At 37.7% G+C, this 72089-nt stretch overlaps 2 protein-coding genes across 2 annotated transcripts in view; both read left to right on the top strand.

The window, feature by feature from the left end:
• The window catches only part of LOC137738959 (pyrophosphate-energized vacuolar membrane proton pump), a 6330-nt gene extending 3661 nt beyond the window's left edge, over nucleotides 1-2669 (top strand). Inside the window, exons 3-8 of the mRNA XM_068478428.2 lie at nucleotides 1-133; nucleotides 322-408; nucleotides 487-817; nucleotides 1444-1854; nucleotides 1969-2028; nucleotides 2167-2669. The exon at nucleotides 1-133 is cut by the window's left edge and continues 247 nt beyond it. Of these exons, the coding sequence (XP_068334529.2) occupies nucleotides 1-133; nucleotides 322-408; nucleotides 487-817; nucleotides 1444-1854; nucleotides 1969-2028; nucleotides 2167-2373 (1229 nt within the window). The 3' untranslated portion in view covers nucleotides 2374-2669. The remainder of the gene's footprint in view (nucleotides 134-321; nucleotides 409-486; nucleotides 818-1443; nucleotides 1855-1968; nucleotides 2029-2166) is intronic.
• An 18695-nt stretch (nucleotides 2670-21364) lies between these two features.
• On the top strand, nucleotides 21365-41096 carry LOC148694360 (uncharacterized). Its single transcript, XM_088700683.1, has 2 exons — nucleotides 21365-24539; nucleotides 41090-41096. The coding sequence occupies exons 1-2, from the start codon at nucleotides 21445-21447 to the stop codon at nucleotides 41094-41096; spliced, it is 3102 nt and encodes a 1033-aa protein (XP_088556809.1). The 5' UTR covers nucleotides 21365-21444.
• Nucleotides 41097-72089: the final 30993 nt, after the last annotated feature.

The raw sequence follows: 72089 nt of genomic DNA, 5'->3' as shown, positions 1-72089 counted from the left end.
AACCAGCTTTGAAAAAGCAGCTTATCATCTCCACTGTTCTCATGACTATTGGAATTGCAATTGTAAGCTGGATTGCTCTGCCATCATCCTTCACAATTTTCAATTTTGGAGTTCAGAAAGTTGTTAAAAACTGGTAAGTTCTGTGTAAGTTCAGACACGTGTTTCCTTTAATTGCCAAACCACAAAATTAAGGTTTATTTTATTACTAGCGCTTGGTCTATCAAGTTGTAATTACTCTTGATTTGTTTATGTTGAGTACCATGGATGAGCTATCAATTGAGTTGGCGTGTTGTTTGTCATTGATGTAATTTGGCTTTGCAGGCAGTTGTTCTTGTGTGTGGCTGTTGGTCTTTGGGCTGGACTCATTATTGGGTTCGTCACCGAGTATTATACTAGCAATGCATACAGGTGCTAAATATACTTGACAATACTGCCCCTTTTTACTGCTTTCACTTCCCGTCTTGACTCATCCTTTTATGTTCACAGCCCGGTGCAAGATGTTGCTGATTCCTGCAGGACTGGTGCTGCTACCAATGTTATCTTTGGGCTTGCTCTGGGATACAAATCAGTCATCATTCCAATTTTTGCTATTGCAGTCAGTATTTATGTTAGTTTTAGCTTTGCTGCTATGTATGGCATTGCAGTGGCTGCACTTGGGATGCTGAGCACCATTGCTACCGGGTTGGCCATTGATGCTTATGGGCCCATCAGTGACAATGCTGGAGGCATTGCTGAAATGGCTGGCATGAGCCATAGAATCCGTGAGAGAACTGATGCTCTAGATGCTGCTGGGAATACCACTGCAGCTATTGGAAAGGTATAATTGACGTACTTTCAGAGTGTACCGTGCCTTTTACCTTTTACCTTTTACCTTCAGTGTGAATTAGATGCCGGTTTGCTTCTGTTTGGCCTGTTTCTGAAGTTGAAAAACACACCAATAACATGGTATACTGTTTTTGTTTTCTCAAAAAAAAAGTACGCCCTTGTGTTTTGAAAGTTGACTGCAAAGTCCTACGGTTAAATTTGATTCTATATTTTGCCACCGTTTCTGTTTGGCCTGTTTCTGAAGTTGAAAAACACACCAATAACATGGTATACTGTTTTTGTTTTCTCAAAAAAAAAAGTATGCCCTTGTGTTTTGAAAGTTGACTGCAAAGTCCTACGGTTAAATTTGATTCTATATTTTGCCACCGTTATTGGCAGTTCTAGTTATTCAGGAACTTGATCAGCTAATACTGCCATATTTAGTATAACGGTCTTTGTTTATTACTGCTTCGTGTTTGTTTTCCTTTGGCTCGTCTTTATGGAACCTACTTTTACAGTGCTTAGCTAACTCAAAATGCCCTCCTATGAGAGAGATGATGTGCTTGGATGTTTCTATTTTTTTCCTGACTTCACAGTGAAAGGGTCTTTCTGATTGATCAATGAATTATTTTATTGTAGGGATTTGCCATTGGATCTGCTGCTCTGGTGTCTTTGGCTCTTTTTGGCGCCTTTGTGAGTCGTGCAGCAATCTCAACCGTTGATGTCTTAACCCCAAAGGTCTTTATTGGACTTATCGTGGGTGCAATGCTTCCTTACTGGTTCTCTGCCATGACCATGAAGAGTGTGGGAAGTGCAGCGCTAAAAATGGTTGAGGAAGTCCGCAGGCAGTTCAATACCATTCCAGGTCTCATGGAGGGTACTGCTAAGCCCGATTATGCTACCTGCGTCAAGATCTCCACTGATGCATCCATCAAGGAGATGATTCCACCAGGTGCCCTTGTCATTCTTACACCTCTCATTGTTGGAACATTCTTCGGTGTGGAGACCCTATCCGGTGTCCTGGCTGGTTCCCTTGTTTCTGGCGTGCAGGTATTGTTGAACTTCAATGACTAGGCATATTTATGATTGCTGGTTTATTTATTTCCAGTAATCAATATGAAATTTCGGAATCAACTGATTTGACTACATTTGTTTGTCTATCAGATAGCAATATCTGCTTCTAACACTGGCGGTGCATGGGACAATGCTAAGAAGTACATTGAGGTCAACATTTGATTCTTTATTCTAAGTCGTGTTTCTCCTCCCAATGTTGGAAGAGGTCCTAAGTTTCCCGTTGATCAGTTGTTTAAATTTTGAAACATATCATTTCGTTAGTTTGGTTTTTTTGGGTTTGGATTTCAGGCTGGTGCTTCAGAGCATGCAAGGAGCCTTGGGCCGAAGGGTTCAGACCCACACAAGGCAGCAGTGATTGGTGACACCATTGGAGACCCACTCAAGGACACCTCAGGGCCATCACTCAACATCCTCATTAAGCTCATGGCGGTGGAGTCCCTCGTGTTTGCTCCCTTCTTCGCCACTCACGGAGGCCTACTTTTCAAGATCTTTTGAGGAGGGAAGAGGGAAGAAGTGGTTGATGACCGTTGTATGAGGGGGAAAATGGCCTTATATATCATTTTGTTCGATTTTTGGTCGGCGGAGGTTTTATTAACTTTTGTTTGTACCAGTATCCCTCTTCCCTCCTCCGTCCTTAGCCAGTGTTTCAGTTAAATTGCCAACTCTGAGAATTAATGACGAAAATTAGATGTACCGAAATGAAATGTTGTATGAAATTAGGGTTCGAACTTGAACTCTAAATTTCAATTTTTTCCCCAAATTATGGTAGCAACTGGCGACGTTGGGAATCATGGATTTTAATTACGATTTTAACACAATTTGTATATGGTAATTAACTCAAACTGGTTGGCGTTGTGTTGAACGTGAATAATACACAAAACAAAATTGCATAATTTCGTAAGTTTTTTCTCTTTCTCGAAGAAAGATTAGACAAAATATTCACCTTTGTTTTTTGTTTGGTAATAAACCTATTGAATTTCAGCTATCTGAAGTTCTGAACTCTATTTTTCTATTTTTCAAGTCACGTTTCATTTTTGCAGAAGATTAGACTAATCAAATATGAGTGAGGTATCTAATCGTGCGCAAAGAATTGACCTACATATTATTTTGTAAATACGGTCAGGCGGTATAGATCGTAAAAGAACATGGAGTGAACCACAACTAGTCTCAATTTCCTGTAAAAAAATAGGAATCGCTCTCTTAAGGGAACATACCTCAGAAATATAATACGTGAAGGATAGATAATACATAGCACTCGCTAGTGTTAGTCTATGTACTCACCTTCTAGTTTAGTCTAATTAAAAAAAAAAACAAAAACGATAGGTGTTCACTTTCTAGTTTACTTATTTTATTTTATTTTAAACAAACGATATTATCTACACTAAAAAGAGGTGGTGGACTTAGGGCTGGTTTGGTATTGCTGTGCTTTGAAAAAAAACTGCTTCTGTTGTGCTGTGAGAATAAGTAACTGTGAAATAAAGCAGCAGAGTGTTTGGTAAACTTTTTTTATAAAAGTGCTTTTGAAAAAAAAAAAAAAAAAAAAAAGCAGTATTATAGTGTTTGGTAAACTTTTATGTAAAATAGATGTGAAAAAAAGTCGGTTTTTCAAAGCTGGGTTTTGCAGCTTCTTGTTTTTGGCTTTTTTTCACCCAAAACTGTGAAAAAAAGTTGAAGCTGAATGTTTACCAAACACAAAAACAGCTCCCAGCTTTTTTTGATACCAGCATTTTTTAGAATCACCTCAGTATCAAACCAGGCCTTAGCCTCACAATGAGCTAGTAATAATTTGGTTCAAATTTGCCTTTGGTGAGAATCGAACCTAAGACTCTCATTTACAGGTGAAGAGGAATACTACTAGGTATTCACTTTCTGGTTTAGCCTAATAAATTAATGACATGCCCATTATTTTTCAAAACACTAAAACACGTGTAAATTCATTATTGGATAAAATCAAAAGGTAGATACTCCCTAGTGAGTACCCAAGTATTTTATATACATGTGAATGCAACCTTAGAGTGAATGCAACGCAATTGCAAGTTATTGGAAAATTTGCTTAGGCTTGATAAACCAGTGTATACCTAATGAAAGATATTGCCAAATTCAACCTTTTCCCGCCAAAAGATAAATCTTAAGGTTATATTTGAACGAGGGATTGAGACCAAAAGTTACAAAAGTTCTTATAGTCAAGACTATGAGTTTTGTCTTATTGTTTAACAACTAGATAAATAATTCGTAATTTGATAGGAGCATATTTATGAAACTTATTTAGCTTGTTTTCTTGCATTTACATATCTAATTTCTACTTGTTATAGTGTTTTAAGCTATTTTCGTATGTTTTCAGGTTCAATTGACAAAGTTGGCAAGAAAGTGCAATTTGGAGCATTTTAGAGCAGTTTTGGGCTTGGAATGGATTGCACATGCATGGAGCAAGGTGGATGGACGAATTTGAAGATCAAGAGAGGCTAGGAATGTGCTTAATATCTGGAGAAACAAATTTGGAAGCATTGAAGATAAGGAATCAGCTACAAAGAAGGAACATTATCCAAACAACCTTATCTTATCCAAACCTTAGCCAACCTTATCTTATCTTATCCTAACCTAATCTTATTCCACCTTAATTCTAGCTGCAAAGAGGACTTAATTTCAAATTAATACACATAAAAACCTGGTTCTAGAAGGCCTATCTCTTCTCCTAAAAAGGTGCCGCAACATCCCTTCCAGAAACTCTAGAATCTGCCTCAGGTTGCATCCTTGTTGGAGTGGGTTGTGTAATCCTTTTAATACATGAATTTGTATCATATCAATCCCTCTCCAATCATGACATTGGTGCCGCATCCCTGCCCTATAAATACCCCATCATTCACCACAATTCAAACCACCCTATACCATCAGATCACCACACCATCCACCACCCATCATTCACCATAATTCACAACACAGATCCCCACTGTGCCACAACAAGGAAGGAAGGAAAAGCCACCTAGAGCCGTGCTTGCCATTTAAGACGTTGGATTGTTGGAGCGTTTCTAGGTGTATTCTATTCTTTGTTTTCAATGTTTAAATTTAATTATTTTGGTTTTGCAAACATGAGGAACTAAATTCGTTTTGCTAGAGGAGACTTTGAAACCATGATTATATTTGCAATATGAATTGATTACCTCCAGTTGTGATCTACAGTTTATAGACAAAACAAGTGTGGGGGAAGGTTTTTCGTTGGAGATTTAGAAGGTTGTACTTGTAGTGTGCCAAAAAAAAAAAAGAAAGTTAAAAAAAGAAAGAAAAAAGAAGAAAAAGTTGAGAAAAGAAAGGAGAAGAGTTGAGAAATAAGTGAGAATGAACTCATAAGTATTGGTTGTTGAAGAAAAGGTCCAAAAGTTTGAATCTGGCCCTAAGTGTTGTGTGAATCTTCCCTTCGTGTTTAGAGTTGATTTCTGCATTCAAAAGTGAATTCTAAGTGTTTATTTCATTACTTTGCTTACTATTGCTTTAAGAACTTTTGTTTATCCTTACCTTTCTTTGTTAGCCAATACCTTAGCCCCGTTACAACCCTTAGACTTCGATCTTGATTGTTATGTGTTTCAATACGTGGAGTTTAAAATTGATATGAGCATATGGTATCCCTGGTTCTCGCGTCTAAGTAGTGGCATTCCATTCATGAGATCATATACATGTTAATAATTCTAGAAAGTGCCTTCTTTGTTATGACATATGTGAGTGTTAGTCTACATGTTTACATCAATCTTCTCACATATACTTAGTGTAGGGAGTGTAGTCAGAAAATTTGTGATAAAATAGAGAGTATATCATGTGAGGAATTGAGGGATTCTCTAAGGCATGTTACTACATTCAAAATGTTGTTTTAATTGATTAAATGCGAGCTAGTGAGTGATGACTACGGTTAATATATGCCCGAGGGTAGGGATAGCTAAAATTTGTGGGAGTAGTGATTTTTAACATGTCATGTTGCATTGAAAGTCCCTGAGGCAATTGTTGGAAGGTTTAGGTTGTGTTTTGTTTTCTTTGTTTTGCTCGGGGACTAGCAAAAGCTAAGTGTGGGGGAATTTGATAGGAGCATATTTATGCGACTTAGTTAGCTTGTTTTCTTGCATTTACATAGCTAATTTCTACTTGTTGTAGTGTTTTAAGCTATTTTCGTGTGTTTTTAGGTTCAATTGACAAAGTTGGCAAGAAAGTGCAATTTGGAGCATTTTGAGAGCAGTTTTGGGCTTGGAATGGATTGCACATGCATGGAGCAAGGTGGATGGACGAATTTGAAGATCAAGAGAGGCTAGGAATGTGCTTAATATCTGGAGAAACAAATTTGGAAGCATTGAAGATAAGGAATCAGCTACAAAGAAGGAACATTATCCAAACAACCTTATCTTATCCAAACCTTAGCCAACCTTATCTTATCTTATCCTAACCTAATCTTATTTCACCTTAATTCCAGCTGCAAAGAGGACTTAATTTCAAATTAATACACATAAAAACCTGGTTCTAGAAGGCCTTTCTCTTCTCCTAAAAAGGTGCCACAACATCCCTTCCAGAAATTGTAGAATCTGCTGCAGGTTGCATCCTTGTTGAAGTGGGTTATGTAATCTTTTTTCTACATGAATTTGTATCATATCAATCCCTCTCCAATCATGACATTGGTGCCGCATCCCTGCCCTATAAATACCCCATCTTTCACCACAATTCAAACCACCCTCTACCATTAGATCACCACACCATCCACCACCCATTCATAACACAAATCCCCATTGTGCCGTAGCAAGGAAGGAAGGAGGAGCCACCTGGAGCTGTGCTTGCCATTCAAGACGTTGGATTGTTGGAGCGTTTCTAGGTGTATTCTATTCTTTGTTTTCAATGTTTAAATTTAATTATCTTTGTTTTGTGAACATGAGGAACTAAATTCGTTTTGGCTAGAGGAGACTTTGAAACCATGATTATATTTGCAATATGAATTGATTACCTCCAGTCGTGATTTCATAAATCATGAATGCAATGTACTTAACTATTTGATTGATAACTTATTCTTGTATGTTGATTAAGGATGCATACTTAGTTTGCATGCATGAGTTTGATGCTAGAATATAAGGGAGTTTCACCTAATCGTTATGAACTTATATTCATAAGTAGTGAAGGTTGCTAGTCAATCGTGTTAAGTAGATTGCTGGTAGGAGTATCATGATGTTCATAGTTACGAATGCCCTGTCAATGCTTATGATTTTCACAAAGCTTAATGTGAAGGAAGATTTGTGAAAAACAAGTTCATTTGAGCAACATCAACAACATGCAATTAACAATTAAAAGGCGGAATCATGTTTATATGCACTCAAAAACAAAACTTAACCCATGAACTTCAAAGCCTAGTAGATAGGTGAACCAAGACTCAACTCAAAACAAAGTGAGTTGAGAAATCAATACCTTTGTAGATTCCTCTTTGCATAAGCAAAGGCTAATCACCCAAAGAGAGGGCCTTCATTCCTTGCATCTTAGATCCATGGATTTGGATGGATGAAAAGGTTTCTCCAAGTTCCCAAAATTGAGAACCTCTAAGTCTCCACACCAAGGCATATTGTAGAAGAAATGAGTAACCTTCGAGGAGTTTGATTGCTAGATGATCCCTCCAAGGTGGCCGGCCTCTTTGAAAGCAAAGGGAGGTTTGTGTTGTCATCTTTACTCCTAAGAAAAACCCTAAGGATGAAATGGCTATAAAGATGTCTTTATACCACCTCACAATGGAGTGGCAAACTTGCAATTAAGCCAAGTTCACTACCCTCCTCTAAATGGCCGGCCTAAGGGGATTTATTGGGCTATTTGGGCCTTTGTGAATCATTATTCATTAAGTTGTCATACAACTTAAGTCAATGGACTTGACGTTCGAAGCCCATTGGGCCTTAAGGTCCAAAACTATCCCGAGGTCTTTAACGAACTTATTCGTTTGATTAATTAACATATTAATTAATCCTTGCCATAAATAATTAAACCATTTAATTATTCTTACTCATCTTCGTTGAATCTTCAATCTCTACCTTACACGGTGTACGATCCATTAGGTTCCTTTTAGCGAGGCAGTGGGCGATTCAAACTCTTTCAAATCGATTGTGAATTGAAACTTACTTTCAATTCTCCCGTTAGTGATAATACACTTTTAGGGCTTCCACAAACCATGGTTGACGCCTAGCAGCATGTCATGGTTACCCAAGCTAATCAGAAGAGGTGGAGAACCTATTCAGTTTTAGGATTACAAATGCAATACGGTCTTTCTCTAATACAATACTCTTGACCACATTGTTTGGTTTGATAGTTTATTCATGTCTACTATCCAATGTGAGTCTTGTGCTTATATGATTACCTTGAATGTGATTTGGAACACATTCCTAAATCTCATTCATACTTTGGCCAAAGATTCTTAATCATATCATAGAGTATTCTCCCTCAAATAGTTTGAAGGTTAGAGATCCCTTGTTGCGCATTCACTTGCCTCCATGGCTAAGTGGCTTAACCCCAACGATGCCGTGGACACCCTCCTGATGGAGTGACTTTGACATAATCAAAGATTAAGGACCTAACCACAAGACAACTGTGATGCCTCAGGTCAAAAGACTAATTTGCATTATCCCAACCATGAGTTCTCATGTGACATGAATATGAGAACTCTTCGTTGATCGTGTTCAGTGAACTCATTCTCTATTGAGCACCTACGTACTTGTCTTGATGTCACACACACCAATGACTCGAGACTAGTCACTCTCCCTGAGAGAAGACATAGCACGTACTGATCTTAACGGACTGTCAATGCCCAATTGACAATCCTATGATCATGAACGTTTAGGATGTGTCAACGAAAGAATGGTCTCATGAATCTAACTTCTTTAGATCGCATTCTTCCAATCACATATTCCTTGGACTTATCGTTTAAGCATATAACATTTATATGAGACGGCTCAAACAATAATGTTTGCCCTTAATATTAAACTAGATTAGTTTAACATGTGAAATGTCCATAAAGTATCATCATACGCTTGGTTTTAGGGCACATTTCCAACAATCTCCCACTTGCACTAGAGCCAATCAGCTTAGTCATCAGTGATGATACCTCTTCTGTAGTCATTTCATAAATGGCTGAGTAGTAGGCCTAGACAATGGATATCTATATGTTATCCATAGAAGCAACCTTGAGAATAACGACGTCACCATTATACATGATTCTCAATCATGTGGTTCAGTCTCTCATTTGAGTTCGGACCTTGATGAGACCTTGATTCCCTGGCTTGAGCTATCGCCCCATTAGTGTCATACACTTTCTGGTTGGAACCGAATAGAGAGTTCATAAATGAACTTTCCCATCCAAACAACATTGTTGTAAACTTCTATATGGCAATATATTTTGCAATCATAATGGAACACACTAAAGTCATTACTTTAATGTTTCCATCCAAATACCTTTTAGTCATAATAAAGAGATATCTGTTTATCTCTTCATTCATAATGAAGAAATATCCAATGATGGATTAGATTCATAATCTAATACATTTACGCTTCCATTACGTTACTCTAATTCTTTCTCAATTATTGAGTAATATATCCTTTAGTATTTCTCAAATACTTAAGGACTCACTTGACAGTTGCCATGGTTCTGATCCTGGGCTTGCACTGATATTGTCTTGTACCTTTCTAGGTACATCTTATATCAATGTTTTTCATACAGTATGAAATACATAAATCACCTTTCTGCTTATGCATAAAGGATTCTATTTACGCATTATTTCTTTGGGAGTCAAAGGGTACATTCCCTTTGAGAAGAACAACTTCCTAGTCTCACTAGAATTATCATTCTAATTGAAGTTTATCATCAAATGAGAAACTTCCTAGCATCTCTTGTCTATTTTAGGGATTGATATAATCCAATTATATCTTGAAATATATCATTATAGATTTCCATTCCATTATATAGACTATATCTCCCATATACATTCTATCGTTATAGAATAACTTTAACGAAGAAGTACTCTTTTCATTTCCAAAAATTAATATATCATATATATATATTTAAATTTAGGAATACGATTAACTCCCACTAATCTTTTGTAAACCTAGTAAACAAAAGATTCATTTACATCTTTATGAGAAATCAAACAATTGATCTTTTCTCATAAGACACTTATAGCTCCCACTAGCTTGCTAAGATCCATGATGGATGGATCTCTACAACTAACCTGTCTTGTGATTTATAGTTTTAGACATATATTATCAAGACTATCTTAATAATGGTTTCGGAAACCCATATTATGTCCAAACATTAAATCACCATTTAGTTGTAGCTAGCAATCTTCGAATTAATTGAAACCAAGACTACGTCAAAGATGGTTTCTTCAAAGTCAACCATTCTCTTTGAGTGTAGTCACCTTAAGCTACCAATTAGCTGTGAAGGTTTCATTATTTCGGGTCAAATGGTACTTTACCATTTCCTTGAGTATATATCGTATATACACTCAATGTAGTCATAAGGATTTTCATTCTTATTTCTTTCGAATTAAGAGGTGCAACTCTATGACATAGTCATAAAGTTCAAACCATTCAACTGAGACGGTTTATAAATCCTTCTGGACTACCTTGGAGCTTGTGGTATAGGAACTAGGTTGTCTTAGAAGTATATATCATATATATATGGGTAATTGATAATGTCCAACGAACTAAATCTTATTCATGTTCATTCTTCTCCTAATGGAGAAATTCATTATCTTACGATGCTACTTTCCTTGATATTTTTCAAGGAAATTAATCTAAAGTGTTACTTTTTCCTTGGATCAAATCTAAGGAGGTAAATACTTTAGACGTCTTACTCATCTACTTATATTTCTTGAATTCTTTGAAACCTTTTGCAAAGTATTCGGACTTGTGTTTATTCAAAATAAACTATAGTCCAACCGAGAGTGATCTTTGGTGAATGTCATACAACATGAGTAGTATTATGTTGTGGACAAGTGCCACTAACATCTAAGTGAATTAACCTCAACAACTTTGTGATTCTTTCTTCTTTCCAAAAGAATAAAGATTCGAACATTTCGCCTCTATACAATTTTAACAAGAAGGTATTGGATCCGGATCTAACGATCCAAAGCATCCATCTATGACCAACTCGTAACTTATGTTTTAGAGGTATCACAACTCAGTTGGGATTAGTCACTACCTTGCAACCTTTTGGGTTTTAAGCATCATCGTATTCTAAACAGTTAAACTACCACATCATCTCTACTATAGAGACAACCAATTTAAATTACAATAATCTAATTATTGATTAATAAAGAACAATGTTTTGTCAAACAAAACATTTATCCATCTCTACTATAGTGACGGATTTAAGTTCCTTAAAATTGGAATGTAAAGACAATCTTTAGTATTTTCCAATTTCTTTGGTAGTTCATATGAGGAAGTAAGTACAATCCGCTTTCGCAGAGATCTATATTTTATTCACTTTCTGAATGTGAAGTACTTTCTCTTCTCTCATTAATCTTCTACTTTTTATTAGCACACTTTTACAACAATTGTAAAACATAGTTACTAATACGGAATCAAGCATTCAAGTAGAAGAACCAACTGTTTTGAACTATTTCAAGAACATATTACAACACCTTCGAAAGGTGTGTTCTTGACACTTGCAAGACATTTCTTGCAAATACCCCTTCCAATGTCCATCCTTTCATAAAGAAAGTTTGTTCCCTTGGAGTTATTTTGCCTTCTTCATTTGACTTCTCCTTTGACTACAATAGTCATGGTCCCTAAACTCCCACTATCTCTCTTGAAACTTATTTCAATTGTGTTATACACATCAAACAATTTGGAGAGTGTGTGGTTATTGTTCACTATATAGTTTACAATAAACTTAGTGAACCATTAGGATAGGGACACAAAAGTGAAGTCCTTGCCTAATTTCCGTCTCGTTAAGTGGTTTAACACTTCAACACTCAATGATTCAAAATCATCATAAGTCCATGTTGATGGACTATTTTTGTCAACCAACCATTATGTTCTAAACATAATTACAAACTTTCAAGAGTTGTTCAAGGCAACTCTCATTTCTTCATACAACAATTTGTATTTGAAGAATTATGACATTAAAAGTGTTGTCCTTCTCATGTTAGACTTATCTAACATATTCTTCCAATGATACATTATCAATAGGAAGATTGTGAGGATGAGACTACTTAGTTACATCTACAAGCCATTAAAGACAATCTATGGGATTGTAGAACTAAGTCCGGAAATTAAAGCATTCAGCTTTTCTTTGTCAAGTTTTGGATAGCGTTTGCAAATATATTGGTAAACAAATACATAACGAATATAAATTGATTGATTTTAAGCCATTTGATTCGGGTCTTTAAATCAAATAGCACCACCCACTATTTTTGGCAAATTCCATATCCCTCATCGGAATTCGAGAGTTATATTGAACTCTTAGCGGGGCATGGGAGACTCACCATTACCAAGCCCACCTCAGAATTATATCATGTTGGTTAGCAAAAATAATGATGAGAGAATAACACTTTAGTCATTTACAACTCTTGTAATTACCCATCTAGTTTGGCCTCTAGAGAATGAATGCCTCAGAATTATATCATGTTGGCACCATTGCACTTAGTTAAGTTATTCCCACCATGCTTAGTTTATGTAGAGGTTCAAGCATAACCTCAGAATTATATCATGTTGGTCATACTCGTTGTCTACACTCACCTCATCATATGTTTATGGACTCCTCCTGGATGTAAGCACATACTTTGAACTTCCCCATTATAGGGTGAAGCCGGTGTACAAGTCACAAACGATTGGAGCCCACCACGGTGGAAGGCCTACGAAGAAATGTTCAAAGCATCTCTCGCTTATCAACTTAATAATGGTTTGGTTGAGGGTTTTAGGTCTCATCACATAAATATACATTTTAATCCAATTAAAACATTTTGGTCCTATTACAACTATTGGTCCATATGATTGATTTAGTAGTATATAATACTCCCACTATGCTTTTAAAACGGTTTTTAAAGCAAGACTATATGGTACTACTAACATAAGATTTGCATTCATTGATGGACTATATAGTTGCCTTAGGGCCTTAGGATGACTATGAACCTTTGATTCGATTCAACACGAGCCTAGTGTTGAATCTCGGTCTAGGGATGGTGATTGATTTTAGTTACGCGTTTAATCACATTAAGGCGTGTTGTCTTATTGGGCGTTGGACCCAACTACTCCAATTTCATGCATATCAAATAAAACAAGAAAGGAGTACTTCAAAGTAAATAAGAGCTTATGCTCTTTTACAACAATTGATCAAATCAAATTACTTTAAAGTAAAGAAGAGCTTATGCTCTTTTACAACAATTGATCATATCAAATTACAACCAAAATTTAATCTACACATTCCCATGGTTCAAACAAATTTGAAACGGCCTTTCACATAGCTCAATTATAGTAGGCTTAGGTTCATAATCACCCTTTCTTTAATTAATTAACGCTTTAACTAATTAAACTTGAATGCAACATTTTCATTTGGTTTTTGTATCCATAGAATTGATTTAAATGGAGCTAAATGAAATGAAAATCCAATTCTCATTTAAAGAGACAAAACAATTTTGTTCTCTACCTAATTTGGGCCATTTTGCAAAAACTTAAACTTTTGGGGTCACTTTGTAAAAACACAAAAGTCCACTACTTCATGTAATTACAACTAGAACCCAAAAATTTCCACAAAAGCTAAAACTTCATTAAAGGAGCAAAACAATTTGTCCTTTTAGTGATTTTGGACCTTTACGTAAAAACGTAAACTTTTGGGTCAAAGTACAAATACACAAAAGTATCAAAACTTTATGTAATTGCATAAAAGCCCCACAAGGACCCTTATTGAGTAGGGTGGCCGGTTTTGAAGCAAAGTATTAAAAAAAATTTCAAAGTTTTTGTAAGTGGGGTGTGTGAAATGGAATAAATCATTACACACCTACCCACTAAAATTTCTTTAATTTTTCAAAATAAATATCTAATATATTTAAACATAAGAAATATTTCAAAACAAAACTTTATGAAATAAATCAAAACTTTGAATCAAAACACCAAACCTTTTGTTCTTGGCAAGAACATATCAAGAACAATGAAGAACATTCATGAGAAACCCATAAGAGCTCCATGAACATTCTTCACCCAAAAACATCCCAAAACCACTCAAACTTAAGGGAAATAACATACAACCATACTAGGGTATATAGGGGTTCCAAAAGTCACTTTAAAACATTTTTAACAAGTCAAACAAGAACCCAAAAATCCACCCTTTGGATTTGGCCGAATTTCCCCAAAAACATGGCACCAAAATTTAGCTCCAAAATTCATGCTCATATGAACTACATCTACAACATTTGAGATGGCAAATTTTCTAACAAAATTTAAATTCAAAGAAGCAAGAATAAAGCTTGTAACAATTACAACATTCAAATCACAAACTATGAACTACAAAACCTAAAAGGATTCACCAACTACTAGACTTAGGCTCTTGATACCAATTGAAGGAAGATTTGTGAAAAACAAGTTCATTTGAGCAACATCAACAACATGCAATTAACAATTAAAAGGCGGAATCATGTTTATATGCACTCAAAAACAAAACTTAACCCATGAACTTCAAAGCCTAGTAGATAGGTGAACCAAGACTCAACTCAAAACAAAGTGAGTTGAGAAATCAATACCTTTGTAGATTCCTCTTTGCATAAGCAAAGGCTAATCACCCAAAGAGAGGGCCTTCATTCCTTGCATCTTAGATCCATGGATTTGGATGGATGAAAAGGTTTCTCCAAGTTCCCAAAATTGAGAACCTCTAAGTCTCCACACCAAGGCATATTGTAGAAGAAATGAGTGACCTTCGAGGAGTTTGATTGCTAGATGATCCCTCCAAGGTGGCCGGCCTCTTTGAGAGCAAAGGGAGGTTTGTGTTCTCATCTTTACTCCTAAGAAAAACCCTAAGGATGAAATGGCTATAAAGATGTCTTTATACCACCTCACAATGGAGTGGCAAACTTGCAATTAAGCCAAGTTCACTACCCTCCTCTAAATGGCCGGCCTAAGGGGATTTATTGGGCTATTTGGGCCTTTGTGAATCATTATTCATTAAGTTGTCATACAATTTAAGTCAATGGACTTGACGTTCGAAGCCCATTGGGCCTTAAGGTCCAAAACTATCCCGAGGTCTTTAACGAACTTATTCGTTTGATTAATTAACATATTAATTAATCCTTGCCATAAATAATTAAACCATTTAATTATTCTTACTCATCTTCGTTGAATCTTCAATCTCTACCTTACACGGTGTACGATCCATTAGGTTCCTTTTAGCGAGGCAGTGGGCGATTCAAACTCTTTCAAATCGATTGTGAATTGAAACTTACTTTCAATTCTCCCGTTAGTGATAATACACTTTTAGGGCTTCCACAAACCATTGTTGACGCCTAGCAGCATGTCATAGTTACCCAAGCTAATCAGAAGAGGTGGAGAATCTATTCAGTTTTAGGATTACAAATGCAATACGGTCTTTCTCTAATACAATACTCTTGACCACATTGTTTAGTTTGATAGTTTATTCATGTCTACTATCCAATGTGAGTCTTGTGCTTATATGATTACCTTGAATGTGATTTGGAACACATTCCTAAATCTCATTCATACTTTGGCCAAAGATTCTTAATCATATCATAGAGTATTCTCCCTCAAACAGTTTGAAGGTTAGAGATCCCTTGTTGCGCATTCACTTGCCTCCATGGCTAAGTGGCTTAACCCCAACGATGCCGTGGACACCCTCCTGATGGAGTGACTTTGACATAATCAAAGATTAAGGACCTAACCACAAGACAACTGTGATGCCTCAGGTCAAAAGACTAATTTGCATTATCCCAACCATGAGTTCTCATGTGACATGAATATGAGAACTCTTCGTTGATCGTGTTCAGTGAACTCATTCTCTATTGAGCACCTACGTACTTGTCTTGATGTCACACACACCAATGACTCGAGACTAGTCACTCTCCCTGAGAGAAGACATAGCACGTACTGATCTTAACGGACTGTCAATGCCCAATTGACAATCCTATGATCAGGAACGTTTAGGATGTGTCAACGAAAGAATGGTCTCATGAATCTAACTTCTTTAGATCGCATTCTTCCAATCACATATTCCTTGGACTTATCGTTTAAGCATATAACATTTATATGAAACGGCTCAAACAATAATATTTGCCCTTAATATTAAACTAGATTAGTTTAACATGTGAAATGTCCATAAAGTATCATCATATGATTGGTTTTAGGGCACATTTCCAACAGTATTCTCCCTCAAACAGTTTGAAGGTTAGAGATCCCTTGTTGCGCATTCACTTGCCTCCATGGCTAAGTGGCTTAACCCCAACGATGCCGTGGACACCCTCCTGATGGAGTGACTTTGACATAATCAAAGATTAAGGACCTAACCACAAGACAACTGTGATGCCTCAGGTCAAAAGACTAATTTGCATTATCCCAACCATGAGTTCTCATGTGACATGAATATGAGAACTCTTCGTTGATCGTGTTCAGTGAACTCATTCTCTATTGAGCACCTACGTACTTGTCTTGATGTCACACACACTGATAGGAGCATATTCATGCGACTTAAATGGCTTGTTCTCGTACATTTACGTTATGTTTCTTTAGTTATTTTAGTTCTTTATGCTTCTTTTGTGTGTTTTCAGGTTCTAAGGGCTTAGGGAGCAAGAAAGTGCATTTTGAGGCTATTTGGAGCATTTTTGGGCATGGATTGGATAGCTTATCCATGGAGCCAAAAGGATGGACGAAATTGAAGGCCATTTATGCAATTTAGGACATACAACAAAGGGCCTAGCCCATTCTCTCTTATTCTCTCCCTTATAGCCATGCAAAGAACCATCCATTCCATCAAAAACAACCCTATTTTAAGCCCATTCTAAAACCTTGCCATGCATCACATGCATTCCCCTCATAACCTAGTTGTCATTCCACTTCATCAACACATGCATTCCTTTCATAAATCAGCCACATATTCACCCACATGCACTTTAATCATTCAAACATGCACTCCCATTAATTAAACCATTCAAATCAACACAAAAACACCAACATTCCCTCTTTGCCGTGCAAACACATGCATTTCCCTTGCCATTTTCAGCCATCACACTTCATCATTACACCACCATTCATTCTTTAATCCACATCCATTCATCATCATTCACCCTAACTTCAATTCACATGCAAACAACACCCATTTCTGCACCAAAGAAGTCTATGCCGTGACCTTCCTAGCCATTTCCAGCTTTTCCCTTTACATTTCACATGCATTCCATACTTCTCCTAGCTGTTTTCCATCATTATTTCAGCCACCATTCACTCTTTAATCCACATGCATTCACACACACTTCACACAAACAACATTCACATGCAAACACAAGCTTTAACCAACAAACAAAACAGCCAACACATGCACCAAAACACCCATGCCGTGCACTTCACATTGAAATTCCAGCATCTTCACATGCAATTCTGATACGTGAATTTATACGCACACAAATTAAACCCTATTTGTGACAATTGTAGTAATGATGTAAGTAGGGATCGTTCTAACCGGGGATTAACTAGGGGTGCTAAACACTTGATTCAAATAAATAAAACTAATTTTTAAAACACGTAACTTACTTAACAAGAACTCAAAACAAGTACACAAGACTTCAAATACTTGAAAACACAAAAATAAAACAAATACGAATGATTAAGACTTAATAAAAGATGGGGGGGATTGTGTTTGGACGAGATTAAATTAAATGGACAAATTGTAATTAAAGGCAAAACGTAAATATGGATGTGATGAAAATATGGATGATGGAATAGCCAAGGGGTTCTTCTCCACACATGTTACACTTGCATACAAGATTGATTCTCAGTTGGTCTTTCGATAAATTATGAAACTCAACACTCCGGGTTAATTAGGTCCGCTTAAATTAACCGTCAAGTTCTCCTTAAGTTAATGAATTGGATGGGTTAGCGCAACGCAATTCACCACATTCTCCAAAAGTCCTTTACGTGAAAAGCACAATAAAGATACAATCAAAGATCATTAAGCATTATGAAAACTATAAGTGTTGACGAGGCATTCGTTACTATGATGAGCATGAAACTCGTGCCAAGAATTCATTTAACGCGATTGTTTATAAGCAACCTCCACTACTTGTGAATATAAGTTCATAACGATTAGATGAAATTCACTTATATTCTAGCGTCATATTCATGCATGAAAATTAAGCGCGCATTCTTAATAAACATTCATAAATAAGTTATCAATCAAACGGTTAAACAAATTGAATCCACAACTTATGAAATTCCAACGAAAGTTAATCAATTCATATTGCAAATATAAACATAGTTTTGAATCACCCCCTAGCTAAAGGGGGTTTAGTTCCTCATAAGTTTGAAATCAAAGAAACCCCTAAACATTCCAACAACTCAAACGTGAATTGTATGAACGTTTAGGCACTCTTCTCTTCCATTCTCATACGTACAAAACAAAGAGAATTAAATTTAAACTTTGAAATCAAAGAAACACCTAAACATTCCAACAACTCAAACTTGAATTGTATGAACGTTTAGGCACTCTTTTCTTCCTCGTTGTTGTAGCACAAGGTCTAAGGTGAGCTTTGGGGATTATGTGAAGTGTTTTGGAGGGATGGGAAGTGGTTGGATAGTGGCTGCAATGGAGGAGAAAAACTGCACAGAAATGGAAGGGGATTTGCGGCACAAGGGTTGTGTTTGTGTTATGTGAAGTGTTGTGAATGGAATAATGAGATGTTCTTGAATGAATGAATGCAAGGGTATTTATAGGAGTAGTGGAGGGAACATATGGCTGTTTGTTTAAGATGCAAGTGGCTAATTAATGATGGAAAATCAGTTAGGAAAACATGTGAAAGCTGGAATTGCATGTGAAGGTGTTGGAATGTGCTGAAATGGTGTGTGAAGGCACGGCATTGAGTGTTTTCTTGCTTATTTTCTGGCTATATGATGAAAGGTTAATGAATAATGCATGTAGGTGGCTGCAATGATGAAGAATGAGTGGTGGAAATGAAAGGGAAAGCTAGAAAGGGTATGAAATGCACGGCAAGAATTTCAGGATGCATGTGTGTGTGAATGGTGGTGAAAATGCATGTGAGTGCATGTTTTGGTGCTGGAATTAGGGGGAATGCACGGGTTAGGCTTGGTTGAATGATGATGATGCATGTGATTGGTGGGAACAAAGGGGGAAACAAGGCACAAGGGTGCTTGAGTGAATGATTGAATGTGCATGTGGATTAATGAATGAATGGTGGTGTAATGATGAAGTGAAATGGCTAGAAATGTTAGGGAATGTGCACGGCAATGATGTTGGGAAATGAATGATTAAATTTGCATGTGGGTGAAAGTGAAGGGAATGCATGTGTTTGATGAAATTGCATTTGGAAAGGTTGGAAAGTGGAAGGGAAAGGCACGGCTTTGGGGAAAGAATGAGTGGATGTGCAAATGTGTTTTAATTAATGAAAGTGTTTGGAGAATGAATGCAATGATGAAGAGTGAATAAAGAATGCATGTAGGGTTAGCTAGGTTGGCTTTGTTTGGGTGCATGTGTGTTAATGGTGGTTTTGCATGTGAATTGATGGATTGTTTTTGATGGAATGGATGGTTCTTTGCATGGCTATAAGGGAGAGAATAAGAGAGAATGGGCTAGGCCCTTTGTTTTATGTCCAAAGTGAATACAAGGCCTTCAAATTCGTCCATCCTCTTGGCTCCATGGATAAGCTATCCAATCCATGCCCAAAAATGCTCCAAATGGCCTCAAAATGCACTTTCTTGCTCCCTAGGCCCTTAGAACCTGAAAAGACACAAAAGAAGCATAAAGGACTAAAATAACGAGAGAAACATAACGTAAATGCACGAGAACAAGCCATTTAAGTCGCATGAATATGCTCCTATCAAATTCCAGCTTTCACATGTTGTCCTAGCTGTTTTTCCATCATTCCTCCACACAAACACCTTAAACAAACAGCCATATACACCTCCACTCCTCCTATAAATACCCTTGCATTCCCATTACCTAAACACATCTCATTTTCATACACAACACACCACAAACACCTCCATTCTTGCCGTGCATATCCCTTCATTTTCTGCATATTTTCTCTTCATTCCAACCACTCCAACCACTCCTCATCCCCCCAAAACTCACCTTAGACCTTGTGCTACAACAACGAGGAAGAGAAGAGTGCCTAAACGTTCATACAATTCAAGTTTGAGTTGTTGGAATGTTTAGGTGTTTCTTTGATTTCAATGTTTAAATTCAATTTTCTTTGTTTTGTAATGGAAGAGAAGAGTGCCTAAACGTTCATACAATTCAAGTTTGATTTGTTGGAATGTTTAGGTGTTTCTTTGATTTCAAAGTTATGAGGAACTAAACCCCCCCTTTAGCTAGGGGGTGATTCAAAATACATGTTTATGCTTGCAATATGAATTGATTACTTTTGGTTGGAATTTCATAAGTTGTGGATTCAATTTGTTTAACCGTTTGAATGAATATGACGCTAGAATATAAGTGAGTTTCACCTAATAGTTACGAACTTATATTCACAAGTAGTGGAGGTTGCTTATAAACAATCGCGTTAAACGAATTCTTGGCATAAGTTTCATGCGTATTCCATAGTAACGAATGCCTCGTCAACACTTATAATTTTCATTGAACTTAATGATCTTTGTTGAACGTCTCTATCATGCGTATTCTATAGTTAGGGACTTTGATTAAGAATAATTTGGTTGTAATGCGTATTCCATTCAATCCAACGAATCTAGGGAAATCTGAAAGTTAATTTAAGCGGACCTAATTAACTTGGAGCATTGAGTTTCATAATTTATTGAAAGACCAACCGAAAATCAATCTTGTATGCAAGTGTACATGTGTGGAGAAGAACCCCTTAGCTATTCCATCATCCATATTTTCATCACATTCATCTTTACTATCTGTTTTAAATTATAATCTGTCCGTTTAATTTAATCTCGTCCAACCACAATTTCCCCCCCTATTTTGTTAAGTCTTAATCATTTGATTTGTCTTATTTTATGTTTTTAAGTATTTGGAGTCTTTTGAACTTGTTTTGAGCCTTTTAGTTTGTCTTAGTGTTTTAAAAGTTAGTTTTATTTATTTGAGTCAAGTGTTTAGCATCCCTAGTTAATCCCCGGTTAGAACGATCCCTACTTACATCATTACTACAATTGTCACAAATAGGGTTTAGTTTGTGTGCGTATAAATATCGCATCAAATTTTGGCGCCGTTGCCGGGGATTGGCAAATTTGCTAATCCCTTATCTTGAGTCTTGTTTAAATTGTTTAGTTTATGTTTTGTTTTAATTTTTTTTTGCATCGTGTGTATGTGTTTTGTTTTTTTTTTTGCCAAGTCTATTAAGTTGATTACTTATCTTGTTTACTCTTGTGTCTAGGTACTAGTTTATGACCCGTAGCTCACAACCTGTTCGTGAGCATATCTCCGACTTTGACGGTGATTTCGAGAGGACTTTGAGAAGGAAAAAGAAATCACAAACATCTAATCCTCCTAGTCCCGAACCTGAATTTAAAGAAGAAGTACCAACCATGGCAGTGGACAATCGGACCATCAAGGAGCTCTCTGCCTCAGGTATGGGCAATGCCACTCCTTTATGCATACAATACCCTACGGTAGCTGAAGGTAAGACAGAAGAATTTGAACTTAAGTCTAGTTTATTGCATCATATTCCTAAATTCCATGGGTTGTCCATGGAAGATCCTAACAAACATCTTAAGGAATTTGAGGTAGTTTGCTCATGTATGACACCCATTAACGTTGATGGGAGTATTTTGAAGATGAAGGCCTTTCCATTCTCACTTATGGACAAGGCCAAAGATTGGTTGTTTGAATTGTCTCCTGGAACTGTCAATTCTTGGGAAAGTATGAAACGTGCATTCTTAGAGAAATTCTTTCCCACTGCAAAGATCATTCTCTTGAGGAAACGAATTAGTGGCATTCAACAAAATCAAGGTGAGTCATTTCCATCTTATTATGAACGTTTTAAATCACTTGTTGCTTCATGTCCACAACATCAAATGAAGGAAGAGCTGCTCATTCAATATTTCTACGAGGGACTCCTTCCCATGGAACGTCAAATGCTAGATGCTTCGGCGGGTGGTGCATTAGTGGACAAGACTCTAATGGATGCCAAAGCTCTAATTGCCAACCGAGCACACAACGCTCAACAATATGAAGGTGTTGGACAAAGAGAGGGGCCACGACAACAAAGTGTGAATGAGGTAAGTACAATTTCTGATATTCAGTCACAATTGGCTAATCTTACTTCTCTCGTGTCTCAGGTTGTCAAGGGGTCAAAACCACAAGAAAACCAAGTGTGTGGCGTGTGTTCAATGCAAGGGCATCCATCGGAGACGTGCCCTCAGTTAATAGAGAATGGAGGTTGGGAATCTGCCAATGCCGTGGGTTTTGGGAACCAAAATCAACCACGCCATGATTCATACTCTAATACCTACAATCCGGGGTGGAGGGACCATCCAAATTTCAAATGGCGGGATCCTCAACAACCCCAACAACAAGGAGGATTTAGGCAGCAACCACCGGGCTTTTATACAAAGCCATTCATCCCCAATCAAAACCAAGTGCAATCTGCCCCAACAACCTCAGGCATGTCTTTGGATAATGATCAAGTTGTTAAGTTACTTACTACTTTGACGCAGGAAGTACAAACTCAAAATAAGGAGAGACAAATCCAAGACAAACGGGTGGATAATTTGGAGAAGCAAATGGGTCAAATTGCTGAGTTTATGGGGCAAATTAGAGAACAAGGCACATTGCCTAGTTCAACCGTTATGAACCCGAAGGGAGGATTTGAAACCGCTAAGGCCATCATGTTGAGAAGTGGTAAACAGGTTGGAACGAACTCAAATACATCCAAATCAAGTCAAGACGAGGAGGACAAGTTGCTGCAAGAAGAAGCACGGGGAGCAAAGCCCACGGCCAAGGATGACCAAACCTTGCCGAATTCATCTAGTCCTCCTAAACCGTTCCAAACCACCAAGGTAAGTCCCAATTCAACTTTTTCTAGTTCTATTCCACTAAATGTGCCCTTTCCTGGCAGGTTTAGGCAATCAAAGAAGGAAGAAGCTGAGAAGGACATTCTAGAGACCTTTCGGAAAGTTCAAGTCAATATTCCGCTCCTTGATGCGATTAAGCAAGTCCCGAGGTATGCTAAGTTTTTAAAAGAACTTTGTACAACAAGGAGAAGGATTTCAAACAAAGAGGTGGTTCAAGTAAGTGAAAATGTCTCTGCTGTGTTACAAAGGAAATTACCCCCTAAATGCAAAGATCCGGGTAGTTTTACAATTCCGTGCGTTATGGGTAATACTAAGTTTGAACAATGCATGTTAGACTTAGGGGCTTCGATTAATGTTATGCCATACTCTATTTATGCATCTATGAACTTAGGTGAGCTTAAAAATGATGGTGTGATAATTCAATTAGCCGATCGTTCTAATGCATATCCAAAGGGTGTTTTGGAAGATGTTTTGGTACAGGTTGGTGACTTGATTTTTCCAGCGGATTTCTACGTGCTTGACATGGAGGATTCACCCCATTCCACCCCATTGCCGATTCTATTAGGGAGGCCCTTCATGAAAACAGCCCGCACCAAGATAGATGTGTTTAAAGGAACTTTAACGATGGAATTTGATGGGGAAGTCATTGATTTCAATCTTTCTGAAAGTATTAAATTTCCTAAGGACGATCATTCTTGCTTTTCTATTGATATAATTGATGATTTGGCGCAGGATTTTCTCGATTGTTTGGAGAGGGATACACTTGAAACAACAATTTCACAAGGAATTGGGCAAAAATCTGGTTTTGCCGTGCCTAGAAGTGTGGAGGAGGCCGAGATAGTGGCTGCCCTTGAGTCACTACCTCAACACCATGGTAAGCCTTCTAACCCAATTTCAATTTCAGTTTCCACTAATAAGTTGTTACCCTTAGTGATTCAGGCACCCGTACTTGAGCTTAAACCGTTGCCCGATCATTTAAAGTACGTCTATCTGGGAGACAACGAGACATTGCCCGTCATTGTCTCCTCATCACTCACCGCCATAGAGGAGGAGAAGTTGATCCGAGTGTTGAAAGAGCACAAGACGGCCATTGGGTGGACTTTGGCCGATATTAGGGGAATTAGCCCGACTACGTGTATGCATCGCATACTTCTAGAGGAGGGGGCTAAACCAACTCGAGAGGCTCAGCGCCGTCTCAACCCTCCAATGATGGAAGTTGTGAAAAAGGAGATTATCAAACTTCTTGATTGTGGAGTGATTTATCCGATCTCTGATAGTCGTTGGGTGTCACCGGTGCAATGTGTTCCAAAGAAGTCCGGAGTGACAGTGGTGAAGAATGCCGAGAATGAGCTTGTGCCAACCCGTATCCAAACAGGTTGGCGAGTGTGCATTGATTATAGGAAGCTCAACGCCACCACAAGGAAGGATCATTTCCCTTTGCCTTTCATTGATCAAATGCTTGAAAGGTTAGCCGGTCATTCTTTTTATTGTTTCTTTGATGGTTATTCTGGATATAATCATATTGTCATAGCGCCGGATGACCAAGAAAAGACAACTTTCACGTGCCCCTTTGGTACTTTTGCTTATCGTCGCATGCCTTTTGGTTTATGCAATGCTCCGGCCACGTTTCAAAGGTGTATGGTAAGTATCTTTTCAGATTTTGTGGAAAAGATTATTGAGGTATTTATGGATGATTTCAGTGTGTTTGGTGATTCATTTGATGGTTGTTTGGAAAATCTCACAATAATTTTGAAACGATGTGTAGAAACTAACCTTGTGCTTAATTGGGAAAAATGTCACTTTATGGTTAGACAAGGCATAGTTCTAGGGCATATTGTTTCTGAAAGAGGAATTGAAGTGGATAAATCGAAAATAGATCTTGTGCGCTACTTACCCTCTCCTACTTCGGTTCGAGAGGTTCGTTCGTTTCTTGGTCATGCAGGATTTTATAGGCGATTTATCAAGGACTTCTCCAAGATCTCAAACCCTCTTTGCCGTCTCCTCCAGAAAGATGTGGCATTTGACTTCAACGAGGAGTGTGAGAAGGCGTTCAATCACCTCAAAGAAATGCTAACTTCGGCCCCTATCATAGTTCCACCGGATTGGAGCCTTCCTTTTGAGCTTATGTGCGATGCTTTCGATTACGCATTAGGAGCTGTTTTGGGGCAAAGGAAGGAAAAGAGGCCGCATGTTATCTATTATGCCTCTCGGACTTTAAATGATGCACAATTGAATTATTCTACCACTGAAAAAGAACTTCTTGCTGTTGTATTTGCTTTAGATAAATTCCGTTCTTATTTGCTTGGTACTAAAGTTATTATTTATACTGACCATGCAGCATTGAAGTATTTGTTCACCAAGAAAGAGGCCAAACCACGACTCATTCGTTGGATGCTTCTTCTCCAAGAATTCGATATCGAAATCCGGGACAAGAAAGGAAGTGAAAACGTGGTGGCTGACCACTTGAGCTGTATGGTGCATGAGGAGGATGCCGTGCCTATCATAGAGACATTCCCAGATGAGCAACTGATGTCCGTCAAGGTAAGTGAACCCTGGTATGCTGATTTGGTGAATTATTTAGTGTCTAAACATGTTCCTAGTGAATTACTTAAACACCAATGTGATAAATTGAAGAAAGAGGCACGGTTTTATGTGTGGGATGACCCGTATTTATGGAAATATTGCCCTGACCAAGTTATACGTAGGTGTGTGCACGATTCTGAGTTTAATGCTATTCTAACCTTTTGTCACACTTATGCTTGTGGGGGACACTTTGGCACTCAAAGAACAACACTTAAGGTGTTAGAATGTGGTTTCTATTGGCCTACCATCTTTAGGGATGCTAGAACATTTTGCATGTCTTGTGATAGATGCCAAAGAACGGGCAATATTGGTCCTAAACAACAAATGCCGCAAACCCCCATTTTTAGTGTTGAAATCTTTGACGTTTGGGGTATTGATTTTATGGGTCCCTTTCCTTCGTCACATGGGTTTCTTTATATATTGCTTGCTGTGGACTATGTGTCGAAATGGGTGGAAGCAAAAGCCACCCGAACTAATGATTCTCGAGTGGTTGCAGATTTTGTGAAAACTAACATTTTTGCAAGGTTTGGAATGCCACGAGTGCTAATCAGTGATGGAGGTTCCCATTTTTGCAATCGAACCATCGAGGCGTTGCTCAAGAAATACAATGTCATGCATAAGGTGGCCACACCTTATCATCCTCAAACGAGCGGGCAAGCCGAGGTTTCGAATAGGGAAATCAAGCAGATTCTTGAGAAGACCGTGGGGTCTACAAGGAAGGATTGGAGTTTGCGCTTAAACGATGCATTGTGGGCGTATCGCACTGCCTACAAAACCCCCATTGGGATGTCACCTTTTCGGCTCATCTATGGGAAGCCATGCCATCTTCCCGTCGAATTAGAGCATCGTGCACATTGGGCCGTCAAAACATTCAATATGGACCTTGATGCCGCAGGTTTACATAGGAAGCTTCAATTGTGTGAGCTTGATGAAATCCGAAATGAAGCATATGAGAATGCCCGGATTTACAAGGAGAAAACGAAGGCATTCCATGACAAGATGATTCGTACCAAGACGTTCTCTATTGGGCAGAAAGTGTTGTTGTTCAATTCTCGCCTTCGGTTGTTTCCGGGTAAGTTGCGTTCCAAATGGGTTGGTCCTTTTATTGTCACTAATGTTTTCCCTCATGGTGCAGTACAAATCAAAAGTTCAAGGACGCAGCAAGAATTCAAAGTGAATGGGCATCGATTGAAGCCCTATTACGAGACGTTTGAGGAGCTTGTCGTGGAGGAGGTACCCCTCCATGCCGTGGAACCTAGTCAAGCTTAAACGGAGGTACCGTCCGGCTGCAAGACGTAAAAGAAAGCGCTACTTGGGAGGCAACCCATGCATTCAACAAAGGAAGACTTAGAAAGCACTCCAATTCCAGATTCCTAAAAACTCTTCTCTTTGTTGTTATTTCGTTTCTGCCTTGTTAGGTTGTTTAGTTGTTGTTGTTTGTTTGTTTGTTAATTGTGTGAGTCTATGATTGTAACATTGAGAAAATGTTTAATTTATTGATAGGCACTGCTAAACAAAGAAAGATGGAGCCTTCACAAAGGGCGTTTACTTGAAGCCCCACTACTTGGGAAAACTATAGAAGCAGGAGGCACTAAAGAAGAGGCCTCAACACTTGGTAGAACGCTGGATGAGCCAGGAAAAATGTGCCTCTGGAAGAAAGCCGCAAGCCGTTGACGGTCACTTTGACGGTCACTTTGCATTCGACCATTGGATTCTTGCAGCTCATCTAGCTTCCTCTTCATGCCCGTCGAATAGTTATTTGCAAGCACATGCAAACTTCTATTCTCGTACTTCAGCTGCTTGATCTCTTGCTTGAGACTTTCCACCTCCGCCATCAAGGATTCCACTTGGCGAGAACGAGCAAGTAGGCGTTGGCCCATGTTCGACACAGAGCCTGCACATTGAACACTGAGAGCGAGGGACTCTTGAACGGCCAACTCATCGGACCGTCCTGAAAGCAGCCTACTATCCTTAGGAGTGAGGAGGTTCCTCGCTACTATCGTAGCTGTTGTTGCATCCGTCATCATGGAGTCTTCACTTGTAAGAGGACCGTTAGAAGATAAAAAAGAAGGACGCCATACATTACCTTGACGGGGCGCAACCGGATCGCTGCTGAGACTCAAATCTAAGCTAAGGTTCGATGGGTTAGTCATTTTTCAAAGGTGTTCAAAGAGAAGGGATGGAGTAAAATTTCAAAGGGTCGGAGACGATTTTCAAGAATGGGCAAATCTTCAGAGTGTGAATGTTGGGGTGATCAATACCGCTATAAAAAGCCAAGGCGACGCGTCCACCGATTCAAAAAGCCGGAATTTCCGGCGTAAGTTAGGCGACGCTTTCTCGGCTTTTCAAAAGACGTGTTCAACTTTGTCAAAAGATTTCTTCTTTTCAGAAAACACGTGGAGGCCATCATCGCAACTACACATCTTTAGCCGACAAGCGCAAAGTCCGGCGACGCTTTCTCTGCTTTTCAGAAAACGCGTGCAGCTTTGTCAAAAGGAGCCGCATCCGCACTACTACGTGTCGTTCAAAAAGCAAAGGGGCGCCTGCTCAGAAATCGAAGGGGCGTCGTTCAGAAATCGAAGAGGCGCCTGCTATTTCAAAAAGCCGGATTTGCGGGATCAAAACGTCTGTCGACAAGGGTAAAAGAACAGTACCACCACTTGCTATTATCTCTATATATGTCGACCTTCATATTTATGGCAATGAAGACCTGAAAAAAATGCCCAACTCTCCCTCACCTCTGAGGGCGCACTCCCAGCAAAGCCTTTCGAAATACTCAATTCTTTCTTCTTCCCCAAAGATGATACCAGATGCCTAGAGTACAGATGACCCAGGAGGAAACGGCGGATTGAAGTGTGCTGATTCATTCACCGCTTCTTCAAAAGCAAAGGTATCTCATATCATCAAGGTCAAAAGCAAAAGTATCTCATATCATGCTCTTTCCCTGTCTTTTTCTTTGTCCTTGTTCTTACTCGCATGGCAAAGTAAAAGAAGCAATCAGCCGGCACTTGGAGTCAGTCTTCCGATCTGGAGCCAACTGCCTAGAATCTATTCCTGATTGCTTACCTAGCGTTGCTCTCGAGTAGTCATCTTCAACGGTTGATACACTTCCAGAGAAGGGACCACTCCTGCAAAGATTGAACAAAGAAACAGATAAAAGGGGTAAGCTCAGACCTTCGGGGGAGACCAAAAGAAGCCTGCTGCCCAGTTCAAGAGTAGCACAAAGGAAAATCAATGATGGGAGCAGCGCAGTTCAAGAGTAAGCCTGTGGAATCACAAAGATCAAAGCCTCAATGCAATCAACAAGGAGAAGATGGAATTTACATTCCACAACCAGATTTGCGTCTCTAAACTTTTCTCTTTGTTATTTACATTATGCCATGTTTAGTATGTTTCGTTGCTGTTTTTATGTTTACTTTTGTTTGGTGTGATTTTAAGCTTAAAACATTGAGGACAATGTTTGATTTAAGTATGGGGGGGGGGGGGGGTAACTAAGTATATCTGATGCAAATTCGTGGATTTTATCACCCTTAACTTAACTTTAAGTGTTGTTCCTTGCTGTTTTAAAACGTTTTTAAGCTGTTTTAGAGTATTTTAGTATTTTTGTTTTTTGTTTTTTAACTCTGAAAAGCACATAAAAATTTGAAAAAATGTTTTGAAAAACCTAAAAAGAGTGTTTTGAGTCGTTTTTGGTGTGTTTGTGTCTTAGGGTACCTTCCAACACAATGATAAGGATTTGGTTTGAAATTGCATGACTGTTAAAAAGAGTTATAAACATAGAGAAAAGTTTGAATTACTCTTGGTATATGCTTGGTTATGGTTATAATGTATGACTTCACATGCAATCATAAAAGAAAAATTCGTTTTTGTAACATGCTTGAAGGAAGGAACTCAAACAAACGCTACAACCTTGTGAGACTTGAGCCTAAACGTTCTTTGGAGAGTTATATTATGTGATTCTTTGTTTTCTAAAGTTGTTGCATGATCTCATTATTCCTTGCTTGGTTGCTACTTAGAATGCAATTGTATCATGATAGAACTAAATGCTAGAACTTATATCCATTTCATTCAAAGCATGACATTGAATTGCATAACATATATCAAGATGAAGTTGTGTAGTTGCCACCATAGCCAAATAGCCTTACTTCCCATATTTCGTATATATTAGTTTTAACCCCGTTGAGCCTCGTTTAGCCTATTTTCTTTGCTAACCACATCACCCCTTACCTAGCCTAGAGTAGGACTTTCCTATACCCTTGTTCTTAAAGTATAGTGAGCATGACTTAAATGAATTCCTTTTGAGTTACATTATGCAAGAAAATAAGTGTGGGGGAGTAAAAGTTTGTTCTTACGTTTATATGTATGTTTTGAGATTCAAAAGAAAAAGAAGAAGAAAAGAAAAAAAAAAAAAGGAGTGAAAATAAGTAAGAATGAACTCACGAGCGTTGATGGTTGAAGAAAGGGTCCAAAAAGTTGAATATGGCCCTAAGTTTTGTGTGACTTTCCCTTGGGTGTTCAAAGTTGACTTCTGCGTTCTTAAGGGAATTCTAAGTGCCTAATTCAATACTTTGCTCACTATTGCTTTAAGAATGTTTGTCTATCCTTCACCTTTCATTGTTAGCCAATACCCTAGCCCCGTTACAACCCTTTGACTTCTATCTTGAGTGTTATGTGTTTCAAAATGTGGAGTTTGGAATTGATATGAGCTTATGGAATCACTGGTTCTCATTCTAAGTAGTAGCATTCCATTCATGAGATCATATTCATGTCACGTAAATCCAGAAAATGCTTTCTTTGTTATAACATATGTGAGATACTAGTCTTTCATGTTTACATCAATCTCTCACATATAACTAGTGTAGGGTGTGTAGTCAGAAAATCTGTGTGAAAATATAGTGCATTCTAGTAAGGAATTGAGGAAATTCTCTAAGGCATGTTACTACATTCAAATAATGGTTTTAAATGCTTAATTGTGAACTAGTATGTGGTGACTATGATTAAGAATGTACTTAAGTGTAAAGATGGCTAAAATCTGTGGGAATAATGATTTTTAACTTGTCATGTGCATTGGAAATCCGTGAGACGATTGTTGGAAGGTGTAGGTGGGGTTTTGTTCGTTTTGTCTAGTTTCGTGTTCTTTTGTTGTTTTGTTTTGTTTTTCTGTTTTGCTCGAGGACTAGCAAAAGCTAAGTGTGGGGGTATTTGATAGGAGCATATTCATGCGACTTAAATGGCTTGTTCTCGTACATTTACGTTATGTTTCTTTAGTTATTTTAGTTATTTTAGTTCTTTATGCTTCTTTTGTGTGTTTTCAGGTTCTAAGGGCTTAGGGAGCAAGAAAGTGCATTTTGAGGCTATTTGGAGCATTTTTGGGCATGGATTGGATAGCTTATCCATGGAGCCAAAAGGATGGACGAAATTGAAGGCCATTTATGCAATTTAGGACATACAACAAAGGGCCTAGCCCATTCTCTCTTATTCTCTCCCTTATAGCCATGCAAAGAACCATCCATTCCATCAAAAACAACCCTATTTTAAGCCCATTCTAAAACCTTGCCATGCATCACATGCATTCCCCTCATAACCTAGTTGTCATTCCACTTCATCAACACATGCATTCCTTTCATAAATCAGCCACATATTCACCCACATGCACTTTAATCATTCAAACATGCACTCCCATTAATTAAACCATTCAAATCAACACAAAAACACCAACATTCCCTCTTTGCCGTGCAAACACATGCATTTCCCTTGCCATTTTCAGCCATCACACTTCATCATTACACCACCATTCATTCTTTAATCCACATCCATTCATCATCATTCACCCTAACTTCAATTCACATGCAAACAACACCCATTTCTGCACCAAAGAAGTCTATGCCGTGACCTTCCTAGCCATTTCCAGCTTTTCCCTTTACATTTCACATGCATTCCATACTTCTCCTAGCTGTTTTCCATCATTATTTCAGCCACCATTCACTCTTTAATCCACATGCATTCACACACACTTCACACAAACAACATTCACATGCAAACACAAGCTTTAACCAACAAACAAAACAGCCAACACATGCACCAAAACACCCATGCCGTGCACTTCACATTGAAATTCCAGCATCTTCACATGCAATTCCAGCTTTCACATGTTGTCCTAGCTGTTTTTCCATCATTCCTCCACACAAACACCTTAAACAAACAGCCATATACACCTCCACTCCTCCTATAAATACCCTTGCATTCCCATTACCTAAACACATCTCATTTTCATACACAACACACCACAAACACCTCCATTCTTGCCGTGCATATCCCTTCATTTTCTGCATATTTTCTCTTCATTCCAACCACTCCAACCACTCCTCATCCCCCCAAAACTCACCTTAGACCTTGTGCTACAACAACGAGGAAGAGAAGAGTGCCTAAACGTTCATACAATTCAAGTTTGAGTTGTTGGAATGTTTAGGTGTTTCTTTGATTTCAATGTTTAAATTCAATTTTCTTTGTTTTGTAATGGAAGAGAAGAGTGCCTAAACGTTCATACAATTCAAGTTTGAGTTGTTGGAATGTTTAGGTGTTTCTTTGATTTCAAAGTTATGAGGAACTAAACCCCCCCTTTAGCTAGGGGGTGATTCAAAATACATGTTTATGCTTGCAATATGAATTGATTACTTTTGGTTGGAATTTCATAAGTTGTGGATTCAATTTGTTTAACCGTTTGAATGAATATGACGCTAGAATATAAGTGAGTTTCACCTAATAGTTACGAACTTATATTCACAAGTAGTGGAGGTTGCTTATAAACAATCGCGTTAAACGAATTCTTGGCATAAGTTTCATGCGTATTCCATAGTAACGAATGCCTCGTCAACACTTATAATTTTCATTGAACTTAATGATCTTTGTTGAACGTCTCTATCATGCGTATTCCATAGTTAGGGACTTTGATTAAGAATAATTTGGTTGTAATGCGTATTCCATTCAATCCAACGAATCTAGGGAAATCTGAAAGTTAATTTAAGCGGACTAATTAACTTGGAGCATTGAGTTTCATAATTTATTGAAAGACCAACCGAAAATCAATCTTGTATGCAAGTGTACATGTGTGGAGAAGAACCCCTTAGCTATTCCATCATCCATATTTTCATCACATTCATCTTTACTATCTGTTTTAAATTATAATCTGTCCGTTTAATTTAATCTCGTCCAACCACAATTTCCCCCCCCTATTTTGTTAAGTCTTAATCATTTGATTTGTCTTATTTTATGTTTTTAAGTATTTGGAGTCTTTTGAACTTGTTTTGAGCCTTTTAGTTTGTCTTAGTGTTTTAAAAGTTAGTTTTATTTATTTGAGTCAAGTGTTTAGCATCCCTAGTTAATCCCCGGTTAGAACGATCCCTACTTACATCATTACTACAATTGTCACAAATAGGGTTTAGTTTGTGTGCGTATAAATATCGCATCACACACCAATGACTCGAGACTAGTCACTCTCCCTGAGAGAAGACATAGCACGTACTGATCTTAACGGACTGTCAATGCCCAATTGACAATCCTATGATCAGGAATGTTTAGGATGTGTCAACGAAAGAATGGTCTCATGAATCTAACTTCTTTAGATCGCATTCTTCCAATCACATATTCCTTGGACTTATCGTTTAAGCATATAACATTTATATGAGACGGATCAAACAATAATGTTTGCCCTTAATATTAAACTAGATTAGTTTAACATGTGAAATGTCCATAAAGTATCATCATATGATTGGTTTTAGGGCACATTTCCAACATAATGATCTTTGATTGTATCTCTATTATGCTGTTCATGTAGGGAACTATTGAAGAATAATTTGGTTGCCGATGCGTATTCCATCCAATTCAATGACTTAAGGAAAATCTGAGGGTTAATTAGTGCTGTTCATGGTTAATGTGGGGTGTTAAGGTTCATGGTTTATTGGAAAAGAAACTGGAAATCGATTTGTATGCAAGTGTGTCATGTGTGGAGAGGGACCCTCGAGCTAGCTTATCACCCATCCATTCACCCCAATTTCGTGCAACATAGTTTAGAGTCTTTAATTTACTTGTTTTTACTTTAAATTCGTCAAAAACTCAATCCCCTTTACTACTTGTTGTGTGAAATTAGTTAGAATCTGTTTTAATTTGTTTCTTTTAGTGTTTTGAGTCAACATAAGTTAGAATTCATCCAAATTACTCCTTAGGTCCTGTTTTGAGTCAATTTAACTTAGTTTGTGTGTTTTGAGTCTATTTAGCTTAATTTGAGTCATAAGAGTCTAGTTTAGTGATTTAGAGTTTAAATTGAGTAGATTAGCATCCCTTCTAATCCCCAGCCTAAAACGATCCCTACTTTCATATACTACAATCATAGGGTTTTAATTTGAGTGTTAGTTTATATCACATTAGTAACACCAACTAGATACCAGAAAAAAAAAACAACTAATCATATCTGGAATATCATAGTTTGCATCACAAAAATGAAATATTATGTGTTTAAACTTATAATGTCACAACTTAGCAACGATAGAAAACAGTGATATGGACCAATATTATAGCAGAGACGTCAATAACTTTGGAGGTAACATCTATTAACTTAGCTACCACACAAGATTTCAGTTTTCAATTTTTTTATTTTTTATTTTTAATACTAAAACTAGTTGCCAAATAAGATTTCAGTTTCCAAAAAAGTGAAAAATGAAATAACATGGTTATCAAATTTTGCACTTTGCTATTTTTATTTCTGGAATTTTCTATGGCACTGTGTTTGGATAAGAAAATATTCTAAGGAATTTCAAAATGACGGGTAAACGTCTACATCAAGATTTGCCAATAATCCTCGTTTGGTATGAAAACTCTACTACTAGAACTTGGACGGGCGAAAAATAAGGGTGAGTGGGCCTGAAAATAAAGTTTTAATAAAAACCTTTTGAAAGCATTATAACCCCTCGCCGTAAAACCCATATAGTTTCTAGAAAATAATACTACGTAGGTACAAAAAATGAATGCACAGGTGCAGTAAAAACAGAAGCATGTCGTGCCATGCCACAATATCTCAGTAATAATATATGTAAGCCAGGTGTGAGATCAATCTAAACTAACATGGCAGTCGGAGTCACCTTAATGTGACCTGTACGACTGGACCTATTGCTCATCAATCTATGCTAGCACACAATTCGGAGTCACCTAGTGTGACCTGTACGACAGGCTGGGTGTAAATATGTACGCTCTAGTCCTACGATCACGTGAAAGCTAGCCCTATGCGTGGGTCACCTACGAGTCAGAGTCACTTAATGCGGCCTGTACGACAGGCTAGCACCTAACTTGGATCTAAGGCGAGCGTGCGGTGCGGGAGGTGAACAATCACGTGAAGGCTGTGCCTTGGCCCGGGATGGGAGCATTAACACTGAGGTGCAACAATGATGAGCTCTAAATGAATATATGCATGCTCTTATGATTCAACCATTTCAATCACATAATAACTCACCTGAACTTACCTATGTCTCCGTAGGATCATTTGGCATAACCACAAATCTCATCACAATGCAATATTTAAATATAACACATTTAAATCATGGCATGCTATGCATAATCAATTTAAAACATTTTTTGGAAAACCGTAAGGTGTGTGTGTGTATATATATATAAGGAAAAAGGCCCACTCACCTGAGGTCCACGCTACAACTCCTTAGCATGAATATCGAGTCGTCATGAACAATCGGCACCTAGAACAATTATCAAATCACGTCTCAGAATTCTTATCAATATAACAAGTAACTTACATATCATATTCGGGAAGATCCATATGTCCGATTCCCGATCCGTTAGTTTCTAATATCCTCAAATATTACGTACTATAACGCGTCAAAGTTTGGTGATGATCCAACGGTCAGATCGTCGATTGCTATAATAATCAAGCGGTGGACCTTAATGGAACTAGGTTCAAACTACGTGATGAATCTATCGGACTTCACGTATGGAATTGGAGACGAAAATTCATGAATTCCATACGTGAAGACGAAAATTCATCACGAAAATTCATCTATCGGACTTCACGTATGGAATCGGAGTTAATGAATTTTCATCTCCGAGTTCATGATGAATTTTCCTCTCCTTTATCTTTCATCTCCACCGCCCAACTTTTCTACCCTTTAATTTGGGCCACACACGTGGCTTTCCAAATTTTGCTCCAAAAATCTGGAGCGTTCCAGAAAATAATAAATTTACAATTTTGCCCTCAACTTCATTTGTTAATAACTCCTTCATTGTAACTCCAAATTACGTTCCGTTTGCGCCCATGCGTTCGTAGTGACGAGTACTGATACGTCAAGAAAATGAACCTTACGTGACATGACAAGATGGTCAACAAAAGTCAACGTCTTTGCCTCGAAGGACATTTCCGTAAATTCACATTTTAAAATTATAAAGACTGTAATTTTTGAGGACGGGTCGCTACAATAGTTGATTAATTCTCCACAACAATTTTTGAAAGTGATTATTTTTACACGAGAACAATGCCAAACTAAACCTCCTTCGAATTCCATATGTTTACAGTACCTTGTTTGGCAACTTTAGAATTATTAGATTTATGCAATGACAAAGGAGGGAGTGCCGGTGGGACAAAAATATGTCACTTGTAGAAGTCTCATATACAACTTATTGCCACTTACAATCCAAAATTTTAAAACTTATTTACCAATTCCATTTCTTCAAACAACACCCAATCACTTCATTTTAATTGATGTACTTTTGGAGGATTGTGCCTCATCCTGTTGAACCTTCTATTATGTTTCACTGTACCTTGCTATGATTAATGAGATCTACTATCGTTTCTTTAAAAAAAAAAAAAAAAAAAAAAAAAAAAAGCGACACCATTCAATCACTTAGAAATCTCAATATTTGATGAAATCTTATGTGAAAGCCCCACTGTGTATGAGATCAACTAATTGAGCCTTTTGTCAATTTGAAGACCTTGTGTAAGTAGAAGCACATCCTACCTAGCCCACTTGACCTTATAAGCCAACACTCCCATTTAATTCATGGTTCTTTAGAGATTGATTACAAATTGAGATGTGAAACACTAACAGTTTATAATTAGAATAATTTCAATATCACCTATCAGTAAGTGCATAGAAAGTTAAAAATTAGAATAGCTTTGCAAAGAGAGTTGCGGGTCTTACCCCCACGGAAAAACCTTTCATAATTTCAGTCATTTGTTGTTTTACTTTTCTTTTCACATTATAATTTTAGAAAAAAAGTTGTTATTGGTACTTTAAAATGTCATCATTCCTGTAAATTTTATCATGTTTTACACTAAAGAAGGATTATTTTTTTTTTTGGAATAAAAACAATCCAAAAAGTTTGAAATACATAAAATTAGTCTAAAGTGATTTTGTCTAAAGAAAAGAAAAAGAGACAAAAAGGATTTCACAAGAGAGCGGGAGAGATTACAACCACGAAGACTCTTCTCACTAAATCAAAATAGCGATAGCAACCAAAGAATGTATATGGTAAAGGGTAATATGAAAGTTGATGATTGATTGATTACTTAAACATTGATAAACATGCATATTCCTATTCGTGACACATCATTTAGTTTGCAAATTTAGTCTCACTAGCATTACTCATATGATAAAAAAGGGTCTAAAAAGAAAAAACAACAGCTTTATTTGACAAAGTGAGAGAGAGAGAGAGAGAGAGAGAGAGAGAGAGAGAGAGAGAGAGAGAGAGGGTGACGGAGTACAATTACAAACACTTTTCTTGCTAGATTGGAAAAGCAACCACAAGCAAAAAAAATGAAGATGGTTAAAAGCTAGGACTAACATGAGTATCTTATATGGGTAATGCTACTAAATTTGCAAACTAAATGATGTGTCATCAATAAAAATGAGCACTTTTATCAACGCTTAAGCAATAAACCAATCATCAACTTTCATGTCCTTTAGTTTTCAAAATTTAGTTTATAAATTGAGTCTCCTTAGCATTACCCTTATTATATTCACACGTTTACCAACCATATCCCCTCAATTATTCAGTCACATGATCCTCGTTGGTTTGGTCTGGTTAGTTTAATAACAAGTATTAGTTTTCATTCCACAACCACCACCTTTCTCATCCGTTTCAAGTTTCCACCACCTCTCCTCCGTCCCTCTCCCCTTCTTTCCCAAAACTCCCTACAACAATCAACAACAACGATGCTCTCATTCTCTTCCTCACAAACCAAACCCCCGCCTCTCCTTCCAAATCTCTACCCTTCTTCCCACTCAGTCTCTCACTCTCTCCCATCACCTTCTTCCATTCTCAAGCTCCCCAAAAACCACTCCCACCTCCATCCCCACCGTTTCCGACTCCGAGCCACGGATGCAGCTCAGCCCTTCAACTACAAGAGCCAAATCAAAACCCATTACCATAAATCCAACGCTCTCAAAATCGCCATTCTTGGCTTCGGAAACTTCGGTCAATTCCTTGCCAAAACCTTTGTCCGTGATAGGAGCATATTTAGGTGATTTAGTTAGCTTGTTTTCTTACATTTATGTTGTTAGTTCTTAGTTATTTTAGTATTTTAAGCTATTTTCGTGTGTTTGTAGGTCCACATGGCTAAAGTAGCAAGAAAGTGCATTTTGGTGCATTTTGGAGTAGTTTTGGGCATTAAATGGATTGCATATGCTTGGAGCAAGATGGATGGACGAAATTGAAGTCCAAAGGAGGCTAGGAATCTGCTAAGAAGATGGAAGAAATTAATTCAAGACTTGGAAGAAAAGGAATCAATCACAAAGAAGGAAACATGACACAAACTTCCTTGTTTTGACTTAGTCAATCCTAATCTTTCCTACTTAATTTCCAGCTATCAAAAGGGGTTCCTAATCAATTTGGACACTTAAATATATGTCCTAAAAGCTCTAATCCTAGTCCAAGATGGAGCCGCACCTTTCTTACCCTTTTCTTCCAAAATCTGCCACATATCTTCTCCCCCTTTTCTTCTAGTCAATGCCGCAACTTTCCTTTCCTTTTCTCTTAGGATTCTGATTTGTTACCCTTTTCTTGGAGGATTTGGAGTCTTAAAACCTTCCCAAATTAATTACTTATTGCCTTAAGCTTTCTCCCTCTATATATACACAATCTGCCGCACATATTAGAGATTCTAGACATCCATATTCTCTCTCTCATTCTCTCCATTCATTCAGCCATCATCCACCTCCTACCACCATCCAACCTATCCATCCATCACCATAATTCATACCTAAACACCCTTGTGCGGCAACAAAGAAGGAGAAAGAAGAGAGGAGAAGCCTTGGACGTTTTGGCCATTCAAGCTTGGATTGTTGGAGCGTTTGTAGGTGTATTCAATCTTTGTTTTCAATGTTTAATTTATATTCTCTTTGTTTTGTTGTAAACTAAACACAATGAAATTTTTCTCCCCCATTTTGTCATGGTAAGACAAAGACAAGGTGGAAAAATGCATAGAATAGTCAAATTTGCTGCAAATACATAGAAGAAGAACAACAAGAGCACAATGGATAAAAAATATGCACTAAACTATATGGATAAGCCCAAGCAAAGTGTAGCAACAAGTAAGAACAAAAAGATGCATGCATTGTGAATTAGCTCCCCTATAATGAAACTCCCCCAAAATTGATGCACTTCATGAAAACACACTCCTCCATAATTCTAAATTATAACTTCATTTATCTGATGAGGGATAGTGATTCAATAGAAAAAAGAGATGACCATTGAAACATAAATTTGAGCAAAGGCATAAACAAATGTACCCAAACAACCGAAGGCAGCTCATTAAGATGATAGAGATCAAGATAACTGTTGAATCTTTGCACCAATAAACTATAGCTAAAACACAAGCCATGAGAGGGATAAAAGAAAGTAGTTTGAATATTGATGCTTCCAAAAGATATTGATAGGACGAGTGTTTAACGAAAACAATATGCAATGGAGTTCTCAAAAAAACAACTCTTTAGGGGCATACAAAGACACTAATATAGAGATAAACACTTGCTCATGATGCAATTATGATGTGTCAAGGTAAAGGGATAGGTTTGGTGACAGCCATCTTGGAATCATAGAACCAAGCATTTAAAAATCCATTGACCTTAAAAGACAACAGTTCCTACATAATGTGGACAATGGACAAGACTCGCAAAAAGCAAGGCATAAGCCTTGAAGGAAAAGCCAACTTTGATGTGGAACTTCGAGTGAGGCACCAATTTGAGAAATGCCAAGGTCATTTGAATGAAGGTGAAATTGTGATGAATCATCATTGATATTTAAGAGAATTGGATACATGACCTACAGAGGGAGATCTTGAAGCACTACACATGACATTGTATGGAAGGTCAAAATGAAGGGATTTTCCCATTTGACAATATATATTTTCTTTTGAAGACACCCCTTTCACAAGACACTCTCCCATTTGAATTTTTTGTTTTGATTTTGGGGAGAAGACAAAAAGAAGAGAATTGGCACATGGTCCAAATTATAGAGTGAGTAAAATCACTACCACTCAATTAGGACCAAAGCAACATTAAATTCAAAAACACCTCTAGATTTGAATGATTGGAAAAATGATTTTTCAGAGGCCATCTCAGAGAACAGGGAGAACCTTTAACATCACAACGAAAAATTATCCTAGGCTAATCCATATAATACTAACAATGTATGACAAATAAGAGATGCATACAGAGAGCAAAATGAGGTTATCTGATGAGATAACTGTTTATACACAACATGCACAGATGCTTAGACAAAAATATTCAACTCTTGAAAGCAAGACTATACAACCTATTCAAATCATATCAAAAAGACCAATAGATTGTTGAAGATCCTCGTACCTTCGATTATCTAGGGCTTTAGTGAATATGTCAGCTAGCTGTGTTTTAGTTGGCACAAAGGTTTAAGGTAATAATTTTACCTTTCACAAGATCTCTAATGAAGTGATGGCTTATATCAATATGTTTGGTTCTTAAACGTTGGACAAGGTTTTTCGAAATATCAATAGCACTCATATTGTCACAATAAACAAGAAAGGTGGATTATGAGATACCATAATCACTAAGTATTTCGTTCATCCACATTAATTGAGTACAATAGCTTCCAGCAACAACATTTCAGTCTTAGTTATGGACAATGAGACATAGTTTTGCTCATTGTTATGCCAAGCTACCATATTGTTCCTAACATAGAAAGCTCCCCCTGAGGTACTTCTTCAATCATTAATGCACCCAGCCCAATCAGAATCACTGTACCCAACCAGGTTGGTATTGGTTGTAAATGAGACCTTTTTTACTGCTTGTAAATGAGACTCATTTGGACAGCTTTGAAACCGTGCACATACCCCAACAACAAATGCGATGTTTGGTCTACTGGCAGTCAGGTAGAGTAAGCTACCAATCATGCTTCTATACAGAGTTTGATCAACATTCTTGCCACTTGAGTCCTTGTGAATTTTGGCACATGTGCTCATAGGAGATCTAGCAGCTTTTAACCCTTCTAGACCAAACTTCTTCACCAATTTCTTGGCATACTTTGTTTGAGAGATGAAGATGCCATCCTTTTCTTATTCACTAGAAGTCCAAGGAAGTAATTTAATTCACCAACCAAGTTTATCTCAAATTCACTTGTCATCATATCAATAAATTGTTTCACAAGAGAATCAGAAGTAAATCCAATAACTATGTCATCCACATATACTTGAGCAATCACAACATGAGATTTAACCTTCTTAACAAACAAGGTTTTATCAACAGAGCCATGAGTGTAACCATAAGTAAGAAGATGATAAGACATTCTGTCATACCAAGTATATGGGGCTTGTTTGAGGCCGTAAAGAGCATTCTTCAGTTTGTATACCCCATCTGGCCTGTGAGGATCCTCAAAACCTTAGGTTGTTCAGCATAAACTTCCTCAGTAAGATATCCATTTAAGACTGTGGTTTTGACATCCTTTTGAAAAATCTTGAACTTTAAATAGCACACAACAGCACAAAGAAGTTTGAATGATTCAAGATGAGCAACATAGGCGACGGTTTCATCAAAGTCAACACCTTCAAATTGAGAGTATCCTTGATCAACAAGTTTAGCTTTATTTTTGATTACATTTCTTGACTCGTTAGATTTGTTCTTGTAGATCCATTTACTGCCAATAACGTAAATGTTCAATGGACGATTGACAAGGGACCAAACTTCATTCCTCTCAAACTGGTTCAGCCCTTCTTGCATGGCTAAGATCCATTCTTTAGCAGTTAGGGCATCTTTGATATTCTTGGGCTCAATCTGGGAGACATAGCAAACATTTGTAACTTTATCAGCTATTTGTCTTTGAGTTTTATCACCTTTGTTAATCAGACCTACAATTTCTTCATCACGATGACCTATGGCCCACTTCGGTTTGTCCTTGAATAGGACACAAGAATCTTGATCAATGCTTGATTCATTCTCATTGTCACTTTCTGACACCATTTTTAACTCAACAGAGTATCACCATTATCCTTAAAAGAGGGAAACACACATCATCATTTTTAGCTTCCAGAGAGGGAAGGACATGAGTTTCATCAATCTTGATATTTATGGTCTCCATGATGGTTTTTGTTCTCAGATTGTAAATCTTATAAGCCAAACTTGTGTTAGAATACCCCAAAAAGATTCCTTCATCACTCTTAGTATCAAACTTTGCTAGATGTTCATGATCACGTAGAATGTTGCAAACACTCCCAAAGACTTTGAAATACTTTGCCATTGGCTTCTTACCCAGCCAAGTGTTGTGTTCCTTTTAAGTGTAAATATAAGGATAGTATAATGACACAAGTAAGGGTGTCGAACCACAGTGACTGATTAGACCTCTACAAATTACTAGTTTTATGTGAACCCTAACTAAACAATGAAATTAACAAATTGAGTTTAGAATTTGATTTGAGAAGTAAAGTAACTTAAAATGCAAGAGAATGTGTCACATCCCCGCCCGGGGCGGATCACTTCCCGGGCCCGCTCCACCACCGTAGCACGATATTGTCCGCTTTGGGCTTACCATTCCCTCACGGTTTTGTTTTTTGGGAACTCACGAGCAACTTCCCAGTAGGTCACCCATCATGGGATTGCTCTAGCCCCCTTCTCGCTTAACTTCGGAGTTCCTACGGAACCCGAAGCCAGTGAGCTCCCAAAAGGCCTCGTGCTAGGTAGAGATGGGAATATACATTTAAGGATCACTCCCCTGGGTGATGTGGGATCCCGGGCCCGCTCCACCACCGTAGCACGATATTGTCCGTTTTGGGCTTACCATTCCCTCACGGTTTTGTTTTTTGGGAACTCATGAGCAACTTCCCAGTGGGTCACCCATCATGGGATTGCTCTAGCCCATTTCTCGCTTAACTTCGGAGTTCCTACGGAACCCGAAGCCAGTGAGCTCCCAAAAGGCCTCGTGCTAGGTAGAGATGGGAATATACATTTAAGGATCACTCCCCTGGGTGATGTGGGATGTCACATAATGTACATATGAATAATAGAATGATTCAGAAAGGATGGGAATGGAACTAGGGATACCGATTTCACCATTACAAGCTAATTCCATAAAAATTAAGTCAAAACGCATTCAACTCTCTAATATGCAACTAGGGGTCACTTTACTCATTTATGATCATCCATTTGATGTGTGGTTATGATCAAGTACTCCTAATCTGCAACCTAGTTGTGATGTTCAACTTGGTTATGATCAAGTACTCCTAATCTGCAACCTAGTTATGATGTTCAACTTAGATAACCAAATAAGAATCCATTAAGAACAAGAAAACTTCAAAGAACCAAAGAAATCACATGGCAGGATGTATGCATAGCAGTTTCTTCATTCATTCACATGTCTACCAAGATTAAGCATGATGTGTACTATAACCTTGATCAAATAATTCATAAGCAGCCCCAATGGTGATCAAACATTAAGATTAAAAAACAAATTAAACTATAAAATCAGTGAATGAAACAAGAACACAGATTAGTGAATCGAATACTTTAACTTAATAACATAGAATAGTTTTGGAAGGCTACATTGAAATCCCCAACTATGAACTTAATTACAAAACATGATTACATAATATATAAATATCAAGAAGAACATGAGTGAAATTAAAGTTCATAGAAGAAACCCCTTGAAGCACTTCTAATGTGGAAATTCTTCAAGAACAGCGCGGCTGCGTAGTTTCTTCGGTGGCAGCGAATGGCGAAGGGAAATATGATTTTTGTTTCTGGAAGAAAGGCCAAAGAAAGATAAGAGAGAGAGAGCTCTGGGTGACCCCAAAAGGGCCTTGTGTCAAAGTGATCTGAAACCCTAGTATTTGTATGCTAAATGGGGTTGTAAGATATTCCAAAATGATCCTAGCAACTTAGCCTTTATTTTGCACGTTTTGCCTTATTTGGCACCTCTAAATCAGGCTAAATATCCCACTTCCTTTCTCATTATGTTCTTGGTCTTCTAACAAGCCAAATTCGTCTTGGATTATTTATTTGGGCTTCAAAACAAGCCACTAAACTTCTTTCCACGTTTGAATAAGGGTCAACCCCAAAAATGGCATGTTTTCACTTCTTTTGGCTTCAAATTGATCCTAAAGTACATGTAACTGCACACTAACACAAAATAAGGTAAAATGCAACTAGTTTAACTCAAAAACATCACAAATAGACTAGAAATAGACGGTATAAATGCATGAAATATATGAATTATCACAAAGTTCATAAGGGGAAACACTCAATTTAAGATGTAGCAAGCAGTGTTCATGGCCTCGGCCTAAAAATGCTTTGCCAAGTTTTTGCTGCTAAGTAGCACCCTAGTCATCTGTATTGAAAAATGATTTTTCCTTTCCACCACATCATTTTGTTGAGGGGTGATTGGAGTAGAAAACTCATGCTTGATGCCGTTGGTTGGAAATAAATCACCAAAGTGAGCATTCTCAAATTCGGTTCGATGATCAATTCTAATTATGACTAGAGTAGGATGGCTAGATAGGGATTCATTCAATATTACTTTGTATATAGTGAGGAACTGTTGAAATGTATCAGATTTTTCCCTTAAAAAGCATACCCAAATGAATCTAGAGTAGTCATCCACCCAAAAAGGCTTCCGCTTCGTCGGTAAATGTCTTGGTAGAAGATATTATTTCTTGAAACTGAGGTAATTACCAAGATATACTTCTTTCCACCAAGAGATAAGGTTTGAATTGGTCCAACTAGATCCATATGAATCAATTGAAGAGGCTTAGTTGTTCCAATATCAATCACTTTCTTGTGTGCCCCTTAGATTGCTTTCCCAATTGACATGGTCTACAAACATAAGAGTCAAAAACAGAAAAAGGTGGCAACCCCTTCACAACCTCATGTTTGGACAACTTCTTGAGGTCTTTGAAGTTCACATGCCCAAGTCTCTTATGCCATAATATACTAGCTTTATCAATAGCTTTGTGGCCCTTGGAGTATTCAGTAACTTTAGAGACATGAATAATGTAGCAATTGTCTCCAGATCTTAGAAGTACAAGCAAGTTCTTTCCATGTTCATCCACAATCCGATATCCTCTTTTTGAGAAGCACACTTCATTAGCTATATCATCACACAACTGGCTAATGCTAATGAGATTTGACTTCAACCCATCAACATGGCTAACATTTTCAAGCTTAGGTAATCTAGGGATCTTGACATCACCTTTCCTTGTGGTCTCCACCACCAAACACAACACCACTGCCAATAAAAGGAGTAAGAGATGAGAAATTCTCCTTGTCTTCAGTCATGTGATGAGAGCACCCACTATCAAGATACCACACATTTTGTTTGGTAGCAGATAAAGCATTTACAACAATAAGGTACCTGTTTGAGTCATTCTGAACCCACTTCAAACTTTGCTTAATATTTCCAGATGAAGAAGAATGAACAAGCTAAGCAATTCTGTTGACTTCGATGACCAGACGATCCACCTGATCCTTCAGCATATTAGTCTTTCTAGAGTACAATTTCTACATTTTGGACACATGTGCCCAACTTCACCACAGTGATAACACGTAGGAATAGATCTTGTCCTTGGACATGGTTTGACATTCTGAGATACAAGTCTAGATTCTCTCACAAATTTTGTTTTGGTGGGGATAGAACTTGACCCACTTTCCACAAAACTAAAACTACTTTTGTCACCGTGTAGTTTTCCAATACTAAGCATCTTGTCAATTTTTTCAGCCCCAATATTAAGGCAAATAACTTTATCATTTCCCTCATTCAGCTCAAGTAGCTATTTCCTGTTAGCCTTATGATATAATACATTGTTTGCCTTTAACACACGAATTTAATTCGTCAAGTTTTCTTGCGATTTTAGCAAGTTCTAGACTTGCTCTTCAAGAGTAGAGATGACATCATTTTCTTCAACTTTGTCATTGCAATTATGAGCCTTCTCATTTAGCTCCTCAACATGAGCCTCAAGATAACCAATCTTTTCATCCAGTTCAATTCTGACTAGACGAATAGACTTGTTTTCCTTCTGTAACTCAGCAACTTTCTTAGTTAGTTCAATCTTCTCCACTTTTGTAGGGCAAGTTTCTTCAAAGAGTGTATCATATGTAATGCACAATTCATCATAAGCCATCTCCTCATTGCCATTCAAAATAGAATCATCATCACTTAGAGACACTTCCTCAATTGGAGCAACAAAAGCAACAACCTTTTCTTTGTTATCTAACGAGGCATCAGGACGCACAGAACCTTGTTCATTGTTATCACTCCAAGCAACCATCATTGGTTTTTCACGCTTTTGACCAAGGAGTATGGTGTTAGCATATCAATAGCACGGTGCCCACTTCCACCATATGCAAAGCAGGGACCAAGTACCTTCGATAAACCTTTGTCTTCTTTTGTAATGAACTTTTTATGCTTCACTCCAATGGATTGTTTTTCCTGATTGTTTGATGACTCACTAAACCATTTAGAATCATTTCCTTTGTTTTTGAGAATTCTTCTAAATTGTTTGACGAATAAAGCAAGATCATCTTCTGAGGCATGTATTGATAGGAGCATATTTATGCGACTTAAATGGCTTGTTCTCGTACATTTACGTTATGTTTCTTTAGTTATTTTAGTACTTTAAGCTATTTTCGTGTGTTTGTAGGTCCAAAGGGCTAAAGGAGCAAAAAGATGCATTTTGGCGACTTTTGGAGCACTTTTGGGCTAAAGACGGATAGCTTATGCTTGAAGCCAAAGTGTTGGACGAAATTGAAGACCTAATTGGAGCCAAAGTGTTGGAACCTTGTTCTCTTTAGTTTTAGGACATTTAAACCTTTCCTAATCCCAATCATGCCATGCATAACACACATCCATTCTAACACATTGTCATTGCACATGCATTTCCTTCATTAGTTAACCCACATGCACTTATCACTTATCATAACCACATATCATATCACTTATCACTTATCACTTAACATATCATCCACCTACTTCACCTACAACATCCACCTACTTCACCTACAACATCCACTTCACCTACAACATCCACCTACTTCACCTACAACATCCACCTACTTCACCTACAACATCCACTTCACCTACAACATCCACCTACTTCACCTACAACATCCACCTACTTCACCTACAAATGACATAGCCATATGTTCCCTCCACTACTCCTATAAATACCCTTGCATTCATTCATTCATGGAGGATCTCATTTTCATACACAACACATTACAAACACATTCTCCCTTCCCTAGCCGTGAGCTTCCCATCTCTCCCCTTATAATCCAAACACCATTTTTCCATTCCACACTTCCATCCCCCAAACCAATTATCCCTAGACCTTATGCTATTGTGCCGCAACAAAGAAGGAGAAAGAAGAGAGGAGAAGCCTTGGACGTTTTGGCTATTCAAGCTTGGATTGTTGGAGCGTTTCTAGGTGTATTCAATCTTTGTTTTCAATGTTTAATTTATATTCTCTTTGTTTTGTTGTAAACATGAGGAGCTAAACTTGTTTTAGCTAGGGGAGACTTTGAAACCATGATTATATTTGCAATATGAATTGATTAATTCCAGTTGTGATTTCATAAATTGTGAATGCAATTTACTTAACCGTTTGATGGATAACTTATTCTTGTTTGTTGATTAAGGGTGCACACTTAGTTTGCATGCATGAATTTGGGGCTAGAATATAAGGGAGTTTCACATAATCGTTACAAACTTATATTCACAAGTAGTTAAGGTTGTTTTCACAATCATGTTAAGTAAATTCCTAGCATGAGTATCATGATGTCATAGTTACAAGTGCTTTGTCAATACTTATGATTTTCATAGAACGTAATGATCTTTGATTGTATCTCTATTATGATGTCATGTAGGGGACTTTTGAAGAATGCTTTGGGTTGTCGTATGATGTCATCCAATCCAATAACTTAAGGAAAATCTGAGGGTTAATTAGTGATGTCACGGTTAATCTAGGGTGTTGAGGTTCATGGTTTATCGAAAAGCAACTGGAAATCAATTTGTATGCAAGTGTGTCATGTGTGGAGAAGGACCCTCTAGCTAGCTAATCACCCATCCATATCCCCAAATTCGTCCAAAGTTTACTTAAGTCTTTTAGTTACTTGTTTTTCTTTTAAATTCGTCAAAAACCTAATCCCCTTTATTTAGTTGTGTCAAATCTGTCCTAATTGTGAGTTTGAGTGTTTTTGAGTCAAAACCAATTCTATTTTCGTCCAAGTCAAGTCCTAGAGTCTAAATTGAGTCTTTTTTTATTGTTTTGAGTTGTTTTGAGTCTTTTAAGTTTGTTTTGAGTCATACAAGTTTAGTTAAGAGTCTTTTGATTTTGTTTACGTGTTTTGAAGTATATTTTTACATCTTTGAGTCAGTTTTCATTAGATTAGCAATCCCTCCTAATCCCCGGCCAAGAACGATCCCTACTTATAACTATACTACAATTGTCAAACGAGGGTTTAATTTGTGCGCGTATAAAGCTCGCATCAAATTTTGGCGCCGTTGCCGGGGATTAGCAACTTTGCTAATCCCTTGGTTCTTTTCTTTTTTTTTGGTTTAGTTGTTTTCGTTTTAGTTTCTAACTTAGTGTTGTTTTCTTTGTTTGTTGTTACTTTTGATATTTGATTTAGTTCTCTTTCTTTGATTTTAGGTACTAGAGAAGTAAGATATGGATTTTGCTAGCATTCAAGCTCAATTGGCAAATCTTACTTCTAAATTGTTGCCATATGCCGAAAGGACCACAATGCAGAGTGTCCCTACATTTGGTGCTTCATATAGGCAAGGATTTCAAGCCAATCAATGTCCACAAAGAGATTGGAGGGATCATTCAAACTCTATATGGTGGGAAGATCAACAAGTTCAACGTGAAGCATATTGGCAACCATATGAGGAGTTCTATTCAAGACCTATGCAGCCACCACAACTTCATATGCAATATGCTCAATTAAATTCAAGTTCGCCAATAGATTATATTCAAATTCTTAATGAAATAAATTCTTTGGCGCAGGGGTCACAAAATCAAGCCAAGGAGGCTCAACAAGAAGCATATTGGCAACCATATGAGGAGTTCAATACAACACCTATGCAGCCACCACAACCTCCCCCACAACAATTCCAATCAAGTTCAAGTATGTCCATGGATAATGATAAAAATTTTCAATTACTAACCTCTTTGACGCAGGACGAACAAAATCAAGACAAGAAGTTGGGTAAATTGGACGAGCAATTTGGGCAGATTATGGAGTTCATGAAACAAATTCAAGAGCAAAGTGAACTTTCCAACTCAACTATTGAAAACTCGAAGGAAGATTTTGAAATCCATAATGCTATCACTTTGGGAAGTGCTATGGAGGTTGGAGCTGACCTAAAAATGTCCAAACATAGCCTAGAAGTGGATGAAGAGCTGCTAATTGAGGAGGAGGAAGAAGACATGCACACGGCAAGGGTAGAACAACCCTTGCCGCAGCCCCCTAAGCCCTCTAAACCACCCACCACCAGTAAGGACGTCCCAATTCCATGTTATTCTGATGTTATTCCACCCAATGTCCCTTTTCCTAGCAGGTTTTTGATTCCCAACCAAGAAGAGAGTAAAAAGGACATCGTGGAAGCCTTCCCAAAGGAGCAAAATGCTATTCAAATTCTTGGTGCAACACAGCAAGTTTTAGATGGTGTTGAATTTTTCAAAGGACTTTGTACACCAAGAAGAATGATTCAAGAGAAGGTAGTGGCTGGAGAAGATGTAGAAGGCATCAAAGAGGACATATTTGAAACCACAATTCCCAAGGAAGTTGGATTTTATGACACGGGACAAGTCATAACTTTCGAAGGGGTGTTTATTCTGGAGTTCATTTTGGAGCACACAGGTAAGCCGCCTCCCCGAATTTCAATTTTCTTTTATACTAACATGTGGTTAATGATTCAGGCACCCAATCTGGAATTTAAACAATTACAGGATCATTTCAAGTATCACCGCCCATTCAAAGATAAATTCCATGCCGTTTGATTTTATTTATGTAAAAAAAAAAAAAAAAAAAAAAAAAAAAAAAAAAAAAAAAAAAATTTCTTTTGAAAAACCCAAAAATATGTGTTTTTAGAGTCATTTGAGTCATTTTGGTGTTTGTTTGTGTCTTAGCGCTACTTGGGAGGCAACCCATGCATTCAACAAAGGAAGACTTAGAAAGCACTCCAAATCCAGATTCCTAAAAAACTCTTCTCTTTGTTGCTATTTCGTTTCTGCCTTGTTAGGTTGTTTAGTTGTTATTGTTTGTTTGTTTATTAATTGTGTGAGTCTATGATTGTAACATTGAGAAAATGTTTGATTTATTGATAGGCACTGCTAAACAAAGAAAGATGGTGCTTCACAAAGGGTGTTTGCTTGAGGCCCCACTACGTGGCTTTACTCTTGAAGCGGAAGGCGTAGGAACAGAAGGCATCGGAGCGGAAGGCGTAGGAACAGAAGGCATAGGAGCAGAAGGCATCGGAGCGGGAGGCATCGAAGATAGAGCATTCCAGGCCTCAATACTTGGCCAAGCGCTGGATGAGCCCGGAAAAAGGTGCCTCTGGAGGAAAGACGAGAACTTTTGACGGTCACTGTGAATCCGACCTTCAGACTCTTGCAGCTCATCAAGCTTCCTCTTCATGCCCGTCGAATAGTTGTTTGCAAGCACGTGCAAACTTCTATTCTCATACTTCAGCTGCTGGATCTCCTGCTTGAGACTTTCCACCTCTGCCATCAATGATTCCACCTGACGGGAGCGGGCAAGCAGGCGTTGGCCCATGTTGGACACAGAACTCGCACACTGAACACTAAGTGCGAGGGACTCTTGAACGGCCAACTCATCGGACCGTCCTGACAGCAGCCTACTATCTTTTGGTGTGAGGAGGTTCCTAGCTACTATTGTAGCTGTTGTGGCGTCCTGCATCACAGAGTCTTCACCTGAAAGAGGACCGTTAGAGGAAAAAAAAGAAGGGCGCCATACATTACCTTGACGGGGCGCAACCGGATCGCTGCTGAGACTCAAATCTAAGCTAAGGTTCGATGAGTTTGCCATTTTTTTCAAAAGTGTTCAAAGAGAATGGGTGGATGGAGTTAAATTTCGAAGGGCCGGAGACGATTTTCAAGAATGGGAAATCTTCAGAGTGTGTTTGTGGCGGTGATCGATACCTCAATAAGAAGCCAAGGCGACGCGTCCACCGATTCAAAAAGCCGGAATTTCCGGCGTAATTTAGGCGACGCTTTCTCAGCTTTTCAGAAGACGTGTTCAACTTTGTCAAAAGAGTTCTTCTTTTCAGACAACACGTGGAGGCCATCATCGCAACTACACATCTTTAGCCGACAAGCGCAAAGTTCGGCGACGCTTTCTCAGCTTTTTAGAAGACGCGTGCAGCTTTGTCAAAAGGAGCCGCATCTGCACTACCACGTGTCGTTCAGAAAGCGAAGGGGCGTCGTTCAGAAATCGAAGGGGCGCCTGCTCAGAAATCGAAGAGGCGTGTTCAGAGATCGAAGAGGCGCCATTATTTCAAAAAGCCGAATTTGCGGGATCAAAACGTTTGTCGACAAAGGTAAAAAGTACCACCACTTGATATTATCTCTATATATGTCGACCTTGGTCTTTTATGGCAGGGCAAACCTGAAGAAAATGCCCAACTCTCCCTCACCTCTGAGGGCGCACTCCCAGCAAAGCCTTTCGAAATACTCAATTCTTTCTTCTTCCCCAAAGATGATACCAGATGCCTGGAGTACATATGACCCAGGAGAAAACGGCGGATTGAAGCATGTGCTGATTCATTCACCGCTTCTTCAAAGCAAAGGTATCTCATATCATCAAGGTCAAAAGCAAAAATATCTCATATCATGCTCTTTCCCTGTCTTTTTCTTTGTTCTTGTTCTTACTTGCATGGCAAAGTAAAAGAAGCAATCAGCCGGCACTTGGAGTTAGTCTACCGATCTGGAGCCAACTGCCTGGAATCTATTCCTGATTGCTTACCTAGCGTTGCTCTCGAGTAGTCATCTTCAACGGTTGATACACTTCCAGAGAAGGGACCACTCCTGCAAAGATTGAACAAAGAAACAGATAGCAGGAGGAAGCTCAGACCTTCGGGGGAGACACTAAAGGGAATCCTGCTGCCCAGTTCAAGAGTAGCACAAAGGAAAATCAATGATGGGCGGAAACCAGTTCAAGAGTAAGCCTGTGGAATCACCAAGATCATGCCTCAATACAATCACCAAGGAGAAGAGGGAATTTACACTCCATAACCAGATTTGCGTCCCTAAACTCTTCTCTTTGTTAATTACATTCTGCCATGTTTAGTATGTTTAGTTGCTTTTTGTGTGTTTACTTATGTTTTGTGTGAACCATATGCTTAAAACATTGAGGACAATGATTGATTTAAGTATGGGGGGGGTAACTAAGTATATTTAATGCAAATTCGTGGGATTTTATCACCCATAACTTCAAATGTTGTTCCTTGCTGTTTTAAGGTGTTTTTAAGTTGTTTTAGAGTGTTTTAGTGTGTTTTGTTTTATAATTCGAAAATCCCATAAAAATTTGAAAAATTGTTTTGAAAAACCCAAAAAGAGTTGTTTTAAGAGTCGTTTTTGTGTGTTTGTGTCTTAGGGTACCTTCCAACACAATGATAAGGATTTGGTTTATAATTGCATGACAGTTAGAAAGAGTTATAAACATAGAGAAAAGTTTGATTTACTCTTGGTATATGCTTGGTTATGGTTATAATGTATGACTTCACATGCAATCATAAAAGAAAAAAAATTCGTTTTTGTAACATGCTTGAAGGAAGGAACTCAAACAAACGCTACAACCCTGAGAGACTTGAGCCTATAACGTTCTTTGGAGAGTATAATCTGTGATTTCTTGTTTTCTAAAGTCGTTGCATGATCTCATTATTCTTTGCTTGGTTACTACTTAGAAGGCGTTTCATCATATAGTTCCAAATGCTAGAACTCATGCCCATTTCATTCAAAGCATGTTATTGATTTGCATAACACATATTCAAGAAGAAGTTGTGTAGTGACCACCACCATAGCCAAATAGCCTTACTTCCCATACTTCGTATATGTTGTAAGTTTTAACCCCGTTGAGCCTCGTTTTGCCTTTATTCCTTGTTTACCCACATCACCCCTTACCTAGCTTAGAGTAGGACTTTCCTATACCCTTGTTCTTAAAGTTTAGTGAGCATGACTTAAATGAATTCCTTTTGAGTTACATTATGCAAGAAAATGAGTGTGGGGGAGTAAAAGTTTGTTCTTACGTTTATATGTATGTTTTGAGATTTAAAAGAAAAAGAAGAAAAGAAAAAAAAAAAAAAAAAAAAAAAAAAAAAAAAAAAGGAGTGAAAATAAGTAAGAATGAACTCACGAGCGTTGATGGTTGAAGAAAGGGTCCAAAAAGTTGAATATGACCCTAAGTTTTGTGTGATTTTCCCTTGGGTGTTCAAAGTTGACTTCTGCGTTCTTAAGGGAATTCTAAGTGCCTAATTCAATACTTTGCTCACTATTGCTTTAAGAATGTTTGTTTATCCTTCACCTTTCATTGTTAGCCAATACCCTAGCCCCGTTACTACCCTTTGACTTCTATATTGAGTGTTATGTATTTCAATTGTGGAGTTTGAACTTGGTATGAGCTTATGGTGTCACTAGTTCTCGCGTCTAAGTAGTAGCATTCCATTCATGAGATCATATCTAAACATGCTTATTAACTCTAGAAAATGCTTTCCTTATTATAACATATGTGAGTGTTCGTCTACATGTTTACATCAACCTTCTCACATATACCTAGTGTAGGGTGTGTAGTCAGAAAATCTGTGTGAAAAACGAGAGTACATCTAGTAAGAAATTGAGGGAATTCTCTAAAGGCATGTTACTACATTTGAAATGTGTTTTAATTGCTTAATTGTGAACTAGTATGTGGTGACTATGATTAAGAATGTACTTAAGTGTAAAGATGGCTCAAATCTGTGAGAATAATGATTTTTAACTTGTCATGTGCATTGGAAGTCCCTGATACGATTGTTGGAAGGTGTAGGTTGTGTTTTGTTCTTTTTGTTTTGTTTTTCTGTTTTGCTCGAGGACTAGCAAAAGCTAAGTGTGGGGGTATTTGATAGGAGCATATTTATGCGACTTAAATGGCTTGTTCTCGTACATTTACGTTATGTTTCTTTAGTTATTTTAGTACTTTAAGCTATTTTCGTGTGTTTGTAGGTCCAAAGGGCTAAAGGAGCAAAAAGATGCATTTTGGCGACTTTTGGAGCACTTTTGGGCTAAAGACGGATAGCTTATGCTTGAAGCCAAAGTGTTGGACGAAATTGAAGACCTAATTGGAGCCAAAGTGTTGGAACCTTGTTCTCTTTAGTTTTAGGACATTTAAACCTTTCCTAATCCCAATCATGCCATGCATAACACACATCCATTCTAACACATTGTCATTGCACATGCATTTCCTTCATTAGTTAACCCACATGCACTTATCACTTATCATAACCACATATCATATCACTTATCACTTATCACTTAACATATCATCCACCTACTTCACCTACAACATCCACCTACTTCACCTACAACATCCACTTCACCTACAACATCCACCTACTTCACCTACAACATCCACCTACTTCACCTACAACATCCACTTCACCTACAACATCCACCTACTTCACCTACAACATCCACCTACTTCACCTACAAATGACATAGCCATATGTTCCCTCCACTACTCCTATAAATACCCTTGCATTCATTCATTCATGGAGGATCTCATTTTCATACACAACACATTACAAACACATTCTCCCTTCCCTAGCCGTGAGCTTCCCATCTCTCCCCTTATAATCCAAACACCATTTTTCCATTCCACACTTCCATCCCCCAAACCAATTATCCCTAGACCTTATGCTATTGTGCCGCAACAAAGAAGGAGAAAGAAGAGAGGAGAAGCCTTGGACGTTTTGGCTATTCAAGCTTGGATTGTTGGAGCGTTTCTAGGTGTATTCAATCTTTGTTTTCAATGTTTAATTTATATTCTCTTTGTTTTGTTGTAAACATGAGGAGCTAAACTTGTTTTAGCTAGGGGAGACTTTGAAACCATGATTATATTTGCAATATGAATTGATTAATTCCAGTTGTGATTTCATAAATTGTGAATGCAATTTACTTAACCGTTTGATGGATAACTTATTCTTGTTTGTTGATTAAGGGTGCACACTTAGTTTGCATGCATGAATTTGGGGCTAGAATATAAGGGAGTTTCACATAATCGTTACAAACTTATATTCACAAGTAGTTAAGGTTGTTTTCACAATCATGTTAAGTAAATTCCTAGCATGAGTATCATGATGTCATAGTTACAAGTGCTTTGTCAATACTTATGATTTTCATAGAACGTAATGATCTTTGATTGTATCTCTATTATGATGTCATGTAGGGGACTTTTGAAGAATGCTTTGGGTTGTCGTATGATGTCATCCAATCCAATAACTTAAGGAAAATCTGAGGGTTAATTAGTGATGTCACGGTTAATCTAGGGTGTTGAGGTTCATGGTTTATCGAAAAGCAACTGGAAATCAATTTGTATGCAAGTGTGTCATGTGTGGAGAAGGACCCTCTAGCTAGCTAATCACCCATCCATATCCCCAAATTCGTCCAAAGTTTACTTAAGTCTTTTAGTTACTTGTTTTTCTTTTAAATTCGTCAAAAACCTAATCCCCTTTATTTAGTTGTGTCAAATCTGTCCTAATTGTGAGTTTGAGTGTTTTTGAGTCAAAACCAATTCTATTTTCGTCCAAGTCAAGTCCTAGAGTCTAAATTGAGTCTTTTTTTATTGTTTTGAGTTGTTTTGAGTCTTTTAAGTTTGTTTTGAGTCATACAAGTTTAGTTAAGAGTCTTTTGATTTTGTTTACGTGTTTTGAAGTATATTTTTACATCTTTGAGTCAGTTTTCATTAGATTAGCAATCCCTCCTAATCCCCGGCCAAGAACGATCCCTACTTATAACTATACTACAATTGTCAAACGAGGGTTTAATTTGTGCGCGTATAAAGCTCGCATCATGTATACACACATCACTAGCACCTTCACAGTTCTCAACACTATGAAAGGCTACTTCTTTTCTCTTCTTGGAGTCACTTTCATCCATGTCAAGCTCCATCTCATAGGTAATGAGTTTCCCAACTAATTTTCCAAGCTTAATCTTATTTAGGTCCTGAAGCTCTTGAAAGACAGCCTTCTTTGCTTGAAATCTCTTAGGCAAGCATCTCAAAATCTTTTGAACAACTGTTGTTTCATCAATAAGCTTCCCTAACCTTAAGGCTTCATTTGTTAACATTTCAACTTTCTCAAAGAAAACTGAGAAAGTCTCAAACTTAAGCATTCTCAAATCCTCAAGTTTTGAAAGGGTCATTTGAAGCTTTAAATCTCTCACATGTTTATCACCCTCATGAAGAATTCAGAGTTTGTTCCAAGCTTGCTTGGTGGTTGTGCAATATCGAACATGAGTAACCTGATTAGACGAAATGGTGGAAACAATAGCATTTTTTGCTTTTCTATTAACCATAGCCGAAACAATTTCCCCTTAAGTCCATTCACCTTTTGTCTTAATCATAGACTCTCCATTGAATAGCCTCGATGAAGCCTTCTACTCAAGAGTGAGATAATCAACAACTATCAGATCTTGGGCCTCAAGGAATATTTGAAAATTCTCATTCCAAGCAACATAATTTGTACCATCAAAGAATGGGGATGTATTGCACAAGCCACTGACACGATCAAGATCCAACGTGAGATTCCATCCAATACCAGGAAATCCCAGAGATCACTCTAAGTATATCTAAAGCATGGCTTTGATACCATTTGAAATTGGCACCAAGTTGAATATCTTGTATATAAAAATTATAACCCGCTGAACTGACTAGTCAAGCCCTCTAGTTAACTAAGATAGATTTGTTAGTCAATAAATCTATGATTCAAATACCAATTTCAGTTCCCAAAAACTATCCTAGTCAGCAACGCAGTAGTTTGTTACAAGTTATTAATGTGTTAAGTGAGCACATACCATTTCAAATGTTCAACATATATATGTACCATGTATGTGTATGTGGGATGTGTGACACAATAAACATAACTTGAACACAAGATATTTTTGGTCGGAAAAACCCACCTCTAGGTTAAAAAAATCAGGGACTCTCCACTGAGTCCAATCCACTAGTGTAAACAAAGGTTCATATAAATAACACACAACCTTAATTCCCAGATCCTTATCTACGGAGTAGCTTTACCTTTGTACAACCTTGCCTTACCTGAGATGGAATTCTTCGGTCTTCACGAAGTGGCAGCTCTTCCTGAGCTTATCAACTTGTGGCACCAATATCAACAGGATCAATGATACGATATGATTTTATGATTATCATATAAAATTTGGATTCAAATGACCAGTCAAATTCTTCAGTCAAACAATTGAAGAAAGAATCTAACTTGAATCCAAAAACTTGGTCTAAAACCGAATTTAAGCTTAAAAACTAGACCAAGACTTTAATGCAAACCTTAAAACGATGCAACCTTAATAGACAATGATTGGGTGTTTAATGCATAAGGAAGGTTTGGCAGTTAGGGTTTTATAAATGGAGAAAATGCAAGATCAAAGCCTTAAAGCAACTTTCTCTCTCAAACAAATAATTTCTAAACCCCTAAGTTCAAACTGAAACCCTAGAGAACAAATATACCCAAGGAAATCAGATTTTTCATCAGCCAACTTGTCCCCATGACACTTGTCGACTACAAAGGAAATCTAGGCAGATTAAGGGATAGAAACTAACTACCATGTGGGTTGTCTTAATTTGTGTGCCTAGATAGCTGGAAGTCAATACGCAAAACTAACTAGACAATCAAACTTGTCAGAATGCAACACAAATATAAATATGAAATAAACATGCATGAACAAACCTTTTGAGGAGAGGTAAGCCACGATCTTGAATGTTTAATCCCAATAGCAGCATCCCATAAAAAGAGAATGGAGTCTAAAACTAAATTGAACATATGGTACACAAATCCAATATTTGACAAGGAAAGCCAAACACTTAAAACTAGACTTTATAGCACCTCATATGTTTTTCTTAACGCCAAAAATAGTTCGAACAAATAGAAAATAGAAAAACTATGTATGTTTGACACCCAGTAAGCTTTTAACCTTTGGAGTATTCATTCTTACGTTCATAGTAACGCATTATATGTGTTTACTTTCTTAAGTTCTAATAGGTTTCAAACGCATGCTCGTTTGTTATTATTTATGCCCAAAATAGTCCAAATGCACTCCAAATAGAAAAACTGTGTATTTTTAACAGCCAATAAGCTTTTGATCTTTTGAGTACTCATTTTTATGGTCTTTGTAGCTCATTATATGTGTTTATTTGCTTAAGTACCATTGGGCGTCAAACACACTCCCTTTTCTTTTTATTTATCTCGAAAACAGTCCAAATGCACTCCAAATAGAAAAAAACTGTGAATTTTGACTCCCAATAAGCTTTTGGTCTTTTGACTACTCAGTTTAAGGGTCCTAGTACACATTATAGGTGTTTAATTTCTCAAGTTCCAATAGTTGTCAAACGCATGCTCATTTGTTTTGATTAATGTCGAAAAGAGTCCCAATAAAAGAAAATATTAAAACAGTGTAATTTTGACACCCAATAAGCTTTTGATCTTTTGAGTACTCATTCTTATGGTCCTATGAGCGCATTATATGTATTTATTTTCTTCAATTTCGTTGGTTGTGAAACGCACTCCTGTTAGTTTTTATTTATGCCGAAAATAGTCTAATGCACTGAAAATTTAAAAACTGTGCACTTTTGACACTCAATAAGCTTTTGATCCTTTTAGATGGCCCTAGTAGCGCATTATATGTGTTTTTTTACTTAAGTTCCAATGGGTGTCAAATGCACGTTTGTTTGTTTTTACTTATGTCGAAAACTGTCCAAAACCACTCAAAATAGAAAAAATGTAGAGTTTTGGCACCCAAATAAGCTTTTGATCTTTAGTGACACACCCTAACCCGGAATGTCCACTAGGACCCACTCATCGCACACTCGTGTACTTAAGTGATAGGAGCATATTCATGCGACTTAAATGGCTTGTTCTCGTGCATTTACGTTATGTTTCTTTAGTTATTTTAGTACTTTAAGCTATTTTCGTGTGTTTGTAGGTCCAAAGAGCTAAAGGAGCAAAAAGATGCATTTTGGAGACTTTTGGAGCACTTTTGGGCTAAGGATGGATAGCTTATGCTTGGAGCCAAAGTGTTGGACGAAATTGAAGACCTAATTGAAGACCAAAGTGTTGGAACCTTGTTCTCTTTAGTTCTAGGACATTTAAACCTTTCCTATATCCATTGCACATGCATTCCTTTAATCCACATTCATCACCACTTCAACACATGCATCCATAATCATTTCTCCAACCTTGCCGTGCACATCATCATAAACAATCATGCACTCTACATGCATTTCCACCCTTACAAGACCCTAAACATATCATCCACACAAATCTGCCATCATTCACACAAACACTACCCCTGCCGTGCATCCCCTCACCAAGTAATCATTCAACATTTCAGAAATGAAGCCATTCCACATGCATATTCAACCTAGCTATCATTCCACTTCATTGCACATGCATCTTCATAAATCAACACATGCATTCACATGCTTTCACAACCTAATCCACATGCAATTGCATCACCCATTCACCACCAGAAATCACTCATTGCCATGCACATTCACTCACCACAAACATTCCACATGCATTCATCAACATATCTAGTTGTCACTCACATGCATTTCCTTCATCATTTCCAACCCACATGTCCCTTTAATCATTCAAACATACACCCATTCACCACCAGAAATCATCCTTGCCGTGAGTTCCCATCAGATTTCCATCATATTCACATGCATTCCATCCTTTAAAACATTGCACATGTATCCATAATCATTCATTCCAGCCAAGCCACATGCACTCCCTTTAATTAATTCATCCTAGCTGTCAAAGCACATGCACATTCACCCTAATCATTCACATACACAACCTGCACATTCTCCTTGCATTTCAGCCATTTCACATGCATTCATCATCATCACTCTAGCTTTAATTCACATGCACATTCAACATTCCAGAAATTCTCCCATGCCGTGCACATTCTCCTTTCATTTCTGTCAAAGCACATGCACTCCCACCCTTTAATCACATGCATAAATCAGCCACATGCATCTCCCATCACCATTTCAGATTTCCACCAAGTTCCTAGCTGTCATGTTCCCTCTTCTTCACCTATAAATAAGCATCCATTGCATTCATTCTCATAGACTCTTCCATACACATTTCAGTCACAAACACCAACCATTCCCTTGGGGCCGTGCCCTTCCAATCCATTCCAGAAATTGACTCTTCCATTTTCAGAATGTAGACATCAAACCACCCTTGCCGTGCCCTTCCCTATTAATCCAAACACCACTCCCCAAACCATTCACACCACCAAACCTCACCTTAGACCTTGTGCTACAACAACGAGGAAGAGAAGAGTGCCTAAACGTTCATACAATTCAAGTTTGAGTTGTTGGAATGTTTAGGTGTTTCTTTGATTTCAATGTTTAAATTCAATTCTCTTTGTTTTGTACGTATGAGGAATGGAAGAGAAGAGTGCCTAAACGTTCATATAATTCAAGTTTGAGTTGTTGGAATGTTTAGGTGTTTCTTTGATTTCAAAGTTATGAGGGAATTCGAAATATATGTTTATGCTTGCATTTTGATTTGATTACTTCTAATTGCGTTTCATAAGTTGTGGATTCAATTTGTTTAACTGTTTGATTGATAACTTATTTATGTATGTTTATTGAGAGTGCACGCTTAATTTTCATGCATGAATATGACGCTAGAATATAAGTGAGTTTCACCTAATAGTTACGAACTTATATTCACAAGTAGTGGAGATTGCTTATAAACAATCGCGTTAAACGAATTCTTGGCATAAGTTTCATGCAATCCATAGTAACGAATGCCTCGTCAACACTTATAATTTTCATAGAGCGTAATGATTCTTGCTTGTATCTCTTCTATGCATTCATGTTGAGGACTTGTGGGGAATGTTTTGAATTGTGTATGCGCTAACCCATCCAATTCAATAACGTTAGGAAGACTTGAAGGTTAATTAGTGCATCACGGTTAACTTGGGGTGTTGAGAATTCATGGTTTATTGAAATGCAATTGGAAATCATTTTATTATGCAAGTGTAACATATGTGGAGATGAACCCTTCTAGCTAGCATTTCATTCCATTTCATCAATTTCATATTTACATTCTGTTTTAGTTGCAATTTGTTCATTTAATTTAAGTTCGTATAAACCTAAATCCCCCTTTACTTTAATGTCAAATTAGTTAGAAATCAATTTAGTTTGTGCTTTTAAGTGTTTTGAATCAATTTATTACCCAATTTCGTCCAAAGTAGTCAAAGTGCTCAAAACTGCCCAGATTGTGTTTTTAAGGCAGTTTTGAGTGTTTTGGTGCTGTTTTGAGTCTTTTGATTTGTTTTAGTGTTTTAAGTGTTTAGTTTTACATTCTTTGAGTCTAGTTTAGTGTTTTATATTGTGTTTTTACGTTTGAATCAAGCCATAATCTTAAATTCGTCCAACATTGGGTTTAAGGTCAGAAACTGCCTAGTTAGTGTTTTTAGGCAGTTTTGAGTCTTTTGAACTTGTTTTGAGTCCTTTGAGTCTTTGTGAACGTTTTTAACTTTGTTTTTACGTTTTTGAGTCAAATCCAAGTGATTAACAATCCCTCCTAATCCCCGGTCCAGAACGATCCCTACTTACATACTTACTACAATCGACAAAAAGAGGGTTTAATTTGTGCGCGTATAAATCTCGCATCATTAAGCACTTTTAGGTTTTAATTTATTCACTTTTTATACACTATCACACTTTATGGCTTCAGGTGTCGGGCATAAAGTATGATAGTGTATAAAATGTGAATAAATTAAAACCTAAAAATGCTTTAGTATACGAGTAAGCGATAAGCGGGTCTAGACCCATTTCACGCGTGATACAGAGCATAGGTATAGTACAGTAAGGTAAGATAATGATTATACCATCATAAGAAGACATCTGTACTGAAAAGTGCCACGAATCCTCGTCGATCCAGAACTTTGATGCTAGAACCTAGAGGGGTGCAAAAATAAAGAATGTGAGTAAGCGAAACAAAACTTTTCAAATCAATTTCAATTACCAAAGGCAGCAACCCCTCGCCGTCACGCCTGTTATTTTTTGGGAAATTATACAAGTGTTATGGCAAAAGGCCTCGTGCTAGGTAGGGATGGAAATATACATATAAGGATCACAAGATGGGTGACCCACTGGGAAATTCTCATGTGAGTTCCCAAAAACAAAACCGTGAGGGCGTGGTTAGGGTCCAAAGCGGACAATATCGTGCTACGGTGGAGTCGAGCTCGGGATGTGGTGGGGGCCTGGGTCAGGATGTGACATTTAGATTATTCACTTTTATGGTCCTAGTAGCATGTTCTATGTGTTTATTTTCTTAAGTTCCAATGGGTGTCAAACACACGCTAGTTCTTTTTTTTTTTTGTTTATGCTGAAAACGGAATCCAAATGCGCTCAGAATAAAAAAAAACTGTGTAGTTTTGACACCCAATAAGCTTTTGATCTTTTGAGTACTCGTTCTTGTGGTTCTAGTAGTGCATTCTATGTGTTTATTTTCTTAAGTTCCAATAGTTGTCAAATGCACACTCGTTTGTTTTTAGTAATGCCCAAAACAATCCAAATTCATTCGAAATATAAAACTGTGTACTTTTGACACCAATAAGCTTTTGATCTTTTGAGTGCTTATTCATATGGTCCTAGTACCGTATTATATGTGTTTTCTTGCTTCAGTGCCTATGGTTATCAGATGCACGTTCGTTTGTTTTTGTTAGTGCCGACAACTGTCTAAATGCACTCAAATAGAAAAGCTATGTATGTTTGACACCCAATAAGCTTTTGATCTTTTGAGCAAGGTTCTAAAAGATGCCAGGCGGGGCCCTAGGTGAACTAGGTGGATTTAAGTAAATCTATTATATTTCATGTAAATAGGTGTCTGCTTATACTTAAAATATATATAATTTCATCATAAACTACAAAATAAAATACTATATATATATGACACACCCTGATAAAAAATTGGAGCGTTCCGCACACGAAATGGTTATGATGGCATTTGGGTAGTGGTTGATCGGCTCACCAAGTACGCGTATTTTATTCCAGTTCAAGATAAGTTTTCTCTGAAATTGTTAGCTGAGCTCTTTGTGTCGAAGATCGTTAAATACCATGGTGTACCAGTCAGCATCATCTCTGATCGAGATTGAATATTTACTTCTAAATTCTGGACTGCACCTAGGATACTTGAACTTCTACTTTGCATTTTCCTTCCGTGTTTGTCACTAGCACTCCTATGATGGGTGACCCACTGGGAAGTTCTCGTGTGAGTTTCCAGAAACAAAACTGTGAGGGCGTGGTCGGGCCCCAAAGCGGACAATATCGTGCTACGGTGGAGTCGACCCCGGGATGTGGTGGGGGCCCGGGCCGGGATGTGACATATATATGTTATAAAGTATTGGAACATTATGAAAACATGAGGAACAAGGATATAATGTGTGTTCATTTAAGTATGCAACAAGTCTCTAACAATTTATTGAAAAAAAAATTAAATGCAAAGTGCAAAATTAAAATTAAATTTATATATTTTTTGTCTAAGTAAGTCGCTCCCTAGGCGGGTCTACGTGGGTTAGGCAGTCTAGGCGGGCATCTCAGTAGGTCTTGGCACCTTTTCTTAATTTTCAAAAACTTAGGCATTAATCGGGACCTTATTCTTATTGTCCTATTAGCGTATTATATGTTTTTATATGTTTTCAAAAGCTTAGCCACCTAGTGCCTAGGCGGGGATTTTTAGAATAGTTCTTTTGAGTACTCATTCTTATTGTCCTATTAGCGCATTATATGTTTTTATTTTCTCAAGTTACAAAGGTTGTAAAACGCATTGTCATTTGTTTTTAGTAATGCTGAAAACAGTCTAAATGAACTCCAAGTAGAAAACTGTTTACTTTTGACACCCAATAAGCTTTTAATCTTTTGAGTACTCATCCTTAGGGTCCAAGCAGGATATTATATGTTTTTACTTGCTTAGGTTCCAAAGGTTGTAGAATGCATGCTCATTTGTTTTTACTAATGCCGGTAGCAGTGGAAATGCACTCAAATAGAAAAACTGTGTACTTTTGCCACCCAATAAGCTTTTAAATTTTTGAGTTCTAGTTGCACATTATATGCATTTATTTGGTAAGTTCCAATGGATGTCAAGCACATGCTCGTTTGTTTTTATTAATGCCGATAGCAGTCTAAATGCACTGAAAATATCAAAAGTATGTAGTTTTAACACCCAATAAGCTTTTGATCTTTGCAATACTTATTCTTGTGGTCCTAGTAGAACATTCTATGTGTTTACTTTCTTAAGTTCTAATGGTTCTTGATAGGAGCATATTCATGCGACTTAAATGGCTTGTTCTCGTGCATTTACGTTATGTTTCTTTAGTTATTTTAGTACTTTAAGCTATTTTTGTGTGTTTATAGGTCCAAAGGGCTAAAGGAGCAAAAAGATGCATTTTGGAGACTTTTGGAGCACTTTTGGGCTAAGGATGGATAGCTTATGCTTGGAGCCAAAGTGTTGGACGAAATTGAAGACCTAATTGAAGACCAAAGTGTTGGAACCTTGTTCTCTTTAGCTTTAGGACATTTAAAACCTTTCCTAATCCCAATCATGCCATGCATAACACACATCCATTCTAACACATTGTCATTGCACATGCATTTCCTTCATTAGTTAATTCACATGCTCCATACTTATCATCACCACTCATTACTTATCACATATCATCACCACTTATCACTTATCATTCACCACTTATCATATCATACATTCATTTATCACTTATCATAATCATTCACTTATCACTTAACATATCATACACTTATCACTCATAATCACCTACAACATCCACCTACTTCACCTACAACATCCACCTACAACATCCACCTACTTCACCTACAACATCCACCTAATTTACCTACAACATCCACCTAATTCACCTACAACATCCACCTACTTCACCTACAACATCCACCTAATTCACCTACAACATCCACCTACTTCACCTACAACATCCACCTACTTCACCTACAAATGACATAGCCATATGTTCCCTCCACTACTCCTATAAATACCCTTGCATTCATTCATCCAAGATCTCATTTTTCATACACAACACACCACTCCTCATCCATTTCCATAATTCCCCAATCCATTCAACACATCAACAACATCCCTTAGACCTTATGCTACAACGAAGAGGAGGAGAAGAGTGCCTAAACGTTCATACAATTCAAGTTTGAGTTGTTGGAATGTTTAGGTGTTTCTTTTCCTCGATTATAATGTTTAATTTTGATTCTCTTTGTTTTGTAATCATGAGGAACTAAACCCCCCTTTAGCTAGGGGGGGATTCGAAATATATGTTTATGCTTGCATTTTGATTTGATTACTTCTAATTGCGTTTTATAAGTTGTGATTTCAATTTGTTTAACCGTTTGATTGATAACTTATTTATGTATGTTTATTGAGAGTGCACGCTTAATTTTCATGCATGAATATGACGCTAGAATATAAGTGAGTTTCACCTAATAGTTATGAACTTATATTCACAAGTAGTGGAGGTTGCTTATAAACAATCGCGTTAAATGAATTCTTGGCACTAGTTTCATGCGTATTCCATAGTAACGAAGGCCTCGTCAACACTTATAGTTTTCATGATGCTTAATGATTCTTGCTTGTATCTCTATTATGCAATTCATGTAGGGAACTTGTGAGGAATGCTTTGGGTTGTCGTATGCAATCATCCAATTCATTAACTTAAGGAAAACTTGACGGTTAATTTAAGCGGACCTAATTAACCCGGGGTGTTGAGAATTAATGATTTGTTGAAACGCAATTGGAAATCTTTTTATTATGCAAGTGTAACATGTGTGGAGATGAACCCCTTGGCTAGCATCCATTCATTCTATTTTCATCATATTCATATTTACATTCTGCTTTAATTACAATTTGTTCATTTAGTTTAATTTCGTTCAAAACTCAATCCCCCTTTACTTTCTTATTCTTTAGTGCTTAGAATCTGTTTAGTTTATGTTTTAAAGCATTTTGAGTTTTTGGTTTGTCTTAGTGTTTTAAACTTTAGTTTTGCATTCTTTGAGTCTAGGATAGCGTTTTATATTGTTTTTACGTTTTTGTGTCAGTTTCCAAGAGATTTGCAATCCCTCCTAATCCCCGGTCCAGAACGATCCCTACTTGTATACATATACTACAATTGTCAAAAAGAGGGTTTAGTTTGTGTGCGTATAATTCTCGCATCAAATTTTGGCGCCGTTGCCGGGGATTAGCAACTTTGCTAATCTCTTGGATTGTTTTATTTTCGTTTGTGTGTATATATTTTTAGTTTTATTTTAGACGCAAGACATGGCACTTGATAGTGCTTCTCTTTTGTCACAGTTTATGGAAGAGTACCAAACGCAAAGAGTTGGTACATTTGATCATAATCAATCAAGGAACGACGTGTTTTCCAATAATTACAATTCCGATTGGAGTGATCATTCAAACTCTATATGGTGGGAACCTCAACATATTCAACAAGAAGGATATTGGCAGCCTTATGAGGAGTTATATTCAACGTCTATGCATCCACCACAACCTCATATTCAATATGCCCAACCAAACTCAAGTTCGTCAATAGATTATAATCAAAAGCTTAATGAATTACTTTGTTTGGTGCAGGGCTCACAAAACCAAGTCGAGGAGACTCAACAAGGAGAATATTGGCAACCATATGAGGAGTTCTATACAACGCCTATGCAGCCACCACAACCTCATATTCAATATGCCCAACCAAATTTAAGTTCGTCAATAGATTATAATCAAAAGCTTGATGAATTAATTTGTTTGGTGCAGGGCTTACAAAATCAAGACAATGAGGCTCAACAAGAAGGATATTGGCAGCCGTATGAGGAGTTCTATTCAACGCCTATGCAGCCACCACAACCTGCCCAAAGTAATGTAGGTAATTCAAATGATAATGATACGATTTTTCAATTACTTACTACTCTGGAAAAGCAAATTGGGCAAATAGCGGAGTTCGAAGGACAATTTTGCGACCAAGGCAAACTCCCTAGTTCAACCATTGCAAATCAGAAGGGAGAATTTGAAACCACCAATGCTATCATGTTGAGAAGTGACAAGGAGGTTGGAACGGACCCTCAACCATCAAAATCAAATCACAAGGAAAAGGAATACACCCAACCCACGGAAAGGGTGGAAACACCTTTACCGCAGGCACCTATCGCTCCTACGCCATCTAATTCAGGTAAGGTTGTTCCAAATTGCATTATTTCTAACCCCGTTCCAACAAATATCCCTATTCCTTGCAGGTTCATGAATTCCAAGGAAGAAGAAAGTGAAGAAGACATCTTGGAAGCCCTTCCAAAGGTGCAAAGTATGGAATTTCATGAATTCATCAAAGAGGATATACTTGAGACAACAATTCCCAAAGAAGTTGGATTTTATGACACGGGACATGTCATAACTTTCGAAGGGGTGTTTATTCTTAAGTTCATTTCGGAGCACAAAGGTAAGCCGCCTCCCCGAATTTCAATTTTCTTTTATACTAATATGTTGTTAATGATTCAGGCATCCACTCTAGAATTTAAACCATTACCAGATCATTTCAAGTATCACCTTCCATTCAAAGATCAATTCCATGCCGTTTGAAAAAAAAAAAAAAAAAAAAAAAAAAAAAAAAAAAAAAAAAAAGAATAAAAATAAACATGGAGAAAGATGGAGCTTCACAAAGGTTGTTTACGTGAAGCCCCACTACGAGGCGTCGGAGCGGAAGGCATAGAAGTGGAAGGCATAGAAGCAGGAGGCATCGGAGCGGAAGCCATCGGAGCAGAAGGCATCGGAGCGGAAGGCATCGGAGCGGGAGCATTCCAGGCCCCAATACTTGGCCAAACGCTGGACGAGCCAGGAAAAATGTGCCTCTGGAAGTAAGCCGAAAGCCTTTGACGGTCACTTTGACGGTCACTTTGCATTCGAACATTGGATTCTTGCAGCTCATCAAGCTTCCTCTTCATGCCCGTCGAATAGTTGTTTGCAAGCACATGCAAACTTCTATTCTCATACTTCAGCTGCTTGATCTCTTGCTTGAGACTTTCCACCTCAGCCATCAATGATTCCACCTGACGGGAGCGGGCAAGCAGGCGTTGGCCCATATTGGACACAGAGCTCGCACACTGAACACTAAGTGCGAGGGACTCTTGAACGGCCAACTCATCGGACCGTCCTGACAGCAGCCTACTATCTTTTGGAGTGAGGAGGTTCCTAGCTACTATTGTAGCTGTTGTGGCGTCCTGCATCACGGAGTCTTCACCTGTGAGAGGACCGTTAGAAGAAAAGAAAGAAGGGCGCCATACGTTACCTTGACGCGGCGCGCCCGTATCACTGCTAAGGCTCAATTCCAAGCTAAGGTTCGATGAGTTTGCCATTTTTCAAAAGTGTTCAAAGAGAAGGGATGGAGTTAAATTTCAAAGGGCCGGAGTCGATTATCAAGAATGGGAAATCTTCAGAGTGTGTTTGTTGTGGTGATCAATAGCTCAATAAAAAAGCCAAGGCGACGCGTCCACCAATTCAAAAAGCCGGAATTTCCGGCGTAATTTAGGCGACGCTTTCTCAGCTTTTCAGAAGACGTGTTCAACTTTGTCAAAAGAGTTCTTCTTTTCAGACAACACGTGGAGGCCATCATCGCAACTACACATCTTTAGCCGACAAGCGCAAAGTTCGGCGACGCTTTCTCAGCTTTTCAGAAGACGCGTGCAGCTTTGTCAAAAGGAGCCGCATCTGCACTACCACGTGTCGTTCAGAAAGCGAAGGGGCGTCGTTCAGAAAGCGAAGGGGCGTCGTTTAGAAATCGAAGGGGCGCCTGCTCAGAAATCGAAGAGGCGTGTTCAGAGATCGAAGAGGCGCCATTATTTCAAAAAGCCGGATTTGCGGGATCAAAACGTTTGTCGACAAAGGTAAAAAGTACCACCACTTGATATTATCTCTATATATGTCGACCTTCGTCTTTTATGGCAGGGCAAACCTGAAGAAAATGCCCAACTCTCCCTCACCTCTGAGGGCGCACTCCCAGCAAAGCCTTTCGAATTACTCAATTTTTTCTTCTTCCCCAAAGATGATACCAGATGTCTGGAGTACATATGACCCAGGAGGAAACAGCACAACAAATACATGTGCTGATTCATTCACCGCTTCTTCAAAAGCAAAGGTATCTCATATCATCAAGGTCAAAAGCAAAAGTATCTCATATCATGCTCTTTCCCTGTCTTTTTCTTTGTCCTTGTTCTTACTCGCATGGCAAGGTAAAAGAAGCAATCAGCCGGCACTTGGAACCAGTCTTCCGATCTGGAGCCAACTGCCTGGAATCTATTCCTGATTGCTTACCTAGCGTTGCTCTCGAGTAGTCATCTTCAACGGTTGATACACTTCCAGAGAAGGGACCACTCCTGCAAAGATTGAACAAAGAAACAGATAAAAGGGGAAAGCTCAGACCTCCGGGGGAGACCAAAAGAATCCTACTGCCCAGTTCAAAAGTAGCACAAAGGAAAATCAACGATGGGAGGAACCCCTGTGGAATCAACAACATCAAGCCTCAATGAAATCAACAAGGAGAAGATGGAATGTACATTCCACAACCAGATTTGCGTCTCTAAACTCTTCTCTTTGTTATTTACATTCTGCCATGTTTAGTATGTTTAGTTGCTGTTTTTATATTTACTTTTGTTTGGTGTGATTTTAAGCTTAAAACATTGAGGACAATGTTTGATTTAAGTGTGGGGGGGGTAACTAATGTTGTTGATACAAATTCGTGAGATTTTATCACCCATAACTTCAAATGTTGTTCCTTACTGCTTTAAGGCGTTTTTAAGTTGTTTTAGAGTATTTTAGTATGTTTTATTTTTATAACTCCGAAAATACCATAAAAATTTGAAAAAAAAAAATTGTTTTGAAAAGCCTAAAAAGAGTGTTTTGAGTCGTTTTTGTGTGTTTGTGTCTTAGGATACCTTCCAACACAATGACAAGGATTTGGTTTATAATTGCATGACGGTTAGAAAGAGTTATAAACATAGAGAAAAGTATGATTTACTCTTGGTATATGCTTGGTTATGGTTATAATGTATGACTTCACATGCAATCATAAAAGAAGAAAAAAATTCGTTTTTGTAACATGCTTGAAGGAAGGAACTCAAACAAACGCTACAACCCTGAGAGACTTGAGCCTATAACGTTCTTTGGAGAGTTTAATCTGTGATTTCTTGTTTTCTAAAGTCGTTGCATGATCTCATTATTCTTTGCTTGGTTACTACTTAGAAGGCGTTTCATCATATAGTTCCAAATGCTAGAACTCATGCCCATTTCATTCAAAGCATGTTATTGATTTGCATAACACATATTCAAGAAGAAGTTGTGTAGTGACCACCACCATAGCCAAATAGCCTTACTTCCCATACTTCTTATATGTTGTAAGTTTTAACCCCGTTGAGCCTTGTTTAGCCTTTATTCTTTGTTTACCCACATTTTCCTCACCTAGCCTAGTTTAGGACAATCCCCACCCTTGTTCTTAAAAGATAGTGAGCATGACTTAATTGAATTCCTTTTGAGTTACATTATGAAAAAAAATAAGTGTGGGGGAGAGAATGTTTAAGTGTTGATGTTTTGAGATTCAAAAGAAAAAAAAAAAAAAAAAAAAAAGAATAAAAATAAAAAGAGAAAAGAAAAAAATGAAAGAATAAGTGATTGAAGAAAGGTTCCAAAACACCAATTCTGGGTGTAATTTGTCTAAACTCTCCCTTTTTGTTCAAAAGTTGAGTTTTCATTCAAAAGTGAATTCTAAGTTGATTCAAATGCTTTGCTCACTATTTCTTTAAAAACCTTTGTTTTCCATATCCCTTCTTTGTTATCCACATACCCCAAGCCCCGTTACAACCCTTGACTTCTATCTTGAGTGTTGTGTATTTCAATTTGTGGAGTTTGAACTTGGTATGGGCTTATGGTGTCACTGGTTCTCGCGTCTAAGTAGTAGCATTCCATTCATGAGATCATAACTAAACATGCTTATTAACTCCAGAAAATGCTTTCCTTATTATAACATATGTGAGTGTTCGTCTACATGTTTACATCAATTTTCTCACATATACCTAGTGTAGGGTGTGTAGTCAGAAAATCTGTGTGAAAAACGAGAGTACATCTAGTAAGAAATTGAGGGAATTCTCTAAGGCATGTTACTACATTCAAAACATGGTTTTAAATGCTTAATTGTGAACTAGTATGTGGTGACTATGAGTAAGAATGTACTTAAGTGTAAAGATGGCTCAAATCTGTGAGAATAATGATTTTTAATTTGTCATGTGCATTGGAAGTCCCTGATACGATTGTTGGAAGGTGTAGGTTGTGTTTTGTTCGTTTTGTCTAGTTTCGTGTTCTTTTGTTGTTTTGTTTTGCTCGAGGACTAGCAAAAGATAAGTGTGGGGGTATTTGATAGGAGCATATTCATGCGACTTAAATGGCTTGTTCTCGTGCATTTACGTTATGTTTCTTTAGTTATTTTAGTACTTTAAGCTATTTTTGTGTGTTTATAGGTCCAAAGGGCTAAAGGAGCAAAAAGATGCATTTTGGAGACTTTTGGAGCACTTTTGGGCTAAGGATGGATAGCTTATGCTTGGAGCCAAAGTGTT

This window comes from Pyrus communis, chromosome 9, assembly GCF_041283825.1.
Source record: "Pyrus communis isolate YQ-2024b chromosome 9, ASM4128382v1, whole genome shotgun sequence".
Lineage (NCBI taxonomy): Eukaryota > Viridiplantae > Streptophyta > Magnoliopsida > Rosales > Rosaceae > Pyrus > Pyrus communis.
Note: the sequence above shows the minus strand (reverse complement) of the source record. Positions and strands in the feature narration are given on the sequence as shown.

Coding starts and splice junctions, on each gene's coding strand:
- LOC148694360 (XM_088700683.1), top strand. CDS start 21,445: ATGACCCGTAGCTCACAACCTGTTCGTGAGCATATCTCCGACTTTGAC.